This window comes from Aphis gossypii, chromosome X, assembly GCF_020184175.1.
Source record: "Aphis gossypii isolate Hap1 chromosome X, ASM2018417v2, whole genome shotgun sequence".
Lineage (NCBI taxonomy): Eukaryota > Metazoa > Arthropoda > Insecta > Hemiptera > Aphididae > Aphis > Aphis gossypii.
Window position 1 is genome coordinate 51,056,459 of NC_065533.1, and position 72,089 is coordinate 51,128,547.

The 72,089-nt window shown below is 29.2% G+C and overlaps 6 protein-coding genes across 10 annotated transcripts; 3 read left to right on the forward strand and 3 right to left on the reverse strand.

Moving 5' to 3' along the window:
* Positions 1-18,072: 18,072 nt before the first annotated feature.
* On the reverse strand, positions 18,073-21,820 carry LOC126552044 (eukaryotic initiation factor 4A-III). Its single transcript, XM_050206516.1, has 10 exons — positions 21,485-21,820; positions 21,186-21,388; positions 19,972-20,104; positions 19,780-19,913; positions 19,485-19,573; positions 19,277-19,415; positions 19,088-19,203; positions 18,886-18,993; positions 18,591-18,718; positions 18,073-18,364 (listed from the first exon to the last, which is right to left on the reverse strand). The coding sequence occupies exons 1-10, from the start codon at positions 21,621-21,623 to the stop codon at positions 18,348-18,350; spliced, it is 1,206 nt and encodes a 401-aa protein (XP_050062473.1). The 5' UTR covers positions 21,624-21,820; the 3' UTR covers positions 18,073-18,347.
* Positions 21,821-25,040: 3,220 nt separating this feature from the next.
* On the forward strand, positions 25,041-28,569 carry LOC114125956 (uncharacterized). The gene is made up of 2 exons (XM_027989794.2): positions 25,041-25,832; positions 28,144-28,569. The coding sequence occupies exons 1-2, from the start codon at positions 25,356-25,358 to the stop codon at positions 28,567-28,569; spliced, it is 903 nt and encodes a 300-aa protein (XP_027845595.2). The 5' UTR covers positions 25,041-25,355.
* A 1,876-nt stretch (positions 28,570-30,445) lies between these two features.
* LOC114125959 (uncharacterized) lies at positions 30,446-38,795 on the reverse strand. 2 transcript variants are annotated; one of them, XM_027989798.2, is made up of 3 exons: positions 37,923-38,795; positions 34,306-34,620; positions 30,446-33,754 (listed from the first exon to the last, which is right to left on the reverse strand). In XM_027989798.2, the coding sequence occupies exons 2-3, from the start codon at positions 34,565-34,567 to the stop codon at positions 31,899-31,901; spliced, it is 2,118 nt and encodes a 705-aa protein (XP_027845599.2). In that variant the 5' UTR covers positions 34,568-34,620; positions 37,923-38,795; the 3' UTR covers positions 30,446-31,898. The 2 variants fall into 2 exon arrangements, with proteins under 2 accessions (XP_027845599.2, XP_050062558.1); XM_050206601.1 differs by lacking the exon at positions 34,306-34,620.
* Positions 38,796-38,982: 187 nt separating this feature from the next.
* LOC114125961 (zinc transporter 7) lies at positions 38,983-42,909 on the forward strand. The gene is made up of 2 exons (XM_027989799.2): positions 38,983-39,422; positions 40,790-42,909. The coding sequence occupies exon 2, from the start codon at positions 41,040-41,042 to the stop codon at positions 42,633-42,635; it is 1,596 nt and encodes a 531-aa protein (XP_027845600.2). The 5' UTR covers positions 38,983-39,422; positions 40,790-41,039; the 3' UTR covers positions 42,636-42,909.
* Positions 42,910-44,458: 1,549 nt separating this feature from the next.
* LOC114125963 (trichohyalin-like) lies at positions 44,459-52,442 on the reverse strand. 2 transcript variants are annotated; one of them, XM_050206600.1, is made up of 5 exons: positions 51,879-52,442; positions 50,838-51,583; positions 46,603-48,315; positions 46,381-46,491; positions 44,459-46,159 (listed from the first exon to the last, which is right to left on the reverse strand). In XM_050206600.1, the coding sequence occupies exons 2-5, from the start codon at positions 51,519-51,521 to the stop codon at positions 45,941-45,943; spliced, it is 2,727 nt and encodes a 908-aa protein (XP_050062557.1). In that variant the 5' UTR covers positions 51,522-51,583; positions 51,879-52,442; the 3' UTR covers positions 44,459-45,940. The 2 variants fall into 2 exon arrangements, with proteins under 2 accessions (XP_050062557.1, XP_050062556.1); XM_050206599.1 differs by having other exon boundaries at positions 50,838-51,586.
* Positions 52,443-52,679: 237 nt separating this feature from the next.
* Positions 52,680-60,591, forward strand: LOC114125950 (uncharacterized). Of its 3 annotated transcripts, none has more exons than XM_050206596.1 (8): positions 52,680-52,977; positions 53,038-53,356; positions 56,563-56,954; positions 57,465-58,612; positions 58,757-59,078; positions 59,303-59,514; positions 59,609-60,041; positions 60,151-60,591. In XM_050206596.1, exons 2-8 carry the CDS (start codon positions 53,287-53,289, stop codon positions 60,307-60,309), a joined length of 2,736 nt encoding a protein of 911 aa, XP_050062553.1. In that variant the 5' UTR covers positions 52,680-52,977; positions 53,038-53,286; the 3' UTR covers positions 60,310-60,591. The 3 variants fall into 3 exon arrangements, with proteins under 3 accessions (XP_050062553.1, XP_027845587.2, XP_050062554.1); XM_027989786.2 differs by having other exon boundaries at positions 53,041-53,356; XM_050206597.1 differs by having other exon boundaries at positions 53,048-53,356.
* Positions 60,592-72,089: the final 11,498 nt, after the last annotated feature.

Here is a 72,089-nt window from a genome sequence, read left to right on the forward strand (position 1 = left end):
AATACTATATTATGTCGTATTATCCTCAAAATATATCCACCAATATTATATATACGTGTAATTATTATATATTCGCGGCGACAACAATATATTGATAATACTGCGTTATTTCTGTATCTATACAATATTTGTATAATAAATTAAAATACGTTATATCACATATTATGGTTATTAAATTGTTATTTTACATTTTACAACGATTTATCCAGTTCGATTGACCAAAAAGCAAAAGTGCATAAAATAAACCTAAAATAGTAAAATGCACTGATATATTCCAACGCGTGAAAAGTGTTGTAAAAAAATAAGTAAAACTAATATTGGTATAAATACTTGATACAATTATAATTTTTACATAACTCGCGGGCGTAGGTATAAAAATGTACCTACGTATAGCTATATAATATAATAAATAATAATGTGTCGATTATATTAATTAATTTTTCTTGTGATGGATTTATTTGATATATTTATTACTTAAATGTTATCTTAAATATTAAAGCTAAAATAATGAAATCATAATATATACCTAGCTATACTTATTTTAAAATGTATATTACTTATGTATCAAATTTATATTAAATTAAAATAATTATAAAGTAAAATAATTTTATTGTATTAGTTATACGCAATATTATAATATTACATTTTTCTGTGCATGTTAAATGTCGCCTATGGGAACAACAAAAATGAATCAATCTTCCATTTTTAATTTAATTTCTGATTAAAAAAAAATTGATCTAGGTATTAGTTCTTTGGTAAGGAACGAGGTCAAAAATAAAAATTCACTGTACTTACTTTAATTTCATAATAATCAAGATAAACTAAAAAAAAATACTGAAATTCGAAATTTTTTACTAAAAACCAGGATTAGGTTAGGTTTATGACTATAAATTGAGTTTTGGATTTTTTATAGATACCTAATTTTAAAAAATAAATATTTTCTAGACATAATTTTCAATGTATTTTTACTTTTACTTTTTGTACTATTTATTATTCAAAGACATTTTAAATTTGTTTACGTATGTGTAATTACTATAATAAGGTTATTTTAGTAAGTAAAAAATGGTTATAACTTATAAGATTTCTCATCAATATTTTGCTGGAAATTTAGAAAAAAGTTTAACGTGAATGTCATACATTTTTTATAAACGATTAGATAGGTAGACCATATATTATTTTATTTATTTGTTCAAATGTTAATATTAGATATTTAAACGTAGTACCTACATGCATAATATTATAAGAATGTCTTATTCTCAAATGAATTTGTTATTACCTATACTTATTTTAAAAATATTGTTTATATGAAATTGAAAGATTCTAATATTGCTTAACTTATCATTTTCATTACACAATAAAATTGTCAAAATATCTAGACTAATTTTAAGTTATTTAGGTGTAAACATTTTAAATTCTCTAGTTTATTTAAGTTTTTTTCATTAAATGTCAATTCAAGTCATAAGTTATTTGTACCTACTTTTAGCGACTATTTATTTTATTCTATTTACTATTTATTACAAATATTAAATGTCAAAAAAGCATATGCACAATTCTTTTGGTTAAATTTTAATATAATGTATTTCTAGTTTTATTAAAAAGCATTATGTAATTATTATACATATAGTAATATTAAGAAGACACTACGTCCGTCTGTCTCCGTTTTACATTCCGTGTACATTTAACACAGACAATTTGCATTCGATAAAACTCGTCAAAGCCGAAGATTAGAATATTAACAAAAGTGATAAAGCATTAAATTTTTTTTTATACATACATATATACTATGAAGTATATTCATATGTATATATGTATATTAATTTTTAAGCTGCTTATGATTTATTCAATTTGTAATATTTTACATACTTACCTATTTTATCATATTTTACTGCGATTTGTTTTTAACAGCAATTAGTTCAATCTACCAATTAATAGCAATCCAAACTTATAATATAAATACATCCAGAAAAATATAGAATGACGACCGCCTCTGCATAGAATCATTTCTGTAAGCAATACCTATTATCATTGAATTCAAATTTAACACATCTATTACAGTGACTTTTTTTAATTATCAAAAAATTGCGAATGTCGGGAAACTGATAGTTACTTGAATATTGATAATACGAATTACGATGGCAGTATTGTACAATTTGGTCAACAAAATATTTGCGCCGAAACATATAATATTGTCAATTTCCATTATTGTAATATATTGTTCGTTAAAATGCTTGTAACTTAACGCATAATAATAATAGTCTGTAAGGATGTTCGTGTGTGACCTACTATACAGCAGATCGACTTCCCGGTTTTTTTTCCGATAAAAAAATGTATGAGATCATCACCTCATTTCTTTTCAAATCGACATTATTCACGCGATTTAACACGTGCCTAGTGCGCTGAAGAGGTGTGAACCGTTCTCGCCACCAAGCGTGATCGTAAAAATCGGTAACCCAGTGTGGTGTAACATGTGCACATGTCAGTGCATGACCAGTCGGTTGTTTTTCCGTCCCAAATAACCAGGATCCCATACTACCGCGTCACCTTTTTCGTATTTCCGTAGAGCCGCCACTATTCCGTCGACGACTCGCGGTCGAAAAAAAATCGAATGAAATACGTAATGTTAATAAAATACAACACTATACAGTGTACTGTATTGTGTATTATATTCACTATTCAGTGACGGTTTAGTCGACGTACGTACAGTCCAATCAGTCCATGTATAAATATTTAAGTATTAAACTATCATAATATAAAGTAAATATATTAATAATAAGTTAATATATTATACGTCATGACAGAACCCTTTTATTACTCGTATAAAACCTGGTATCAGGTATAGTATAGTATAAATGTATTATTATGTAAACATGTTATACCTATGCATAGGCGTAGTATGACCAACAACAAGTAACAATCGACTAATTAAGAACTTACTAAGTAATGAGTAATGACGTTGTGATATTATATATGTTGTATATAATATTGTGTATAGGAACTAACATAACTGAAAACACGTAAGTTATTATTACAGTAGATTCTCGCTAATCCGGACTAGATGGGACCGGACTCTATCCGGTTTATCGAAAATCCGCATTGAACGGAATGACGTTTTTTTTTAACTTACTAATAAATATTTTTCAAAAAACACCTTATGTATTTGTAAAAATTCAAAATTTATTGATTTACAATTTTACATTACACATTATTCTTGTTAATAATCGAAACAATAATATCTTTATATAATGAGTATTCAGGTATTCTCAAATATTAAATTATACATGAGTACTAAAGTACGAAATATAAATTGTCCGGATTAGCGAGACTACTGTAATATAAATTTAACCCAATATCCAATAATTATCTGTTTATCGGGAACATTTTTATAGTGATAACAAAATAATATTTATAGTATGACATCTAGTTATTGAACATAATATAATTATATTAGATTCTGGGCTAAGTTAGAATGTTTTTTTTTAATTTTAGAATCATATATTAACTCTTTTTTTTTCTTTGCAGTGCACCTATATTGGCTATCACCACCTTTTAAATCAGTAAAAATGCTTTGATATTCAATTTCAATAAAATATATTTTAAAAGAATAAAAAAAAGTTTTCCCAATAATTGTGAAAAAATAGAAACTTTTAAGCAAAACTAATTTTCAACAAAATCGTTTGTGTTATTTTGTCGTAATTTAAAAACAAATAAAAACCACAGATATTGAAAATGTATAGGTACCATACATTTATAATAGCATTTTTACACACGGTATAATTTTCAAAATATTTGAAATGACTCTTTTTTTGAGTTGTTTATAGACATTTAAAGTGTGAAACATTTTTTTAAAAAAAATTTATAAATTCTCGCTCAAAAAATTGTATACTTCTTACATTATTTATATCACCTCTAATGAGTTTATGCCTAAGTTAGACTTGATGTTTAGAAAAATTATAAATTGCCAATAATTAAAATCACAAAAGACCTGTAATGTTTAGCTGCGTATTACTCTGCGATTATGAAAGATATGAAAACCAAACTTATAAGGTATTCAAGGTATTATTCTGTAGAATAATACACAACCAAAATAACCCATACTAAATATTGAATTATTTTGAGTAATACGAGATTTATTTTTAAAAATTCCAACTTTTGATAAAAAAATTTAATTTTTTCAATTTAATAATAATAATTTACATAAGTTTGGTTTAATTGCGTATGTTGGTTGAAAGGACAATTAAATAGCTTTTAAACAAAAAAAAAATTATGTTAAAATGTTGAAAATGTTCGGAGAAACATAAAAAAATTCCGTGGTAGTTTTTGTTTGGTTTAAAAAAACTTAAATTGCCCATAACTCAAAAAAAAAAAGAGTTAGACCCCCACTTTAAATGTTATTTCTTCGTCATTTTAGGTATACTTTCATATGACGGCGGCCGGTCACTTCGCCCCGGGACACATTGTATAATACAATTAAGTAGTTATCAAAGGTCACAATCATGATTTTTTTATATAAGCAAGATAATAGTAGTAATAATAGTAGCAAAAATTTTGACAAAATTCATAAAAATCACGAAACCTTACAAATTAATTTTTATTAAAGTGTGTAAAAAATAATTTAATTTTTAGTTAAGATTTAATGATTTAATACAATGTGTCTATGTTCCTCGTAATAAGTAGTTTATTTTGAAACCAAATGAATGAAATGAATATCAGAATGTGATTAAAATAGACCAATAATCAAACTATTTGAATTTTTTATTACTTATGTATTATACATTATTAAAACATAATATTAAATAAACTATAAAACACTTATTATAAGTATTTTTTTCAAAGAACTTTTATTTACATCTAACTATTTGCAATATTTTAAATTATAATTAACAATTTACCTAGTCGATGTATTGTTTAGTCAAACAATAATACAATACTGTCACTGCCTAGTGTCTGATGTTTCATTTTGATCATAATATTAAACTTCATTAATATGAAAAGTTGAATATTTAGTATTCTGTTAATTAGGAATATATTTTATTAATTTCATAAACAATACAAAATGAACAGATAAATTTTTACATGTTACATCAATATAATATGCATGATCCCGTAAATAAATAATAAAACCACATTTTTAATTCATATTCATAAAAATACAAATTAAATAGCTTGGGTCTTAAGGCTTGTTTTTATTTTAAATACCCATGTAGAATACATTTAAACCTGTGTGTCTCTCACATACACATGCACAGATTCCAAAAGTAGGTAGATAGTGAAATATTATTATCGGCCCCTCTATATTTAAAACTAAATATAGATAAAAATATAAATATAAAATAAATACCTTATATCTAATTAGTCTAAATATAAATTTTAAAGATTTAATTGAATATACGTCGAAACAAAAAGATTCAAGTCCCTATATTTATTAAATTACAATAAAATAACTAAAATTGTTATTACAATAAATGTGTTATTTATTTTTTCCTTAAATTTTAAATTTTAAAACCAAGGTGTTAATTTAGTATACCTACACGATTTATTATATAAATATTTTACAACATTCTCAAAATATCAAAAATAGTATCATTTTTTTCATAGACATTTTAAGTTTAAATTTTAAATTTTGTCAAAAAGGATATTTAAACAAAAAAAATCACTATTTTATAATAATTATTCAAAAATATATTTATACAATATAAATAATTATATTATTCACAGAGACATAATTTTTTATTTTTTATTCTATTATTTTTTTCTCAGTGGCGTAACTTCGAAATTTGGGCCCGAAAGCAAAAGTTTTAATGGCTTCTTCTCAGTATGCAGACATAATACAGTGAGGTATGAGGGGAGGTGCATTCATCTTACTAAAATTATTTTATACATTTTTTAAAAATATTGCAGAATAATATATTACTAAATCAAAATTTTACTATAATTTTGAAGTATAAAAAAAAATTAATGGTTTAATAGTTTATTATAAATATTATTAAAAGAAAATCAATGTACCTATTACTTCGGGTCTACTAAGCAAACAGGCTCGGGTACGCCGTCCTGTACTCTCTGATCATTCTTATAGTTACGCCACTGATTTTTCTATAATAGGTACATGATAACATTTACAAAATGATTAGATTATTTCATTATTTTTAATCTTTTACCTATTTTCGTAACTGTATTATATGGTATGCACTGCTTAAGTCAGTTTTGACTAAAAAGCTAATAGCAATTTTAACCATATACGATTTCAATACGCACACTACGCGTTATTATAATAATGTATTAAAAAAAATATAATAAATGCGATGTTTTTGGCAAAAATAAATAATTCAATCACACCGTCGAATAACTAATAGTAAATAAATTACTAAAACAGCAGTATTATTCTCTTTTAAAATGTGTATTATATCGTAACTCGTCGTAATTTTCATTCAGAATAATATTTTATAGGTTTATCTTTTTTTTCCGATTTTTAACCACGGCCTAACACAACTCGTCGGAGAATGGCGACCCGCCTATCTGCCGATGCTGCCGTCGTCACGAACCGTCATCCAATATGGGGTCCTGGTACATCGGAGGCACTATAGCGGCATACTGGTACTACGCAAAGAAAACACAATTTATATAATATGTGTATATATGTGTATATTATGTGTATATTTTTTTATAATATATATTTTGACAAATACTAATTATATCATTTGTTTTGTAGACACAAACAACTGTAATGTATTAAATATCGTTATTTTTTAAACTGAGTTACATTTTTATTACATATTTACTTAACTAGTTATCTACTGTTTACTCGGTAGATCACACGCTTTATCACGGCGGACCCGGTAGATCACACACTTTCCCAATGCCGAAGATCGTTTACGCATATTTTTAGCTCGCAAAATAAGTTTATAAGTTAGAACACTTAAAACTATTTATATTATATTATAAGTAAACGCCTAAATTGTTTTTAAATTAATTATTCTGAGTTACAAATTTACTAGATTACTGTCACAGTGTCATGACTCTTAAGTCATAATGTTCACCATGCTTCATGGCATCTTCGTGCAATAACTCTTTTAAAAACATGAACGAATAATAATAATAATAATTAATATTATTATTTTTTTATTTTGAATTAAAGAGGACGTCGTATCCGTATGTGTTGTCTCCGTCTTACACACGTACGACGTAGACAAAACGTGTTTACGTAAACTGAATAGAACTATAGATTAAACACGGTATTTATATTATATTGTATTTAATCTATGGTAGAACTCACTCAATTTTGGTTCTAGAGTAAATATACCTATTGCAAAATTGAATTGTGGAAATATTTCTGAGAACTGACACAAAAAAAAATTTTTAATTTTGATATGTCAGGTCGTATTTTACAATTAATGTTGACATTTTCGCTATATATTTCTAAACGATATGACGAACGTCACATTGGGAACAATGGAAAAAACGCAACGTCTTACCCTCGGAAATATTGTCACAATTAAATTTCATCATAGGTATGTTTACTCTAGTACCGAAATTGAGCGAGTTCTACTCGGTTAGGCCGCTCAAAAAATTCAAATCTTTTGATTTTAAACGCGACCGCCTCACGCGTACCCGGTTCGACCGCGTCATGTGGCTGTTCAGCCGCTGCGGCTCGACCGCTGTGTGTGGCCCTCGGCCTAAACGCCGTTTGTCTTCTGTCGTACGCGTGTAAGACGGAGACGACACACGCGGACATTACGTCATAGTTTGTTGAAGTCGGTTTTGCAAATTTATTATGCAAAAACTGAATTCAATAATGAAGATCGTCAACTTAAGCGCCACCGACGTACCAGGATCCCATGAAGACACGACGTCCGCGGACCGGTGGCAGTAGTAACCGCCGGCAACATGTCGTGTACGTACGACATAATATTATAATATCGGATAGACTATAGAGCATTATAATAAGACGTGATCGTACAAGCACGTATAGTGATCGTACGATTTTGAAGGTATTTCCTATACGTATACTGATTATGAATACTATATAATATTTTTATTATAATGTTGTTCGTAATCAATAATTTCACGTTTTATTTTAATTTAAAAAAAAACTGTCCAACAATAACTACTAAAATAAAAATAAATATTATTAAACTAATAATACACCAATTTACTCAATGGAGTAAAATTAATGAATTATTACGTATTTAATTAATAATTAATACGTATTGTACATTCGTCATGTATGATAATATTGTTTATATCATCGTTGACGGGAACAAACCTCCTATGTAAAAAAAGTGTAGTTTTCAGGAAACACTAAAAACTATTTTAAAAAATAACTTTATAAAATAAAATATAGGAATAATTTACTTGAAATTGTAATTTATATTGTGAACATTTATTTGTTTTTGTTTTTTAACTGAATCTAATGAATTATTTAATAATTTAATGTTAAACGAAACTTTTGCACATAGGAGATTTCGAAATAAAATATTTTTTTTTTAAATAGCACACATAGGATAATTGTTTTCCATTTTTTTTAATATATTATATTATATGACAAAAAAAAATCCATAAACACGTTTCTGCTGTATAGAAGATTTCGAATAACTGAGGATCTGTTTTTTGATGATTAATATTTTGAATTCGATGATAAAATATCGTTGTATACGAAAAACACTAGATAAAATATTGCAAGCATGAGTATGTTTCAGAATAGTGCTGAGAATTGAATATTTTATCAAACATACACTATAAAGATAAATAATTGTAATATTTTTTAATACCCCCCCCCCCCCCCATAAATATTTATTTTTAAGTCACTCATGTATAGCCGTCATATAAAAGTGTATATAATACTATAACTCCTACACGACAAAAATTATTTTAAAAACAATAAAAACATATATTTGAACAAATTTAAAATATAAATTTTTTAATGTAAAATGGTACTCTAGAAACATTTTAAAAATTAATAGAAAAGTTTTATCGTTTTATCAGTTTTATGGCTATAATAATTCTTAAAATATTTTGAAACATTTAAAAAATGTTGTTACTCAAAGGTTTTGAAAATGACTAAAATTATGTTACATTATGTGTATAATGTCTATTAAAAGTTAAAACTAAATGAATCTTTAATTATAAAATAATTAGCAAATTTTCACGATACCTAATAATAATAATATCATTCATCAAAATTTGAACGTTAAATTAATGTAAGAAGAAAAATGTGCCAATGTGTAAGTATCTTTCATCTATTAAATGATTACAATAAAAATATTTATAAGGAGCCTATAATTAAATTTAAATTTTTTTCACCTGGTGAGAGTATATTAGTTTAGCCCGAAAAATTATTTTGAAAATTCATCATGTTTGAGAAAATGATAGTATAAATGTCGTAGGCATCATATTGTCAAATCAGGCATTTTACTAAATGCCTATAGGCATATAGTTAAAGAATTTAACTTTTATGCAATTTCACTATCCGCCTAGACATTTACTCAAATGCCTATTACAAGTCAGGCAAATAATAAAAATGAAACATTGTATATTATTTTAATCATTTAACTGTATTTTCTATTAATTTTTTATTGATATTTTATATAAAAAAAAAAAAAACTATGTATTATTTATTAATATGTAAAACACGTAAGTATATGAAATATATATATTATATATAGATAATTACTAATTAGATGTGATACTATAGTGATACTACGACTGTACGAGTTTAAAAAATGATTAAAAAGGTTATATTATAATTACAAATTTTTGTTAGTTTTTATTTATTACCCATTTTTACATGTAATTGTTTGGTAACATTTGCTGGAACATTTAATATATTTTTTTAAACATTATTTACAACTCAATATAGATAAGGTTCTCATACAACCAAGTAGATAGACCTATGTTAATTTTCCAAGGTAAAACCAATGGAACTTTTACTTTTGTTTAATAATAATATACTAAGCACTCACTTCTTAATACTTATATTATATAAGACTATAGGGTATATAATATACTCGTACTATCGTCTATACTTAATTATTGATTAGTAATTACCTATATATATTTATGATTTAATTCTTAAAACAATAGTACCGATGTGCACGAAATTAAACATATTTTATATACCTACGTGTTTTACATATTAACAGATAATACACAGTTTTTTTTTGTATATAAAATAGCAATAAATAATTAATAGAAAATACAGTTACATGTTTAAAATAATACAAAATGTTTCATTTTTATTATTTGCCTGACTTGAAAATTGAAATAGGCATTTAACTAAATGTCTAGGTGGATAGTGAAATTGCATATAAAAATTAAATTCTTTGACTATATGCCTACGGACTACGATATAAACATTTAGTGAAAATTTCAAGTATCTATATGGTTTTTCATTTTTTAAGTGTACCTACCAATAACAAAATATCTAAAAGAAGAAATAGAAAACTTACAGTAAACTTTTATTAAGTATATGCAGAAAACTTTATAAAATATCCCGTATTTAATATTCAAATCTTATAAATATAAAAATACATTTTATATTATAGCGCAATTCATATATTTTTAATAATTTTATATTATCATTTGAAAAATGTATAAAAAACTTTACATTAAATTTTCAAGCTTTAAGACCAAGTCAAAATTTTATATCGACAATAATTGAAAACAATAATTTTTATGCCAATAAATAGATCAAAATATTTTGAAAATTATGTTATGTTTATATAAGGTATTAATATAAACATTCTGTGAACATTTTAAACATACTTACAAGATTATTTGTTTTTGAATTATATATAAAAAAAAAATCTTGTACAAATAATTTAATATAATGGTGTAATATTTAAAGTTTCTACTTTTAATATTTTGTACAATAACCAAATAACAACAACATTTTGAGAAGTAAAAATATTTCAAGTAAAAAAATAATGTCATTTTATGCCCCTAATGGCCCTAATAATTGTTTGCAGTTACGATCCCACTAAACATAATTTAAACATAATTCGGTTTTTATTGATCCCCTTTATCTCCATTTAATTATTTAAATTATATTTTAAATAACAAAAGGTAACTCATTTAATATCATCATATCTATTAGCTATTACCTATACGTCTTATCATTGATTATAATATTATATATTAGGTATATACAAATACAATATATACTATACATATATATGTTATATTATATATTATTAGTTATTACTTATATTATACTGTATAATGCTCTTATTGTGACAAATATAATACGCCTGAATTAATACTAAATACTTGTAGTAGTCCTTTTTGATACCAGTTCGACACTGTAATGATATGGAACGAAACACAAGTCACATTTTTCGACCTAAATAATGAATAATATTATATTGGTCGAAGTAACGACTGGCGAGACATGTCGCAAGTCCTCTACGAGACGTGGGCTGCATGGACTCCTAGTACATTTGACGGGGAATAGTAAGTTCCTACACGAGAGTAGCAGGTAAACAATTTCATATGTTAGTTCCTACACGGATATATGTAAGTTCCTACACGGTAAAAACCAGGTACGTATGTTAGTTCCTACACGGCGGAAAAAGGTACATATGTAAGTTCCTACACCGTGGAAAAGAGGTGTAAATATGTATGTACGAATAAATACGTATATGATGATTATACAATATAATACAAATTGCATAATGCATTTTAATTTTTCACGATTGAATATAATATAATTTTAAAAGTTAAAAATTAAATAAAAATCGCATAACACATTTTCACAAATATGTATATAATAATTAGACTTGTTATTGAAACTTTATACGCTGGTATAGCTACTTATTATAGGTAACTACATTCAAATATACTTAATTTAAAGCAAAATGTATACGAAATCACTGGAAAATACGATAAGCTACAAGCTGGTAATATTACCCCCATTACCGACTCGACGTAAGGAAAAAGATAAAATATCTTATTATCTATATTTTTTGACATACAAAATATTTATGACTTTTCACTTTTCACTATCGATAAAAATGATACAGAACTTGATTTTGATTTTATAATCTTAAAATTAGTTATAACTATACACACTAAAATGTACATCTAGTTATTTCTCTTAAAAATTTTGTTAGTATTGTTCGAAACATCCGTGTGTCCGTACATAATATCCGTCTATAGTTATCATATACAGTTTACAAAGTCACAATGAGCGAGAATGTATCATTCATGTTGAGTGAAAAAGGCAAACAACTGCTAGTTTTGAATAATTTTAAATTTTTTAAACATCATACATCTAAAAAAAAATGAAATAACGTGGCGTTGTGTTCTAAATAAGTGTAGTGCAAAAGTGTATACTTTGGGTCAAAATGCCCAATTAATAAATACAGATAAATCCTGTTTTGATCACATTCATTTGACTCCCGACGAAAACCACGACGACCGTGTCGTAACCTTCGGTCTGGTACTTGAGAAAAAACGAAAATAGCTTGACAATCTACAGTGCATAGCACCGATTAATAAAGAATAGAATAGATGTCGACCGCTAAAATAAGATATCGACTAAGATACTTAGCCTGTGCTGTTATTAATATAATTATTGTCATTTTTGTGAGACACCGTCTATAATACTGAGCAAGGAAATAAGCAAAATAAATTGCCAGTCTCAACCCGCAAACCTATCGAGAACAGCTCAGAATACACTAATAAAATAACTCGTTTGACAATATTATATTATTTTTGTTATTATAGTGTAAACTTATCGGATGTTGGTAGATCCATCTACCTCGAATATCCATTATATTTAATCTCACCATTTATTATATTCGTTATAAAACATGAAACATGTATTGGGTTTTTAGCCCGTTTAAATTGCAATAAATAAATAAATAAATAGACTTTAAAAAATAGCTATTTGAGCTTTGGATTTATGGGGAGGAGTGAGTTTTAGATCAAAAATGCATATTTTCGATACCATTGAAATGGTCCAAGCTATATTATATTATATAATATATATGCAGTGAGTACTAAACGGTTCGATATTATAATTTACGTGGTTATAAAAAGAGTGAGTAAACAAGGACAAATTCGCAAACGCTAATCACAGTATTCGCTAAAAAAAAAATTACCTATCGTCCTATTGGACGATTTTTGAATTTTCCGCTCCGAATTCTACTGCTACGACTTTGGTTTTTTCGGAAGAAAATAATTTTTTCAGATGGACAGCCGCTATGTGCCGTCTATAGTGTGTAGTGTGTTACAATCATAGATATTATACCAATTAAAAGGTCAAAATACACACTAACGTTGTACCCACATAGGTAATACAGTCAAGTCTCGATAACTCGAAAACCTCAATAACTCGAATTTCTTTTTGTCGCTATGGAATTCTTATACACTTAATACAATATTTGTAACTTGAAAAATATATAAGTCGAATTAATTTTTACCTCCCTTGAAATTCGAGTTGTCGAGACACGACTGTATTATTATCGCCGTTTGTTAGTGTTACTACCGTGTATTACTTGTTCTACAGTCGATTTACTCGCGATCGTCTGCATGGGACCCTGGTGATTACGACAAACGAACGGTCATACATCGGGCCATGTTAGTCGTGGGCCCGAGTTATGTACATGTTCATAATAATGTATAATATATATACGACGACAAGATTGTAAAAATCATAGACATAAATATTATGATAATAATAATAATGATAATATGATAGTATTATGTTTATGGTAGAAATCGTGTCAACGGAACTCGTCGTCTTTCGAATATTATTAGTTATTATACTTACTTTCAAGTAAATAATGATTATTTATAAAACGTTTGATGCACGTTCGTATACCGCGCAGTCACAAAGGCGGCTTGATTAAGCTTTTTGTGGTTCACCGAACCGCCAAAAAGTTTGGAGTGGGTGTCATTTTAATAGATGGGTGTACTGGTACTTGGTCTTAGTAACCGGTGGTAATATGAAAATAGTTATTTGATAGCCAAGTCATTATTATATTTTGTTAAGCAAATAGATAAAATCACCGAAGACTGAATATAACATTCACTATATTGTAGTATTGTATTCAGCTAATCAAGAAATACAATTATTAATTGTTAACAATTAAATTTAATATATATAATATATATATATATTTATTTTTATTTTTATTATATATTTTTTCATTCTTACAGGAGTATAATGAACCGGATGAAAAAGGATTGGAAAACTGTGTTTTAAAAGTCATTTCGAATGGTCTTAATATTAATAATGAAATTTTAAAACTATTATCCTATCAGTTGCCATCGTCCTTATTAGAAAGTAATTGTACCTATTATTAATATTCAATATGTCTATAAAAACTATTTATAATATTTAACTAATGATTTTTTGTTTAGTCACGAGTTGAAGAATCTGTAAGATCACCAAGTATTTTAACTAACGGAACAACAAAGTACAATTTAATATGGAATGGATAACACAGAAAAATAAATTATGTACATAATTTCAATTAATTTAATCCTATGATTATATAGTATATTTATACTTATAGGTAAACAGCATAAAATAAATAAACTAAAAGAGAGAGAGAATTAAAGTCCCACATTTTGATTTTATGATTTAATTTTCTATACAATGTAGTTTTCATGTAGCCATTATGTAGGTAATCTATTGATATCACATTATTTTATATTTATTATTAATATTGTCGAAAAAAAAACTATATTACCAATTACTTTGATTGTGAATAGTACTTATATAGTTATACTCTGTCCAGCAAAAGAACACTCTGATTCTACTCACCGTGTTATTGAAATCTAGTATTGTAAAATATATATTTTTTAAAAGTATTTAAGCACAGATACAAATATTAATCTTGTAGAAATATTTAAAATACGTATTTCAGTACTTAAAAAGTATTAGAATACTTTAATTAAAGTACTTTATAAAAATTGTCGAAAACAGTCCTATTATGTGGCAGTATTACATAGGGTCACTCAGAAAAACCAATTTTTGTTGGGCCGCGACTTGTACTCTTGCTGGACAAAGTAGGTCTAATGTACTATTATTTAATTTTGTTTTTTATCAATCCAATTATAATTTCTTACTTCTTATATTGTTTACTGTTTATTATTTATTTACTTATGTTTTTTTTCAAAAACCTTATTTTATTTTTTATTACTGACTATAATAGACAATACTCTATTTCAGGGTTCATCGAATAGTGAATCTCGTTCAATTGTATTAGTCTATTCTAATACTTTATAGTCTTATAAATATTGCAGTTTAAAGGTTAATGACAAATAAAGAAGTGTTGTTCAATGTACAATAAAAATTAAAACTATTCATATAAAAATATTTAAAAAAAATTATGTTGGTCCAATTTTAAAGTAAAAAAAAGCTATTAAATATTTTAAATCACAATACATTTTTATAAAACAGACCCCCGTAAAAACAATTTAAATATTGCTGGTCTCTTGAATTAATAATCTGTTTTGAGTTAGGCTTGGAATATTTATAATGAATGATGTAATTTTGAATTAAGGAATTATAGTATAAAAATAGATTAGCAAACCTTTGACCTATGGTTTTAAAGACATTTATAAGAATATTTTTTAAACAATTGAAAAAAAAATGAGAATAACACATTGAATTTATAAATTTTTACATTTATTTATAAATCCATTGTCATAATAAAAATAAATAATAATAAGTATAATATAAGAGATTTGAAGTAGAACCTATAAAATATAATTTGATATTAGTATCTATAGGTAATTACCTAATACTATATACAACTACAAACAATACATTCAAAAATAAAGGTAAACAAATTGGTATTACTCTGCTATACATAAGATTACTATAATAAAAATGGGTATGTTGAATTTGAATTCAATGATATACCTATATTATAATTGCATACAAAAATCATTCCGAGTGTCAGCCTATATCAATATCAAATTTAATTAGTAAATGTATGAGATTTTATTGATTATTCTAGTTTCTATGGTGTCCAAGTTTCCAAACAAATATATTGAAGTTGATTGTTATACTTATTATATTCAATAAAAATAATTTAAATGAACTATTTACTTTATAGTTTATATATTATAACTTATTAGTACCTACTTAATAAAGTATTGTTAATTTCCAACTAATAACCACATAATTTGTTAGTTTTTTTACGTAAAAAGTATAATAGTATAATACAATCAATGATTGATATGTTGGTCGATCATTAAATGTTAAAATTGAACTATTTCAATAATTATTATCTAAGTGGACTATTTTATGAAATTAATATTTTTGAAAAAAATTTTAAACAAATTTAATGTCTTGGAATTATTGATAATGTTTAATATTGTTAATTATAAATTAATAAATTATCATCAATGATAATAATGTATTTATTAATCATGCACCTTTTCATAGTAACTATTTTTTAAACAGAAAAAAAGCCTAATAGTACCATTTTTGTTCAGGGACAATTCAATAGAAAATAAAATTCTACAAATTACATTAAACTACATTTTCTTATATTTTAATACTTAATAAGAAGATTTTATTTGCATTTTTTTATTTAATTAATAGTAATCATAAGGGCTTGGAAATCATGAGATTTAAAATAGAAAAAAAAATTACAGCTTTATATGATGTATTTGTTAACATTATTGTTGTACCTATTCGTATTGTTAGTACCATATTACCATTTTAGAAATTATTTTATTAAATATTTGCAAAATTGAAAAAAAAAATCAGCATAGAAAATTATTGTTATCAGTAGCCAATGTTAATTACAAAAAAATTATTAATAAAAATATATTTTAATATTTATAAAGTTGTACCTAAATTAAAATAGAGGAGGCGACACTTGTCCTGTCCAGGTGCAATGGTGCTATCGCACTCTCTATGTAAGTACCTACATTTTAAAATAAAATTTTATTTCAATTAGAGGTACTTCCTAAAGTAACTAAATAGGAATCATGATAATGTATTAATGTCTATAATTCAGAATTGTATAGTAACGGGGCTAGTAATAATATTTGAAGAAAAATATCATATCTTAATCCAGCAATCGTTTCAATGCAATAAGAATTTAAAAATTACCAGAAAGTTGAGCGACCAACCACCAATGACTGTAGGCTGTGTAACAGTGTAATGTGGATCACGTACCCGAGTATTTTACATAAACGGGTTAATATCTATATTCTATATTAATATTTATTATCATATTATTATGAATTATGATTATATTGAGATTGGCAGAACGGGTTAATATCTATATTAATATTTATTATCATATTATTATGAATTATGATTATATTGAGATTGCCTGAGGTTCTATAATATTATTATTTTAGTGCTATAATATTTTCGTAGCACATTTTTGGCAGAGACCTGTACTGTAACTGTTAACTTTGCCCAATTTAAACTATTAAACACATTCTTACATAAATTAATGTAAAAAATAAGTGTTTTAAATATCAAGAGTATAATCACAATGGTTTTAAATTGTAAAAGACGTTTGACAATCTAAAATTATATTTGATAAATTTTATGTATTTGAAAACATCACACTAACACCACTATTATAATCAAGTTAAAAATTACATTTTTATAAGTTATAACTAACAATATCAAATATGTAAATATATGGAAAATAAGTTATGCTAAAAAGTATATTATAAACATTGAAGCTTCAATAATAAATACATAAAAACTACAAAAATTTAATATCAATAAGAATAATATAAAAATAGTAATTTCAGTATCTTACAGTTCGTGTACTTTATTTGTTTTTAATCGATTGAAAAATATTAAGTTACAAAATAAATTCATAACAAATAATACTATCAAACATGAAGTTCTCTAAACTTAAATATAAAGTATAAAGACTTTTACATAGGTATTTTGACACTTTTGAATCTTAGCAATAAAAATATATGTTAGTTATTGAGTAATGATATCATCATTTTTAAGTTACTTATATTATTTGTTGATTAGGAAAGTAAAGTCTGAAAATGTTCAAGGTTTTTATGCTTTTTACTTCTTATCCTGTACTATTCAAAGTGATTGGGTTTTATAATTATTAATAACGCAGAAAATAATTTATCTCAATAATATTTAGTAATTTTATTCATTCTAATAATTAGTGATAAGATGTTTAATCTATAAACGTTTAAACAATACAAAATGATTATGTATTACCATGCAAATTATAATTATGAAAAATGTACATCAACAATATTATAGGTACATTTATAATACGTGCTAAAAGTTAAAATACAAAATCTCTTTCTCAAGTGAATATTTAATTATAATATAATAAAAGTTGTAAGGTTATTAAAAAAGATCAAATGTTTATTGTTTTTCCATGTTCTCATATCAAATCAGCAACTGAAAAATACAAGCAATATTTTAATATACATTTTAAATAATACTTATTAAAGATAGTTTTAATATGTATACTATAGTTAAATAGTTTTTAAAAGAAATAAAAACTTAAGGTACAGTCCAAAGTTATGTATATAAAATTAAAAACTTCTAATGTTACATTAATGTAAAACAATATTTCATAATCTATATACTACGACAACTATTTAATTTAATTTAATAGCTTTACCATTCATTGGCATTTCATCAATTTGTGTGGAGTAATATTGTTCAATATCACGTAAAATCCTTATATCATCACTTTTAACAAAATTTATTGCCACACCTTTACGACCAAATCTTCCAGAACGACCAATCCTAAAATTAAAATTATTGTTACTTCATTGCTTAATAGATTAAAATTAATGAAATATGCTATAAAACAATTATTAAAACGGTATGGGAAGAAATATTCTGATAAAAATATTTACATTATAGATATTATTTGTACTTCATATTTTTAATTTATAACAAAAACAAATTACCTGTGTATATATAATTCACGGTTGTTTGGCAAGTCATAATTTATAACCAAAGAAACTTGTTGTACATCTATTCCACGAGCCCAAATATCAGTAGTAATCAAAACTCGCCTGTATATACATATTAACAATAAATTTAAAAAATGTACAACAGCTTCATTGCTATAAGTTATCTCAAAAATACAGCAGTTCTTAAGACACTTACGTTTGTCCAGCACGAAATTCTTTCATGATAGCATCCCTTTCTTTCTGTGGCATGTCTCCGTGCATTGAACTTACAGTAAAATTTGACTCTCTCATTTTTTCAGTCAACCAATCAACCTAAGCAATTCAAATCAATGTTAGTGATTAACTATAATTCACTAATTTATTTTAATTGAATGTGATGACCAACCTTTCTCTTAGTACTGCAGAAAATGACTGCTTGAGTTATAGTTAGCGTATCGTATAAATCACATAACGTATCAAATTTCCATTCTTCACGTTCAACAGCTACAAAGAACTGTTTAATTCCTTCAAGTGTCAATTCATCACTAAATAATATATTAATTAGTATTAAAAACTTAAATCAACACATTTTTAATCAAATATTGTATACCGACCGTTTTACTAAGATTCTTATTGGATCGGTCATAAATTTGTTTGTCATTTCCAATATTTCATGCGGTAAAGTGGCTGATATTAAAATGACCTATGAAATTAATAGAATTATAAAAAATATTTTATTAGTAACATGAAATTATAAATTAGATGTAGGAGTTAATTTGACAAAAAATTATAATTAAAGTAATGATAACTTCATAGTTGTAAAATAATAATAATTAGCTTAGAATTATCAGAATGGTACAAAAACACTAAATAACTATATTATTAAGCTTTATGATAATTTAATCGTACTTGAGTAGCAGGTGGCAAGAAACGATAAACATCGTATATTTGTTCTTTAAATCCTTTATTTAACATTTCATCAGCTTCGTCCAACACCAATGTCTTAATATTACGAGTACGCAATGCTTTGCGTCTAATCATATCTGTTAAAAAATTTTAATATATTAACAAAAGTTTTTGAATAAAATCTTTATTACATACCAAACACACGTCCAGGAGTACCAGAAACAATATGTTGTCCAAAATCCAATTTTCTCAAATCTTCACCAAGGTTAGTACCACCAATGCACGCATGGCACTGAACATTAAGATAATCGCCCAACGCCAAAACTACCTAAAAGATATAATGTTTTATATTAAATTAAGAAAACAAATAGTTTTTTATTGTATAATAAGTCATACAAATTAATAGTACAATTAAATATTTCTAAGATAATATTATTATATTTATTAAGAACAATGGTTAAAGATTAAATATTAATTTTAAAATCAAAAAAATAAGGTAAAAGTAGGTAACTCCTCTACTATATAATAGGTTAGGAGTAATTTATCAATGAGTGAATCACTAAAATGGATATATTAAATTTAAATTAAATTATTGTACACAAAGAACAATGTTAACTGAATGGAGATTGCCTGTCAGCCTATTATCATATAGATATATTAAAGAAATAAAAAATGATAATAAAATGAGACCATATTTTGTGGAACGTCATAATTATATAATCCAGATTACCAAAATTTGCTACTTATTTACTTTCAGAGACTACCTACCTCATTTTTATTTTTAATAAATCATTCTTGGATTTTTGTTTAGTGTATTGCATACATAAAATATAAAAGATAAATAGTTAAGTCTTGTTATAATGATAAATTTAATTATGGTAAATTGTTTTTATAATAAGTATAAAATTTTTAATATGTTAGTATAAACACTATAAAAGTTAAGTTTAAGCAGTACTATTGTATCTTCAGTATTAAATAGACACTAATAATATTTAATAAATAAAAATTAACTATAGAATAAAATAAATGGAATTTGAAGTGTGATTACTATATAAAAATCAAAGTAATACTGCAAAACTTTTAACTAACGAATAAATGTAATGTATAGGAAAAACTAATATTATAATAATAGTTTTGAACTTAAGAACATGTGGTAATTTCTAAGATTTTGGTAATCGCGACATAGAATGTAATCTTGGGTGGTAGTAACGATAATAACTGTAGTCTCAATAGGAAAGTATCAATTTATCATAGGTTTATAGTATATTATCCTATTTTATATTGAATAATAGTTCCAATTATCCATTTTTATCTCAACATTTTAATAATAAACTATTAGGTTAAACCCTATGCAGAACACTATAAGCACAAAAAAATTATTTAGGTATAAAAAGCAAATGACCACGTACCTTTTGGATTTGTACAGCGAGCTCCCGAGTTGGTGATAAACATAATACTTGTGTATCTCGTAACTGAGTGTCTATAGATTGTAACATGGCAATAGAAAATGTGGCCGTTTTACCAGTTCCTGATTGAGCCTGGGCAATGACATCGCGCCCTTTGATCATTGGTTTGATGGCTCTTTGTTGGATAGCTGATGGACGTTCAAAACCTAAAATAACATAATTCAATAAATAAAAAACCACAACAATAGCATTACATAATGGTGTTAATGCGTAATGACCACGAATTGTAATGAGCTACTTACCGTACGAGTATATTCCACGAACCAAATCTTCCCGAAGCTTCATATTATCGAACGTCGTGAGTACTTCGACATCTTCACTGGTCTCGAACTCGACGTGCGATAAATCTTCGGTCAGTAGTCCTGTCCGTTTGGCTGCCATTTTGTAGCTATAGTATTTATTTACTGTTTTCACGGATAATAAATGATCAACGAGCAGTCATCAGCTAAAACAGTAGTATAAAAATGAACGTATCGTCAACGAAAAGTGAAAAGCACAGAGATAGTTATAACTTCCAAACACTGAACAGCAATAATTCGACGAGCTAAACGAAAAAACGAAAAATGAGGTATTGTTGACAACAAACTTTTTAGCGTGTGTTCAAGGTGATAAGAGGTTGCCTATACTGGACCAGGTTAACAGTTACGAAGGCCGATGGCTTGTATACCAAATCTATTTGGCGCCAAAAATTTAATATTCAAATATATTATATAATATGAAAAATGTGGAATTATTAAAACCATACTACAGCTTAGAAGAAATATAAAATATAATTATTATTTATTATTACGAATTATTAAAAAATCATAATTTACAGTTTGTCCTAAAAATACTGTATTATCCTAATAAAGTATACGAGTATATAATAAATTATAATTAAGTATCTTTAAACTTCGATGTAAGTCAATACATTATTTAAAGCCGTTTTTTCAACAGCAATCGTTACAAAAATTTCAAAAAAATTTTTGAAATGTTAAAATAATTATTTTATATTAAATTTAAACAACTAGGTGGTTGTTTAATTATTCTTTCAAAAATGTTGAGTTTATTTTATGAACTATGTCATTAAATTAAATTTTTCTTATTTATTAATTATGAGAAAATATTATTAAAATAAAACGATTAGCCACAAGTATGGTGTATGATATTGGACTCTATAGGTGTATAGATACTGTATACTTAGCTTATGCTTGAAAATTTTAGAAAAATTTCCAAATAAAAGCGTATTTTAATATAAATAATTATTCATGTTAATAAACAATTATTGCATAGTTAATATTTGTAATTTGTATGTATATACAAAGGTGCCAATAGGAAAATTCTCAAGGAGGGGGACAAAGCTTTTATTTATCAATCCATTTATAAATAGAAATAGCTATATGTATATTGTATATATATTATATATTATATAATTACACATATATCTCAATATATGATCATAAATAAAATATTATGGCGGTGTACACGTATAGTATACATATACATTTGTATCTATAGCAATACATAATATTTTAAGAATTTATAATATTATCCATAGAATAAAAACTAAAAAGCATGTTATTATTTAGAGCTTATAACCTGATTTTTCATAAATAAAATTATAGATTATCTTATATTAAATTATATCTAAATAAATAAATAGATTCTGATCACAGTAAACAATATGCTAAGATTTTCAACATTTTCAAGGGGGGCATGTCTCTCCCTTGCCCCCCTATATGAACGCTCTTGTGTATATAGTATATAGTATATTGTAGGTTGTTTATTTATATATTATAGATACCGATAAGTTTTATTTATATATCATTTTAAATTTTAAAATACCTATCAATAAAATACCTCCACATTACCTCCACTTGATCAAACATGTACGGATAAAATGGTTTTAGTTTTTAAAATAGTTGTGTACCTATATATTTATTTAAGAAAAGTAAGTTTAACTAATTTAGTACATTATTAATGTACATATAACATGTATATTATTTTTATACGTATAGTATCTACTAGTAATATAGTATAGTACAAATAACTAGGTAAAGAACATCATATAAATACCTCCTTATTTTATAAGTATAATACCTAATGATTTAAATGATTAACTTATTCTGATTATATAGAAATAATTAGTTTGGTTTATGGTATGTGCCATGTGGATATAATTAATAATACCTACATGATAATAATGTGTAAGCTAAGTAGATAAGTACTTGTGTGAAACTGTGTTTTGTGTGAAATTCAAAATACCTATAAAGATTCTTTCAGAAAAAATGTTATAATAAAGAATTATTAAAACTATGTTTCAATTTTATCTTGATTTGAAAAACAAAATTTATGAGAACAGTATTTTTGGTTTAACATTTGACTAGCAATATTATTTTCACATTTTATATGATATTTTTTACATTACTAACTATGAATAAATTCAATTTGTGTGGTTTATAATGAAACCTATTAAATTAGGATAATATTATATAAGATTTATGATGAGATATATTGTGTCATATCTCATATAGCAGAAATCCTCTAAACAGTCTAAACAAAATATTTTATTTCTTACTTTTTCATAAAGCAAGTAGGTACAATAATAATGTAAAACAGTATAACATCTTTAATGGGTTTAACTTAAGGCTCTTTATTATAATTTATCAATTTTTATTAAGTATGTACAAAATTAAAGTATAATTTAATTTAAATATAATTACAATTTTTCATACATCCTAAGTTTTAATATTATATTAGATAAATAGAAATTTTTTTTTTATTTTTGTTGTACTTATTTATTAATTTTATCATACCTAGTAATTTATATACATGGTTACATATAATATATAAATAGTGTGAAAAATTCAAAAATGTATAGTAATTCATCAATTGAGAACGGTTGGGCCAATTTGATTTAATTTTTTTTTTTTGTATTTTTGGTAAGCTTGAGAATAGGTCGTAAAATATTGTTCACTCTCCAGCCTCCACCACCGGTAGGCGATATAACAAGGATTTTGAGATTTACGATGAAAATTTCTGTTTATAAATGGTTGCTATTGGTTTTTAATAATAATTAGTTGTAATAGTAAAGTGCTGAATGTGTCAACACATAAGTCAGGTAGTTATATCGTAATTATATAAAAAACCACGAGATGACACATTATTGTATCTAATCCACCATAGAAAAAAAATGATATAACTTTGAAACTTAAGGGTTAAAAATTATAAACGTACATCTCGCGGGGTTCGCCTACCTGATAATAATATATACTGTTCGCATAATCTTAAGAGTATCACGAACAACCGCAAAGCGGAATGGCTATATATATAATATAACCTGACTAACTCACTGACTGATAAAAGTAGAGAATGAATAATATAACAGACCGAGGCTTGTAATTTACATGGTACATTATCGTACCACGAATTTAGTGTGCAATAAGAAAGCATTTTTACAAAATTTGAATTTTAAAATGGTGCTTGTACGCATTTTTTGAGATATAAAAATGGTCAACGAAAATGTTTAAGTTTTAAACAACGTTAATCCGAATATTAAATAACAAATTAAACAAGTTCTAATCATATTATAAAATAGGCATTTTAAACGGGCAACGAAGTGTACGGGGTCGGCTAGTTATAACTAAAATATAATAATTCAAACTAAAAATATGTTATAATTGAATACAACTTTACAATATAAATTGTTTGATCCAGCGAATAAATTGATAAAAAAAAAAAATAAAAATAATAATAATAACATATAAGTTATACGCATACACTGATCAGTGATCACCGATAAATTTGAATTTTACATTTCTATAGCATAATAATGTACAGTGCGCTACTATGGCGACTAGTCGATTAAACTATTACCGTTAACGCCTCATTAATTATTACACAATAAACACGTACAATATGCGTAAATACGAAAATACGCATATTCGATAGACGAAAGTGCGATTGGACTCTACAATACTATCCGTCGATAATTTTCAGGGCCTGCAGCACGGCCAGACGGATTTGCAGGATACAGCAACACAAGGATAATAAACACCTAATAATATCGTATACGGCGTTAGTGTATAGAGGAGCTCGGGCAAGTCATACGACTTACGGCAACAAACCATCATCATGACCGTGGATACGGAAAGCACGGTCGGTTGCGAAACCATCTCACCGCCAACGGGTCTGATGCGCGACGTGTTCCGGTCGTTTGACAGTTTGATGCCGATACCGTTCACCGGATGTCGGGTCCACTTTCTGACCAAGAGGATGGAATTGCCGATCACGACTGTGTTCAAGCTGAACACGAACGGCCCCAAGCCAGCGGGCCTGTGGGTGTCGACCTTGTACGAAATAGCCGGATGGCAGAACTTAAACGCTTCCGCCATGGCCGACTTGCACCCCAAGTCGGGCAGGTGGAACTTTGAAGCGATCGGCCGGTTGGACAACAGCGGAAACTGGTTGGACGTGTCACTGGCCGGACAGGTGTGCAAATGGTGTCATCCCGTCAAGTTTCTGGTCAACTTAGACTACTGGTTTCCGACACGGACACTGTCCTTGTCCATCGACCCGCTGTTCAAACACTGTGCGTTCCAAATCTTGCAAGTAAACCTAACATATTGTGATATTATAATATATACTTAGGTAAAAGTACATAGTACAGCTCTTTATACCATACAGACATTGAATTTAAGTCCGCAGATGAACGTGTGACGTGTCGTATTTTTAAGGGCTCGATGTATACGAAATTGTTTCGTTTCATGGCTTGTCTGTGCGAATATAGGGAAAAATGAGAATAAATAAAAATACATTTTAAATTCTGAACGAAGTGATTTTACAAGGATGTGTGTTTTTTTTTGTTTTTGTGCCTGTGTACAGCATAACTTGTCGAAATAATGCTTCAATTTCAAACTTCGGCCGTGGTTTCCGCCGATGGCAATTTGTTTTTATATGGTTATAACTTTGTAACTCAAAAACTATTATCAATGTAAAAACACGACATTTTCACCAAATGTTTATATTAGCGTTATCTATACACGGTTAAATTTTAACGGTTCGTTTTTTTAATTAATTTTAATACAAGGTTTCTTATAAGTCGTTCTTATTGTAGTTGAAAAATCAAAAATCGTTAGTTAGGTAGAATTATTTTTATAAGCGTTTAAAAATCAAATTTTTACGAAATATTCAAATATGTCAAAATCCCGAATATTTGCAAGTAATTTTGTAGTTGAAAATTCATAAAACTGTTCGTATTTATATCTAAGGTTAAAAAAATCAACACTAAATTTTCCTTAAGTTTTCCTTCAAATAGCTATGAAGAAAACTCGAATCGTCATTGTAAAAAAAAATGTTATGATGAGCATTTAAATTTTAAATTTTTACGAAATCGTAATTATCGTATAATTTTTACGATAACGATTTTCGAACGATTTTCAATATCTGTTATTTTATTATGAAAAATTATAAATCGTAAATATTTGAAAATTTCACCAGTTATTTAAATTGGTATTTTCTTTACATGGTTTAATTTTTAAAATATTTCGCTTATTATAATGCTGTTTATGGGCATTTGAAATATTCGTTTTTGTTTAGTTTTTTTTTTTTATAAATATCAATAAAATTTTTTTGGCTGAGTCAAAATATATGAAAATGCGTAATATAAAGTTCCTCAAATAAGTCATAATAATTAGTCTTATAGCGATTCAAAAATTATAAGAATACACGGGCACAATTTTTTGTTATTAGCATATAAAGTTAAAATATTGACAAAAATTTGGTTAAAATCGTGAATATTTGCAAATTATTTTGTAGTTAAAATTTATAAAAAAATATTTTGTATAAGTAGTTAAGAATTGAAAATTTAATACAAGATTTTCCATAAGTTTGGCTAACAATAATTATAAAAGAACTTAAATTTTGGGATATTCAGATCAATAAAACACAAACCTACTTTTTCACCACCTACTGGAAAATATATCCTAGGCTGACAAATCATCTTTGTTATAATCGTTTTTCGTATAAAATGATACTTATTATTAGATTCAAATTTAATACATCTACATATTATAGTAACCTATTATACAGCAGAGCGTTACTCACTTGACCGCTCTTTTTTTAATGTAGATTGGCGTTATCAGCAAAAGCAAGAAAACTTCAATCTTTATAAGCAATAATCCTATTATATTTTAAAAATTTAAAATAAAAACATATAGGTATTAAACGATTAGAAATACATGTTATGGTTAAAATGTGTTTACGGGTCTCAAATAATACAAGGGGGTTTCATCAATTTTGACGTTTTGATATACATTTTGTCAGTTTTTAGTACAATATTAATATATTATAATACATAGATAGACTAAATTATATAACTACGTTATTCGTCAAACATTTTTGTCCACTGCAAAGTTTCCTCGTTAAAAATTCAATGTATTAGATTAATATTATTATGGTACCTATAGTAAAAAACATAAAACAATAACATATTCAATAATAAAAATAAATAATTTATAAAATATATCTACGCAATGTAAAATATGTTATACGAAATTATAAATTTTTTTTAAATAATGATTCATTGCAAATCTAATATATAAGTGAATCTAACACTTTTTATTTACACAACCGTCAATATTTTTTTATTATATATATTTTTTTCATTTTATTATTTTTTATTTTTACTGTCTGTGTTTGTGTTCAGTGTTTATTTCTTTTATTATAATATACAATTACACAAATCAGTTGGTACCATTTCAAATTTAATACATGTAAAAACAAAAATATAATATTATGATGAGCTTTAGTGGATTGCTTATATATAAAAAAAATTGACCAATCTCTTTACCTAATAATAAATTGTATTCTTTTATATTTTTACGGTTATCAACCTACTTGCCTCACCTATGGATGTTGTTAGTCAGTAACAGATCGACTGTCGCTGGGCGCAAATTTGGCATTCAAAAGGGACGCCTCGTGCGACCTCAACATGTCTAATTTGCGGCCAAGCCTGGTGGCCAAGTACGCAGGGCCTTCTTACTTTATCAGTGGCAGAGTAAGCACGACAGACTGGGCAACCAAAGTGGCGTACTACAAACATTGCACCGATTGGATACAATCGGGCACGGAGGTCGACGTGAATCCGGCCAATTCGAAGGTTACTACTCGGTTGGCGTTTCGCATCCTGTCAGATACGTCCGTGTTCCGGGCCGCCGTCGACACGAATGGCATCGTCAGCAGCTTATGGGAGAAGCGGCTGGACGATCGGACGGCCATATCGCTGAGCGCGTTCTTGAACCACACAATGGACAACTGCGGAGTGGGCATCGGGTTGTCGTTCGAATAACTACACATCGTAATGACATAACTCTGACAATGATTATTAGGATATCGTTCGTAGTCGCGCTCAAGAAATTCATTGTTCAGCAGTTGTTGAGGTCGTTGTTAAGTTTAAAATTGTTTTGGGTAACAATAAAATAAGTACTCATCATTATAAACGAGTGGTCGGCAAGTAAATTTTATTGCAGGAGTCCTAAAGATTAAAATAATCAAGCACTATAATATAGGTAACGTTTTGTGCTAGTGTCAAGTCCATGACCCACTCGACACATTTGATACACGACCTATCGTATAGTATTATTGATTTATATTTACGTCTATATATTATAACTATAATAACTAAAGAAATTTATAACTTCAAATTTTTCCTAAGAATAAAGAATATTTTCTTACAAATTAAATTATACTAATGACTTTGGGACTTTGATCATTTGCTTAATTTTTGATTTGACATACAATCTACTAGATGAGTGTAGATTACCTATTACATTTTACATTACATTTTATATATTTTTATTACAAAAATGTATATGCAATGTTACTAAGATTTTATATTTTAAATATTTATTTCTGATTATTTTGGCGGTTTTTCTCAAGAATTATAATTTTCTTTATTAATTAATGAATATATTGATTTTACAATAAATATGTTTTTTAAACTTTTTCTTTCTATCATAACAATATAACATTTTGGAATAGTAGAAATAATTTCATTTTAAATTTGTGGTGATTTATGGTAGGTATCCAATTTGATTAAGTTGATACTTAAAGAGGTAAAACTAAATAAGTTCACAAATTACAGTTACTTTTCAAAATAGTTAGGAAAACGGGAATTTTTATCCAAAGCCAGTACCTGTTTAACAATAAAATTAATTTATTTTTTGATAATAATTCTTTGATGTAACCTACGAATAATTGTAGATACTTGAAAATTCCACAATATGTTTATATTATTATAAGCATAAAAACATAATATAGTCTATTATTACGATATTATCATTTATCATGTAAATTACATTGTACTTTCATACACATTTATTATTATTATTCGTTAGTATTTTATCATTACACAGTAGGTAGCATTCATAAAATATTCACTGTTGTGGAATATTAAAAAATTTAGCGTATTTATTTAGTGTAGATTTTTGATACAGGCAAAAAATTAGCTTGTTAGGTACCTAATTTATATTTTGCGCCTATGTATTTTACCTTATGCTACTTTCTTACACAGAATAGTCAATAATTATACTTTTTTTATTTTTATAACTTAGTTTTAAACTACCTATAAAAGTTAATTTTATTATAATAAATTATTTTTTATATAATATGAATATTTTATAAATTAAGGAAACTTCATAGTTTTTAGTTTTTTGTTTGGCTAAACATTTTTTTGTAGTGATAATCTTCTGAGAAAAATTAATCCTTTAAATTGAGCATTGTTCTAAAACAAATTAAAATAGTGCTCTTATATAAGATAGAATTTATGATATTTAATTTCAAATTATAGGATAAAACTGATTATTTATAAAAATAATACACATAAAACTAAATCATAATTTATGCATATAAATAGAGGTCATGATTTTTTTAAGAGTGTCATATTGTATATGTTTATTACATATAATAATGATATATTGAATAGCATTCTTAATTTTAAAACTATTAATATGTATTTTAAAATGGTATAATAGAAAAATATTCAAGCAAGTTTTGTGTATTTAAATAAGTGTTTTTATTCTTTCTTTTTCATACAGAAATTTGTTTCCAACCTATGTATTAGTGTTGATAAACATAATAATATTTTCTGATGTTACTTTTCTATTTTTCTATTAAAAAGGTATAATAATTATTAACTAGTATATGCCTGGAATAGAGTAAGTACATTATAAAAATATAAATTGAAATATATTTTATAATCAATAAAAAAGATTATAATAATAAATTTAAAAAAACTATAGTTTGATATTTTTAGTAGACATTATTTTAAGGATTCCCGGAAGTAAGGGCAAGTGGTTCAATGTACAATCAAAACTTAAACATAGTATACAGTTTAAAAATGTTGATTTTTCAGTTAAAATGTAAAATCTCTTGAGCATTAATATGTTTTGTTAAAACGATAACAGAGTTATCAAAAATAACCAAAATATAAATAAATCATGATGTATCATTATGAATGTTATGTATTTAGTATTTAAAAATAAAAATATTTTTTTTCCTACAAATATTACAACCTAACTTGTGAGTTGTGAGAAGCACAAAATATAACATATGTAAGTATATAATTTATACATTAATACAGATTCAATGAATGAGTATAATATAAATATAAGTTTAAATTTAGTTTTTTCTTAAAATTTTAACTATTTTAATATAGTTACATATAATATAATTTGATTATCGCGACCATTTTTAAATAATTTATTGCATAAAAATTATACATTTGAATAAAACATACCATTCATACATATATATTTAGTCTATAAAATAAATTTTGTTACAATTTGTCAACTATATAAATATAAATATCTAATATATCATATAAAATAAAAAATGTATAACATAAAATAATTCTATAAATGGTTGTGGGGTTTTATTTGTTCATTAAATGGAATAGTGAGCCTGACATTGGTACAAAAAAAAAAATAGGTGTAGATATAAAAAAGAAATATGTATAAACATAATAGTATATCATTGTTTGTACGAGTTATTTTTGCGTCAAGGCATAAGTCTTAAATAAAAAAAATTATTAGTAAAGGGACTACTAAAAAGGATTGTACTTAATGATAACAATGAAAAATATAATATATATTCTAAAGTGTTTATGATTTTGTTACAACAATAATACTTTAATACAGAGAACTGAATGGTAATATGGTACATATAAATAAATAAATCACTTAGGGATATAAAAATGATAATATTCATATCATAATCATAACTAGGAATCAAAATGGATGCCTAATCAGATATAAATAAATGTTTATTGCATTCTGTTCAGTGTTCATATACATTATACAAACATATATTATATGAACAAAAATAATACATAATTTGTAAAAATAGTTTCTAATTATTTAGGTTTAATTACTTCACTTATGTATAAATATTTTTTACCGGCATCAGTAACGGTAAAAAAATTATTGGAAGCCGGAAGGGACAAATTTTAAGTCATCAATACAAAAATAAATATTGAGAAAATCGCGAGCTGAGAAAAAGTATAAAAAGAATAATCTGGGAGACTATGTATATGCTGCGTTTATATTATACATAGAAGCTATAGTTACGGTTGCCTTAAGGTAAAAAAGTAAAAATTCACAAATTCATAGAAAACGAGGGTTAAGACTTACACTTAGTCCTACCGTCCATTAGCCGTCGCCATAATTCAAATTGCTCGTAATACTTAACCATGTGCAAGGAAATTACTCCTTGATCTTTTTTCTTTTTTTTTATGTCCTTGTCCAACGCAGTATCACCCCAATACCATCGGAACCAACTAAATCCACCGCTTCCATTATTAGTACCAACAGAATCGCTTGGGCTTAGACCATTGCACACAGCTCGATCCAATGCGCGACCAGTGATTTTCTTGTTTGCGAATTGATCATCATGGATTCGTCTCACCTTCACAATTATATCTGTTGTTTTCAGTCTCGTATTTTTACCACTATCACTGTGACTATGATTCGTCACTACTTTACCATCATTTGATTTTTGGCTATGATTATTGTTACTTGAAGCGAGTCTTTCTTTTTCTTTGAGCTCTCGGCGCGCCTGTCGCTCGGTTGCCCGGCGCGTTAGTCGCTCTGCCACTACTCCAGTTAAGTATACATCTTCAAGTTTCAAGTATGGCACGGTATTTTTGCTAACATATACATTCGCTGATGCTTTATCATCATCATCTAAAGTCTGATTACCATCGCCACAGTCTTTTCCTAAATATGTTTTGACTTCAGGACCTTCATCTTCTTCGTTCATATTTTTTTTGTTTTCCTGATTACCATCTTCGTCGTCATCATCAACCACGTCAAAATCTTTGCCTAATGCCGCCTCGTATAAAGGGCTAACTGCCGACCGAGTCATAAGGTATGCGGGCCCCGTGCAAAAATCGGGATATACTCGACCAGTATATTGCGTACGAGAAACATAATATTTACTGTTATGTTGTCGAATCGGGCGCCACCCGTGTGCTAGCCGTCCCCATATGGTAGGCGGCAGTTCAATATCAAAACTAGGGGTGGCTCCAGACTCAAAAATATCCGCACCTAGGGTGAATAATTCGTATGGGTCATGTACGGGTTCAAGGGGGCGAGGATGAAGTCCACTGACACTGGATTCCGTAACAGATTCGGTTTCTACTTTGTTGATGAACCGCAATAGCCTACGTACGTCGATGAACATATCGTCATCTGTTTTTAATAGATACCGAGCCCACGGACAATATTGACGAGTCCATTCGAGAGCAGCGATAGATTTCAAGGTCAAGTTAGTGTAAGTGTCTCGAGATTGGCACTGAACTAAGTCACCATACCGACCATATTCTCGCCCTAATACTCGTTGCACTGCCCGCTCTGCTTCGTTTAGTCCATGCATAGCATGCGCATCTAAGCCTTCTCCAGAATTTGGTTCTCGGTCTCGCAAAAATCGGGAAGGCCCAGGAGCATCATTCTTCAATGGTTCTACCACCGTATCTGCCGCTGCAGGGATCACAGCTGCTGATGGCTTAGAATTGGCTTTTTCTTTCAGTTTGATGTTATTATTGATATCATGCTGATTTAGACGGGTCTTTAGCGCTAGTTCTTCGGCCTCCAGCACTCGAGCCACTGGATCGGTCTCAGACATTTGTGGTGTACCCACTAGGAACGCCATACTCACACTTGGTCCATATCGATTCATCCATGTCATACGAATGGCTTGTCGATTTTGAGAGTGCGATGGAGCCGCTGCTGAAGTGATCAGTACCAATAACCGAGTGTTAGTTGAACAGAGGCCTGCGTTTCGTATGCGGAATCCGGGCTCATACATATCAGCGGCAGTCACCACACCACTAGGTGGTTTTATCTTTTGCTGTTTTCTCCGTCGCTTCTTACCGTTGTTGCCACCACACCCCAGGTTTGTGTGTGAATTTCCACCAGTCATCGCTGCTACGTCTGCAATCGCATCTGGATTCATCCCGATTATCGAATCACTGCTTCCTGAAAACGATGTATTATGAAATAATCATTGTATGAAGAAATAACAGTAATAATATTTGCAATAAATTGCTTGTATAGTTTATAAGAACTGCAGAGATTAACAATAATATTAGTAAGATTATTGCAGGTTTTATAGAATGAATATTAGATATAGATTAATACTTTCCAAAAGAAGATATTTTATGTGCAATCTTGGGTATTACACGATTGCTCTTAATCTAAGTTAAGACACTATCTTAACCATGAGTTTTGGTTAATTGAATAGTAACCTAATCAAATTTATTTGATAATAATATAGTATAATTTAATTTAACACAAATAAACCAAAATTAAAAACATTTCAAAGGTTAAAAACTTGTAAAAAATAACATTACAAAATTATTCATATTGAGAAAAATATATTATGAATTATTTTACAGTTCAAAAACATATATTTTTATACATATTGATTGTTTATATTTCTTTAAAAAAAAACTAATTAATTATCCTAATCCTCAAAAATATATTAAATAATTCATCTTATGAACTAAATTATTATAGAATATAGGTACCTAATGATTGTTGACCATAAGCAACAGGTGTAACTGTGCTACCTGTACTTCCACCAGTACCGTATAAACAGTATAAAGCACCCATGATGAATAGAAGAGCTGTAGTGACAACAGCTTTAAAGCCACCACCGTTACTATTGGCAGTTCTAGTTAGCTTCCTAATGTAACAACCAGCAATTGTATTAGGGCTGTGTCGATTACAGCCACAAATTGACACACCAGACAAGGCGTTAGAAACGCAACGCCGTGCCGCCGTAAACATAACAATGTTGATGATGATTAATTTGGTTAGTTACCAAATGCAGTCTCTTTTCACTGAAACAAACAGATTATATCAAACTAATTTTTAACATCTGTTATTGATCTTAATTAAAACAATTTTTTTTTATCAAAATTTTAGTTAAATGTTTTATGTTTACATATTAACTGAGGTATTTATTAATAATAAAAATATATATTGATAGTTTTATTAATGTTGAAGTATCTTCAAATATAGGTAGTCTATTATTATGTCAGCCAGTTCAATCGATATGAATAAGTTAATAATGTAATATTTAAAACAATTCAATTCAATTTATACTTAATAATGAATATTTTTTATTTTTTATTTATTTTAACAGTGAATTTAGTCAACTGCTAACATGATATTGAAATATGTTGACATTTAGTATCTTTTGAGCTCTATTATATATTATATATCTATGCAATATTAATAAATATAATTTTAGAAGTCATTATATTTTGGTAATATACATCATGCTAATTCATGACATATCAGTTGAAAACCAAGGCTTATTTCAATTAATTCACACATTAATATAAAATGACCAGTTTATGGTTCTATGTATTACATAAAATAGTAAATTAAAATTGTTTAAATTAAAGCTAGTACCTATAATTATAAATAAATTAGATATACTCATAATTATATTAAAGTAATGTAGGTTTAGATATTCATTTAGAAATCAAGATATAATTTTAGACTCAGAATTTCAAGAATCTAGAACTTGTAATATTTTATATAAAATCAATTTTAATCTTATTATTCAATATAAACAAGTGTTTAAAGAACAAATTTGTAAATATTTAATTGATGACTATTAATTGATGAGCACTACAATTATACAAATTCCAAGAACTATATTTACATAATTTTTTTTGTATACTAGATAATCGACTTAAAAAATGTTGACCTCCATACTGCAATTAACAGTCTTACAATTTATTATTAGACTGCTTTTAAGTATTGATATTGCAAGGCATTAAAAAATATAGATATTGTTATATCTTGAATAAATAAACCTAAAAATATTATTTGAATATCCAATTATTGATTTTTATCTTGAGATCATAAATATGAAATTAGGTTGTTTTATTTATTATTATTTATATATGTAACTGCCAGGATTACAAAAATCATTAACATATGCTATACAACCACCATAATACTTACTTGTTAATTTGTGATTTTTTTTTTTCATTATTAATTTTTAGAAACAAGATGTGTTACATTAGTATATTTGACTTTGATTGTTAAAAAAAAAAAAAAAGATCGTATAATTTAAATAATCAAATTACAATTTCAACTCTTTCTAATAGACACGACTGTATATTGCCATTTTTGAATTATATGTTTTAGCAGCCAGCCTAAAGCTTAATTTAAAATTAAGTAACACCTAATCATTTCAATGTAGAATGCTTGTGTTAAGCAAAAACGCCATAACACCCCAAAAAAATAAAATTGTATGTGTTTAAGACCACACGATAGAAGTGAAAACTTCAACAAGGCAAAATTAATAATACGAAATACAATTTTTTTGCGTTCCATATTGATAAATAAATAACTTTTACAATGTACTTATACATACTTATACTTATATTTTTTTTTGCTGATACTTATTATTGCTATAGCGACAATTATTGCTTTTAGTCTTTTTGACTCAAGCCAACTTCACCCGATTGAGTGTTACATTATTAGCGTGACGGCTTAGTTCAATTCAGTACCCACAAAAAGTGCTAAACACGCCTAAAGAAGTTTTCACTTCAAAAATAAAAATGAGGTAGAAACAAATAAATAATTGTAAAATTTGGCTTGTATATGCCATATGTTTAAAATATTACATCAAAAATTTTACCATTACAGTATTGACAGTTGACACCTTAGTAACTAAAGTGCAATGTGAAAAGTAAAATATTTTGTTGAAGATTCATTTAATCATATTTATTTTTGTTTCATTGTATTCGTCTGGTAAAATTACGCTGGAGAACATATGTCATATTTAAATAATAATTATAATGTAGTAATATTTGTGTTTACAACTATAATGATTGGTGAGAATAAGTATAGATGAGTCAATAGATACTTTAAGAAATAAAGTGCTCAAATATTGCTCTTTATATTCATATTTTTCTTGTAACTAATGCCTACTTTTAACAATTAGTCACAATTAGTAGGTAATTTACTTAGAATAATGATTATTGGTTGTGACAGTGTGAATTTTAAGTGCAAATGCATGTAACTAAACTAAGAACATAAGTATATAAAATAAAATATAAAGACAAAAGATAAAATATACATCTTATAAGTATAAGACATTGAAAAGATTTATGATGTAATAAAATTGAAAGAAGTATTAATTGTTAGTACAGTCAAATCTGATTTTCTTAAATTCTTTTAACTCAAAATCATTAATACTTTGAAATATTTTCCCAATCCTTAGCATTTACTATTTTAACAATTTCAAACAAAACTTGTTTTATTTTTCAGTTAAACATTCAAATATTTTTTTGAATAATTCGAAGTTCTCGATTTTTTAGTTTAAACATGTAAAAATAGTAAATACATACATATTATAATGAATACATAGTTATTAATACATTGAACTGTTTTAAATAAAACACATATTTTTAATTTTTTTGGAATTTTCGATTATTTGAATTCTTGGATAACCCGCTCAAATGTTTTATCAGTTCCTTCAACTTTAAGTGTACCAAGTTCAAATATTTTTTATATATTCATTTATGTTTTCATTTTAAAAGGATATGGAGCAACAAATTTGTATTTATAAGAATCCATTAAGTATTACTAGTTTAAATACTACATGTTTGAATTTATTTATTGTCAATTATGAAAGTAGGTAAGAATAATATATCTGTTGTTCTGATGTGGGCTTTTTTTTTAATTTTAAATCTTAAAGCAAGTTACGAGCATCTAAAAATACCTACCTACTAATGACTTAATTTAAAATTAAAACATGAAAAAATAACCAGCACAAAAATACTGATAATATTATGTTCTTATACTTAAAATTAATTATAGGTCAATTTAAAGCCGGCGGTTACAAATGTATACAATTTGAGAATTACAGATGATCGACGGCAGCCATATGGCGGTCAACATGTTAACTGACTTTACCTAGTTATAACACAAGTATGTGAATGTTAGTAGGTAGTAAAAAGACTTGGAAACAGTCAAATGTTTTGAAATTCTCCAAAACAATTTTTAGTAAACCTCTTGCTTAGTTAGTACTTTGTCGTTATGCAGGTGCACAAACACACACCATCATATTCAGATTGTTACACTAACTATAACTAATACGCACAAACGGTCTTGTTACCTGCTCGAGTGCAGTGGTATGCCGAGTACGAGTGATGGTTGTCCACGACAATCAACGGAAGAAATCCAACCGGCAACGAGCACCCGGGTCACGCCGGGGAAGAACAAGACGGTCGATCTGAGTTATGTCACGAAGCCGACGTCGACGTCGTAGCCGACACCGCCGCCGCGCCGCACAACCCCCGGGTGGTGCGTCGGTCGTTGTGGTCGCCACTCGCGGTCCACTCTCGCGCCGCCGCTGACGAACGAGATACGCGACGATCAGACGATGCCGCCGACCATGATCGTCGCTCTGCCGTCGTGCAGAGACTGTGAGCGGTCCGCTGCGAGCGACCTACTGGCCGTTTAAAAACACAGACGACTGCAGCCGGTTCGCCTTGAACCGACGACGCGGACGCGCGCGACAGGCGACCTCCTCCGTCGCCGTTCACTCGACGGGCGGGCTCGACGCTCGGAAAAGGAACTACTGCCGTGGTATGAACTCGGAAAAAAAGACGATCACGACGACGTTATATTGTACTGCCGTCGGCGGGCTGTCGCGGTTACGACGGGACTCACGGTCTTGGCGCAGTCCTACCGAATCGCTACGGCCGACGGGACTCCGTCATCAACGGACATCGTCATCGAGACGACCGCACAACGCACAACTGTTCGTGTGTACTGGCGACGGACGGCACACAGTCACGGTGTGTGTGTGTGAGTGTGTGTGACCGTGAAGTTGAGAAGACGAGCTTACGGCGCGCGTCAGTGCGTGCGACGCTTTTACTCGATAATATTAATAATAATATTATGCTACGTCCTGCAGCTGCTATAGTACAAGTGTCGGAGATCGGAGGTAGTCGTAATGCAATATTATTGCAATGCACATAACAACAACTCGTCACGACCAAAAAACTCGTGATAACGGTGTGCGGCGGAGGTGCGGTGCGCGGCCCGGGACGACGTTTCCCGGCTCGCCGGACCGCCAATCGCAGCTCGTATCGCGCGACGAGTGATAACGCGCAATCTTACCGCTTATCGCGAACACCTCGACTACCGCTCGCACCGATTCCACGTATACACCACGGCGCCGCATGGGGGTACGAGTCGCGACCGATCATTCACCAAGACGCGTAACTGCGTAAGATAAGTTAGCCGCGATCATCACTTCAGACGGTCACGTTGGGTTTCTCGTCTCGTCTCTGTTCGCCTACAATTCGCATGTGGCGGTGACCCGCTCGCCGGCCGGCCGCCTTTGTTTTCACACGCCCTCGTCACACCTGACCGTGTCGTCTATAATCTCTGTCCACAAGGCGGACGTTAACTTTTTTCCGTTTTCCGTCCTTTGCCCGGTCGCGCGCCGCCACCCTTCCGAAGTCTGAACGCCTTCAGCAGTGATGAATGTCTTCGAGGCCGTCGTCAGGAAGACCACAACGATCACACCGATCTCAACGACAGCGAATACCGTCAAATAGTTGCACAGTCTATCGTATTCCACCGCTTTACCTCTTCCCGTGCACAGGTTCGTAGACATGTTGTGAATTTATCTAAATATCACCGCCCGGGCGTTGTGAATGATTGGAGAATGAGTGCAGCATATTATCTGTTTTTATAGATGGGTAATATCATACTATGTGCCTACCTTTTTAAATGACAAAGAATAACAACTAAATGTATTAGGTAATACGTGCAGACTGTTTTTTCAATGATATTAAATTATTTTTTATATCAAAACATTACTATTTTAATAAAACGATTTCAATTTTACTCTTATCGGACTCGATTATGAATCTATGATCATTTAGACACATTTGTGCGCTGGTTGCGTACAACTTAATGCTTTTTATTTAACAACAAACAACACCTTAAAGGCTTAAATATCTTTGATTTAGAGTTGTTACGTTGATTTTGACTAACCGAGTGACTACCTTATACTTTTAAGTTGTACCTAACTAATATTAAACACATATATCTGCTAATAGTTTCTAAGACTTAAATCAAATTCTGTAATGCACATCATTGGACTGATAAAAAGAAAAAATTGGAAATTATAATAATCCCTAAAACAAAACCCTAAAAATACATAATATGTAGTAATACTACACCTATACTAAGAATTTTTAAGTCTAATAACTCTGATAATTATAAACTGTCATTAATGACTAGTGGCATAGTTAGAAATATTGAAAAATGTGGAAAGACATGCAAGATAAAATACTAAATGCTGATACATTTACATCATCATACAAAAAAAAAAAAAATACAATAGGTATTTAACATAATAATTTTATTATATTGATTTATTATTTTATTTCTATTTGTAAAATACACTTCATTAGTTATTAAAAATTATCTCACATTCCCATTAGAAATATGTACTTGATTAAATCCTATCAACATTTTCTTTATTTATACATTTGAATGAGATTAAATTGTTATTAAATTAATAAAAAAATAACTGATAGTTGATAGGTAAATAAGTGGAAGAATCTGTAAAGTATTTTTCCGTAAATCGTGTTTTACTTAAATAAATAGAAATATCATTATGAATATTTTTGACATGATTAAGTGAAATAAATTGATATTTAATAAATAACTTATGTTTTTAAATTTTTTTGTACAAAAGATTCTTTTATTTTGTTGTTCAAACAAACCAAAAAAATAAATAAAAATTGTTTGTTAAAATTTTAAATAAGAGGATAACAAAAGTGAAAAGATCATATACATTTTAACTTATTTATTTACTTGGATTTATATTATACAATATTATTTTGATTCAGGCAATAAAATATAAAGTAACTTAATTTTTAACCATGCTATAAACTACTATGTACTATAATATTGTGTATAATGTTTTTAAATAATCATATTCTTTTTTTTTGTATATAGATTGTCTGTAAAGAAATTTGGAAACTCAACCTAATTTATCGTTGACAACTACGGATACAAGTGTTTCAATTGTTTGAACAGTACTATATGATCAGGATTAAACACACTATATTACTATTTTTTAAACAGTCATAATTTCAACAGCTATTTGATACTGTCACTTGTAAACAATCAGCATCGACAGACACAGCTCGACCACCGACATCAAGTTACTGTTACTGCATCTAAATCTAGTGTTTAGCATACTACAATGATTCCACTATCGTCTTCGACGTCCCAAAGAAAATCAAGCGTGGCAGCTAAGATGACAAGCGGTAGCTCCGCCGGTATGCCTTCGCCCACCAGCCTCATGACAAAGCTCAAGGGAGCCATACGTTCGGTCGTGTCGGACTCAAATGCCCGCAACTTGATGGGCTTCTTAGCTCTAAACTTTGTGTTCGCTTTCGTGGAACTTGCTTACGGCATGTGGACGAACAGCTTAGGTTTGATATCGGACTCGTTTCACATGTTCTTCGATTGCACCGGCCTGGTGGCCGGGCTCGCGGCCCAAGTGGTCAGCCGGTGGCCGGCCGACGATTCGTACGCCTACGGCTATAAGCGGGCCGAAGTGCTTGCCGGATTCGTCAACGCGCTGTTCTTGTTGTTCATAGCGTTTTTCATACTGACGGAAGCCGTGGAACGGGCAATAGAACCGCCCGAGGTGCATCACGACCGCCTGTTCGTGGTCAGCGTGCTCGGGCTGCTCGTCAACCTGGTCGGCATATACGTGTTCCAGCACGGCGGTAGCCACGGGCACAGTCACGGCGGTGGAGGTGGTCACGGGCACAGCCACGGCGGTGGAGGCGGTCACGGGCACAGCCACGGCGGTGGAGGCGGTCACGGACACAGTCACGACGGCGGTGGTCATCACGCTCTCGGAGACGACCCCTACAACCAACAGGTGTCCATATCGATGGGCGGCGGCGGACACCAGCCGAACAGTGCGTCGGCCCCGGCGTCCGGCTCGGGGCAGAACAACCAGAACCATCTGATGAAGGGCGTGCTGTTGCACATCTTGGCCGACACGCTGGGCAGCGTGGGCGTGGTCATCTCGGCGCTGCTGATGCGAGCTTTCGGGTGGATGCGCGCGGACCCCGTGTGTTCGATATTCATCGCCGTGCTGGTGGCCGCCTCGGTGTGGGGACTGCTCCGGGACTCGGCCCGCGTGCTCATGATGCGCACGCCCGTCGAGCTGGACGACGAGCGGCGAGCGCTGGACGCGTGCTACTCCCGGCTGCACCGGTACCATCCGGCCGTGATGGGCATCCAGGAACCGCGGTTCTGGACGCTGTGCGCGGACGCGTACGCGGGCAGCATCAAGATCGAAGTGCGGTCCGGGTTGGCCGGAATCGGGGGCGTTGCGGGTCTTCCAGGCAACAGCAGCGACTTTGTGGCCTCGTCGCCGTCGCCATTGCAATTCTCCGGCGGCGGCGGTCAATCGACGAGCCTGCAGCCCGCGGACGCCGTCAGGATGGTGAACGACCGCGACCAATTCGCCAACGGTCTGGTGCGATACGCCCAACAGGTGTTCGCCGCCGTCGGTGTCCGGAACCTGTACGTGCAGATCGACTACGCGGGCGAAGACGCGGTCGGAGCCATGCTCAACCACAACCACACACATCACCACGCCGGCGAAGTGCAGCGGCAAAACAACTACGCGACGACGGGCAGCCTGCTGCTCGATCCGGCTCAACAGCAGTTCCAGGCGTACAATCAAACACACCACCATCAACAGCAACAGCAACAGCAGCAGCAGCAGCAGATGCAGCAACAGCAACAGTACACTAACCCGCTGCTGATGATGTAAACCTCGGTTTTTGATCGACCGGCAGTATGGCTCCTCGCCGCCACATCGGCACCGTCCTCGGGAGTCCAAAGGATTACCACCACCGCCACCATCGATATTCGAACACCGTCGACCGACGGTTTCGACGACGATGTTAACACAACAAAAAAATCCTTCACATTTTATTAATATTACTATTATTTTTTATCATATTTATTATACGCGCATTCGTGTAAACGTGTTACATAAATGATTGTATTGAAAATAAAGAGTTATTTTATTTGTACATAATGCATATGAATTTGCATTTCATTTTTATTATTATCGCAGTCTTTAATTTGTTTCTATACACACTCGGATGATTATAAAAACTACTGACTTTTCAATGTTACAGGGAAACAGTTGAACGGTGCAGACTATTTTTATTCTATGAATATTAAAATAATAATAAATATTCTATTGTATGTAAAAAAAAAACATTTGGTATTGTCATTAAATTTTTGTTTTTATTAGTATAAATGATGTTGATGTCAATTAAAAATAATATCTGTTGAATAATATTTCTACGTGCTAGTAAATAATATGTCACTAATATAGTTTGTTATTAATACATAATATAATTAAAGGTAAATAATAGTATTTAAAGTCAATGGTAATGTATATTATTTTCACATAAGTGACCGTATCAGAAACGCTTAGGTTGATCAGAGTTGACGGATAATTTAATTGAACTGATTACAATTTTAAATTATATAGTTTTAATACAACTTCTCTCATCTCACTTTTCCAAAATGATTATTTTTCTATTTATTCTTTTCAATATGTAACTCGTTTAATTTTTATATTATGATGCAATCTTACATAGTTACATTTTGAAATACCTTTGCAAGTCCTTGAACGGCTTGAACTATTCCATCTAATATGATATTAACTTATAAAATCATAGTAAACTTGTAGAAAATTAATTTTTAATACAATATAAAATTCTATAATTTTTTTTATTTAGCTCATGAAAAGTATCTTCATCATAAATAATGAATACATAAAATATATTTTGTACAATATTTAATATAGACAATAATTATGAAACAAATAATATGACAACAATTTTTTCATACATAATATGTATAACTTTTTGTGAAATGAATACACGATTTTTTTAAATTTAAATTTACATAATTAATAATTCATTTTTATTTAATAGAACATTTTATAATTTTTCTTTGAATACATTACATTTTATCTACAAACCTTATATTGTTGCAGCATGGTTCATAACTTTTATGAGGTTACTACTTCATATTTTGAATTTAAAAAACTTAAACATATTGGGTAATATTATAATCATATTATTCAAAATATTATTTCGGTACTAAAGACACTATAAATATGATTATGCATGCTACCATTAAGAAATGCAATATTTTCAATAATAAACTCATATAATCACAATTTATATAGTGTATAATATACATTTTTATTATAAAATATTATCGATCGACAATTATTAACGAATAACAATAACATAAAAAAAGTAATACTCATATAATACATTAAGTTTAGTGTATTTAAAATAATACTGAAAGGTGAATGAACAGTATAATACACTAGATACTGCATCAGTGCAGAGTAATTATATTCATATGATTCATAAATTAACCACTTTTATGAAGTACTTATTTTTATTTATATTTAATTATTTATTATTAAATGCAAATGTATACTTATAACAAATATATAAGTCTTTAATGATTTTTGTTATAAAATATTATTTAATTTTAATCAACAATATTTTTTAAATTAATGCAACATTGTACTTAGTTTTCCAAAAGATAAAATTAATGTGATTTTCATATTATATTTATTTTTATCTCATTTTATAACATTGAGTAACATTATTAAGCTTAACATAAACAATTTTAATTGCTTTAATAGTGCGTGGTTTTTACAGTTATTATTTGTTAAATTTTATCAAATAATTTTTAAATTGATACATTCATTCAGTTTAGATATCTTATACAATAATATGATAAAATTGAAAATCAACATTATAATATCAAAATAATTATCAATTTTGGTAAAACATAAACATAATATAATATTATTTATTATTTTCCATACAAAAATTAATATTTTTCTTATAAATTATTAAAAATAATATATTACCAACATTATAACGAGTAATGTGAAAAGTAATACACTAATACACATTACTACAAGTATATCAGTTAATATATTAAATTTAACAATGTTACATTTTTGTTTTGTTATTAATGACATAAATAAGTACATGAAGTTTGTTTTTCTCCAATGCCATTATATAATTATAATTATTATAAAAATGATTTCAGACATAATGAATGATTTGAGAAAATAAAAAAACCGAATTTTCTAAATATTTTAAAATACACTATGACAACTTAGTAAAATTAAGTGCATCTTACATTTTTAATAAAAATAGAAGATGTTTTACCCATAGTAGTAATATATTAAACAATAATAGTATAATAAATAATATATATAAAAAAGCAATTATAGTATTGTACATACCAAAGGTAATGGTATACATAAAAATAATACAAATAATAACTAATAAGTAAACGAGAATACATATTGTTACAGTAAATAAATAATACTAATAAGTAATAAATAAATAATTAAGTGAGTGAGTAATACATGGATATAAAATTACTGCATAACGTATGTAAGTAATGCACAAGGCAATGATGATATTAATATTACAACTACATGTACACAATACTATTATAGCAGTTTAAGTAATAATATAAACAGGTACACACACGATAATAACCAGATGAGAATAGCCGTAATACACAACAATCAACTTAGGAGTTGTGTCTTGTACCTAATACAATAAATTATATAATAATAAAAAAGTAAGTAAAAAACAAATACATTTATGGATAATAGGCAATAACTACCACCACCAGTGAAAAACGGAGGATAAATGCGTTGACTCACAAAGTGGTAGTGGCTAGCAATTAAAAAAAAAAATATATATATATATATATTTACAATATCGAAATAGCAGTTAATTACACATAACATTAAATATGGTAAATAATATTGTTGTATAATAATTAGTATTAAATAATCACTTTATTATTATCATTTACAATTTAAAAAAAGGTATGATATATGCGACCTACGCATGCGCACGGTTTATTGTCTTTTTTTTTTACAATTATTATTATTATCAACATCCCAGTCAAAGTTCAGTTGTGGGCAATAAATTCAAAAAGAATTATGCATAAAAATTAATAATATTTAATCGCTATCGCTGCTGTAGTTAGAACATTATACAATCATTTCACCGCCGCTGCTATAACTTCACTTTCGTCCTCAGAGTCTCCCTCTTCATTTGCGCTGTTATTTTGACTCTTTTGTCTAATTCTACTTTGTAGATTACGGGCATTCAATTGACTGAGGGCTTCATCTAACTGTTTCTGCAGGTCTTCTGCATGAGCTGACCACCTCGACTCTTCACGTTCTACATGTCCATGCAACCGGCTCAGCATTTGTTCCTAAACAAATTTAAGACATTTAATTATGAGAATAAATATTTAGGTAAAAATGATGAGAACTTATAAAAATTTAAATAGATTCTGTATTGCATTCTGGATTTTGATATTATATACTACTTATGAAATAACCCCCATTATTGCACTAATACTGCAACATATAGTTTATGAGATCTGATACTTCTAATATATTCTGAAGTAGTGTGAATACAATTATAACATACCGTATCAGTGATAATCTGCTTGTAATGATAAACAGTGGAGCTTAGAATTTTGTTTTGCTTCTGTAATGTCTCAATCTTGTCTGAGTCAAGATCCTTGGTTGTCTGCGGACACTGATAAAACATAAACATTTGAGTTATTTTACTTTAAATATTACAAGTTCAATACATTATATTATATTTAAGCCCAGTACTGTATATAAAAAAAATATAATGGGTATTTACCGCTGCTATAGTGGTACGCTTTTGCTCCTCCTCAGCTAATTGACGTTGGAGCCTCTCGACTTCAGTTCGATGTTGCTCACGCAACTCTTCAATCACTGCGGCATCTTGTTCGGTGAGATGACGTGATTTTTCCGCCGCAGCCTCGTATTCGTCCCGCAACACCTTGATCGCGGTCTCGTGTTCAATTCGCAGACTTTTAATAGTGGTCTCCAACTTCAAACGTAGATCCTCATTTTGCTTTTTTAAATCCTCGTTTTTCTTACGCAGATCTAAAACTGCTTTCTCGTGTTCAGTATGTAGACGTTCCTTTTCCTCAATTAGACCTTGCATTGCAATCTTATGTTCTTTGACCATATTCTCGTTTTTTACTCGCATACTACGGATTTCATTCTGATGCTCCGTACGCATATGATCTTTGAGCTCACGCATACTTTGCATAGTAGTTTCTTGTCGTTTGCGTAGTATATCATTTTCATTGCGCAATTTTTGAACCAAGGTCTCATGCTCAGTTTGTAAAGCTCCAATCATCGCCTCGTGTTCCGCTCGTAGACTTTGCATTGCAGATCGCTGGACAGTTTCATTTTCCGCACGTACGCCTTCGATAACAGTTTCATGTTCGGTCCATAAATTCTTCATTGAAGTTTCGTGTTTTATGCGCAAGTTATCATTTTCTTCACGCAGTCCTCGAATTACAGCCTCGTGGTCCTTTCGAAGTTTCTCATTTTCCTCACGTAGGATCCGAATCGCCGCCTCGTGCTCCTTGCGAAGTTTTTCGTTTTCTTCACGGGGATCCTGGGTTACGATAGTCTTGTTTTCTTTGTTGACCACGCCAGCATTTTGAATTGCTGTCTTATCTTCATTGTGCGTAACTTCAACAACAGCCTTATTAGTCAATTGCGAATTCTGAGATGCGGTCTGTCGTAGGTTTTCAAGTTCCGTGCGTAATTCATTCATCATCGCATCGTGCTTAGCTTGTAATTCTACCAGCTGGACGTCACGTTCCGCATTCAATGCTTTCACTGCTGCATCGTGCTCTGCTCGGAGGCGTTTTGTTGCCGCCGTCTCACGTTCAGCGGTACGCAAACGGTCGGTCACTGAACTATTTTTAGCTCGTAAATTTTCATTTTCCAAACGTAAACGTTTAGTTGTTGATTCGTGTTCAGCTCGCAATACCTTTGACTCTTTTTCATACTCTGCCCGTAACGTTTTCACTGAAGCATCGAACTCGGCACGTAATCGTTTTTCCGCCACATCAACCTCGGTCTTGTTATCGTGTTCTCGACGGCTCTGCTGAAATGGTGGTTGTTTACCGGTCGTAACTCCTACTTTTACTGATGCAGTTGATGCAGTGCCAATGTCGTTAACAGAAGGTACAGTGATTTGCTGCTGCGATGGCTTATCACGTTTCCGTTGTTGAGGTTGTTGTTGCGGCAGCTGCTTGTCACGCCGCTGTGGTTGTTTCTCTTTTTGCAATTGTTTTTCTTGTTGATTTTCCTTTTCTTGATTTTGTTGTTTCTCCTGCCGATGTTGCTTTTCTTGTCGCTGAGCTTCTTCTTGTTGTTTCTCATTTCGCGGTTCTTTCTCATGCTGAAGACGCCGACGTTCAAATTTAGTTGAAGTATCATCACGCCGTTGATTCTGTTTTCTCCGATTTGATTCGCTGTTGCTATTGTTGACAACAGCGGCTGAATTGGCACCACTATTACCGCTAGTCTACAATAAACAACAAAATATTTTTAATGTAATAAATATTTTATAAAGTTAATATATTAATATTTATATAAATATAATTTAGATATAATGAATACATTTCTGCTACTACTATTAAGAGCAGTAAAATTGCATTCATAGTCACATTTAGTCAAAACTAATACTACTTAAATATAATATTATAATAATTAATTAAAAAAATATAACCGACAAAAAAAAGATGCATATAGAACAGAATAGTTTTTTAATATTATATCATAACTATAAGCAATGAAGAGAAATTATTTTATACAAACTGAAAAAATTTAGTTTTTCTAACTATTGATTCTCGGGAAAATAAGTTTAAAATATGCAAATTTTTAAGCACCCAAAAAAATTTGGCCAACAATTGTGTGTTAATAGATATGCAATACATCAATTAAAAAACATAATAAGCACCACAATAAAATAATTTAATTCAAATTTTAAATAATCAAAAAAATAACCACTTTTTCAATAAATATTTTATTAAAAATTAAAGCTAATAACACGTATATTATAATTAGGTATATATTTTAAATTCATAATTAGAGAACACCCTAATACAACCTTGTATCGAAATAAATAAATTTATTTATACACTATATACATATAGTTATAAAAAAATTAATTAATTAAATTAAACGCACTAGTTATACTTCATCCGGATTCTTTAAGTTTTTTAATTGATTAAAATTAAAAGTTGTTAAATAAGAGAAGCTTGAAATTCATGATACTATTTTTACAAGAACTACTATATACGATTTTATTTTGATATTTGAAGTATATAGCCATATAATATTTATTTTTGGGTGGACTTAATAAAGTGTCTAAAAAAATCCAATTTGTACAAACAAAATAAAAAAAACGTTCACCAGTTATAAAAACCATAATAAAAGCAATTCAAACAGTATTTCTTTTATACATAAAAAAAAAAAATTAATCAAGTTTCTTTACAGCAGGAAAATGTTTAAATGAGTTATTTTAATGTATTATTAATATCCATATCACCGTATAATAAATTGCATTCTCATAAAAACGTAATAAATAAAAAAAAAAAACTGAAATTGAATCAATTAAAGAAATATTAACAGAATATAAATGGTTTGATACAAATATGTAAAAAATTATATTTGACCAAAAATCAAATCAAATTATACCATCAGTTACGCAGCAACCTCGAGAATTCAAATAGATATATTAGATTATTTAACAAGCTTTTTGTAAATATACCCGATGTTAAATAAACACATTGCCAAAAAAAAAAATATATCTAGTGTCTATCAAATATCAATAATTTCCTTGAATTATAAAAATAAATAATTCAAATCTATTTAAACATAAATTCTTCAAATAAAAACTCGTAGGTATTATCAAGAATGATTGAACGATTAAAACTAGTAAATAAAATTGTAGCCTCACAATAAATAACTATATAAAAAACATTAAAAATGTATCAATTAATTAAATATTAACCTATTTGAAAGGTATAATGTTTAAACTATTTAGCCAAAACAAAATAATTAACAGTTTATACAGAAACTTTTAACTTATAAGAATTCGAATATACTTCTAAAAAAACTTCTAAAATATTTCCAACAAATTTAAAAATAAAACTGTAATTAAAATGTACTATCTATAACATTGTAGAATTTACGAAAATCAATGATTTTTTTTTTAATTATTGCAATAAATGTTCTAAACCTATTTTAATTAATGCTCGATAAAAAAAAAAAAAAACAAAATAAAACCGTACGTAGATATTATCATCTAAATTAATATTGCGCGGTGGGAACTATTAATCATTAATTGTTTAAAAAGAATCATACAGGTATTGAATACCCCTGTCCCCTATCACCCGTATGATTAGATGACGTGCCGCGAGCAAAATGAAAAACGTTAAAACAGAAACAACTAAAAACACATTAGTTAATAATATGTAAATAAATTAAGTATTTGAATTCATGCCGAAGAAAAAATAAATGCCAATCGGGTTTTGAGTCGTAACAACGCATCGGGGTAAAAAATATACACCGTAATTTTACGATTTGGTTAAAAATCAAATCAAAATTATTGCGAACAAATCCGTCAGCATAAATATCCGTGAACTCGCTATTGACTGGTTTTAAATCGCACATGCAGTACACATACTATATGATAATGTTTAAGAATTTTTCTACACCTGCACACCTGCACACACACACACACGCCTACACAATATTTAGGTACCTACAACTCATTATCATATCATTATACGACGTTGATTGCAAGTAGCAGACTAGCCAGAATTAGGTACTGGCTTATTATCGTGCCACACGTAGTAGCTAATATTCACACGATCGTAACAATACTTATCACACTAACTACCGGAGGAATCGCATTTAAACGAATACGGTCAAATCTAATCAATGATATCATTTTGAACCGTTCGTTAATGATATGCATAATATTATGCTTGTGATAGTGAAATCAAAGCCGAAACAAAATATTATAATATTATACGTTACCATTGTGATCCATTCGCCCTGATCCGGATCGTCGTCGTCGTTGTACGCGTTGGCTGCCGGGTCGTCCACGATCAGGTGATCCTCGTGCAGGCTGTGCGACGACCAGGACGACGAGCGGCGACGGCGATCGTCGTTATCAGTGGCCGTCGCCGAGTTGTAGTCGCCACTGTGCGTCGAACTTTCGCCGCCACTGCGGGACTGCTCCTGTTGCTGCCGTTGGCGCCGGGCCGCGCGACCGTTGCCAGCGGCGGTTTCGGCCGTCTTGTTCGCGTCAACGTCGGCGGCGCCCTTTTTCCTCTTCTTGTCGCCGTTCTTGCCGTTGGACGAGGCATTGCCGAAACCATTGGAGCCGGTAGCACCCGCCACCGCGCCGGTGTTGGTGCTGGCGGACGCCTGCGACCGGACGGCGCCGTTTTTGCCGCTGTTTTTCTTCTTTGGCTGGACCGCGGCCGACGTTGACTTTTTCTGCTTCGACGCCGGCGTGAAACCGTCCCCGTCGTTTCCGCGTTGGTGGCGCGTCGACCTCCGCCGCCGTTCGGCAGACGTAGCAGACGCTGCCCAACGCATCATGAAGAAAAACGCGCAGCTAAACGCCACTGTGACGAGCAGTGCCAACGCCACTGCCCGCACGCCAGCTGCTTCAGTGGCGGCAGCCGCAGTCTCGACCAAAGTGTTCTTTATCATCGTTTTTCCGACGTAATTTTCCGGTTACTATATATATGTGTACTATATACGTGCCTACCGCACTGCTGATATGGTGCAAAAAAAAAAAAATAATAAAAAAAAAATAGTATGATTTTCACGTCGGTGTGTACAATATCGTTATAATATTATAGTATGATGGCGGGTCATCGTCGTGGTCGCTATTGTTACCAATAACACCCGAAACGCACGGCACCAGTCGTAGAAGCAATACTGTCGGCCGCCACGATCATGATGACGACGACGGTCGCAATGTCGGTATACGGTTATAGTAGTCGGTCTCGGGTAGGTAACAATATGGAAATCTTAAATAATTGTACAATAATATCGTGTGCTCACCGGTGATGGCCGTAAGCCCCGACGACCTAATGATTTATGCCCCGTCTGTTGAAGCGTATGCTGCGATGATATTATACCGTACACAGGTAGGCAGGTGGGTAACTGCTGTTGCTGTTGCCGCCGCCCCAAAAACTAAACCCGAACGATTCTCGGCGTATTCTTCGGTAAAAGGTGTCGTTGCTTGCCGTGCTGGCCGTGGAAATGTGGAATGACGATGACGATCGACAACGCGTCGCGATACTACCGCTCGGTCGAACCAACCATACGACGATACATCGTTGTCATACTATTATGGCCTGTGAACGCGTACCGAAGACGACTTCCAGAGTGCGTATATACCACGACCTGCGTCTTACCGGTAGTGGCGGCCGGTCGCTGGTATCCTGGATTCGAACCGTCGTCACCGTCGGTGCGTTGCCGCGATGGTGACGTGGACACTGCCGGTACACGGTAGTGGTGGTTGCGGTCGACAAAATCGTGCTGGTGTCGGCGGCGGCGGCGCTGTTGTCGTCGCGGGCCTATCTGATAGCTGTTCGTGAGATAGTGTGACGGACGTCCGTACACCCGCGTGTTAGCGCCTGCGCGGTCGCACCGACTCAAACATGGTCACGGACGGACACACTGGGTTCACAGCCGCGGTTACAGTGGTGAGGGACGGAACGACAACTCCGATCGTTCACTACCTCCACGACTGCGAAGACGCTGCTACCGCCGCCGCCGCCGCTGCCGCCGCATTCCTCGACGGCGCCCGCCACAACCCTCCCCGCCGTACTCATAGTGTGCGCCCGCCGACGCATTGTGACCAAGGAACAAATAATAGCTTGTGTCGCCTTGTGACAATATTAACCTTTCGTGCGCGCGAGTATTGCGTCGGCGGCACAATATTAATTACAATTATAGAGTATATACACGATGATGATCACTTTCACACGCGCATGTACGGCATTCAGTTCAGCGAGTACACTCCTCGGCGATAAACGCTAAATACTTTGCACCTGTACGCGTTTCGTGACAAACACGACTATCGACAAACGATCAGAGGCAGTGTTTGTGGACGATTTGGACCGTCCTCTTGACGACAAGTGCGAATTCGTTCGTTGTAAGTGTATTGTGACGATATCGTTTTGTTTTGTGATAAATTAAAATAATAATATTATAGTAGTTGACAGAAATGGCTTTCGCGTTCGGTCCGATGTTTTGTGGGCGACTGCTTAAACGGCACACATAACTCCGATGGTACCTACCGATGACTTAACGCCACTGACTCTTTGTTACTTCAGCTGTTGAATGCCGCTAACAAGGAAATTTAAGCCCGAAATGACTACTACGACTAGTATGACAATACAACTAAGGCCACTTTTACTGCAGTAGGGGCTGTTGACCGAAACTGCATGAGATCAACACAAAAATGACGGCAACGACTGTTATGTTATTGCTGATGCTGCTAGTCACCATTGCAGCGGCATCTGTATTACCAAGTAATATATTTATATTTTTTTAAGCTGTATTCAGATTGTCACTTAATTTGCTCTTTTTTTCCTTTTGAGTTGTAGATAGTTGACAATCACTACTATTGTAACTGAGCCTATTTTAATCATTAATCTGTTTATTTCATCACTGAGTTCTTTAACATTTAAACCTCTGAAAGAATAAAATATTAAAATATGTTATACTCACACATATTTATATTTTGTTATTTGTTGATATATGTATTTCTGATTTAGAACAAAGTTCATAAACATGATATAATAAGTTATCAGTTAAAAGTTTATTTTGCTCATAAATTTATATCATTAATAACATCAAAAATTAAGAGAAAATAAAAGAAAATAAAGAGTAAATTATTTACATTCTGAAGTGTATGATTTGTGTTAGATTTAAGTAAAACAGTCTTGGATATTAATCGTATCATAATACCATAGAGAATTAATTTAATAAAACTTAATTATCTTAAGATATATATATTATTAATTGTGTCCATAATTAAATTTTTAAACTTTAATTAATATTCATTTATCTAAAAAATGAAAGTTATTTTATTAAGTATACCTACTTTAATCAGCAATCTTCCTAATTTATCATGACATAATGTTAATTATAGAGGACTTAATAATAAAAGTAATTAATCTTTTTAACCCTATTTATAATACAGTCTATACATGGTTTAATTAATTATTATTTTTATCGTTTTTAACTTAGGTATAATATTATATTATGTACTGATTATGATTTTCTATTTCTTTACTTTTGCTACTTACAAATTTCAGAAAAGGAAGCACGGTTAATCAAAGTTCTACTGTATTTCAATTCTGATTTAAATATAATGCTACTTAAATTAACATCTATTATATAATACTATATAATTGATATTACCTTTACAATAGTAATCTCAGTAATCTTTTATTTGTACTTTTTATAAATGAATGAAATAATTTGTCATTGTTAAGTAGGCATAATTAAGATTGTTGTAACTCGAAAGACGTATACCTAATGATTGATTATATTTTCATCTTATTTTACTTATATAAGGTACCTACTTAAAACAAATTCTAATGTCTAATAACATATTACTCACATTTATTATAAACAAACAACATAACAAATGAGCTTACAGTAAACCCAATTTTATGTTGTTAACAGGTGTTAACTAGTAAATTTTATTATTATATAATTCTGATACAAAACATCTTTATTAAAAACTAAATTAAAATAAACTATAAATTATTATGTATATTATGTATACTTAAACAATAAAAATCACTAGCACAAGCTTTGCTTATAGAAGTAGCAGAAATATTGTAATCTATTTTAGAAGTACTAAATTATGAATTCTATTGTTACAATAAAGCTATTATTATATTTTAATCTGTAAGACATACTAATTGTATACTTAAAAATCAAAATATTGTCAAACAACGGTAAAATATAACAGATAATGTTCTTATCTATTAGGTTAATAATAGGTCACTTCACTCTAATATTAAAGCTGCCAACAATTGGTTTTATTGAAAGCAAATTTGATGTGTTGTATGTTTACAAGACGGAAAACGCTCATAGATATAGTAGCCTCTTAATAAAAGTCATAATATTTTATATTTTTCAATGCTTATATTTTAGACATTTGATACTTAATGAATCAAGGTGAAAAAAATATCAAATGCATTAAAAGTTAAAATAATTTATTTATACTAAGTATAATGGCATAAATGTATATTTATAATGTATATAAATGTATTAATATTTATTTTAAAACATATTATTTTAAACTTGACTATCTAAACATACAAAAACCTGTTTTAATCTCTTAATCATTTTCTCTTTTTTTTTTTTTTTTTTTGATTGGTACTTAACTTAATCCTTAAGAGTTTAATAACAGATATTATTATACAAGCATTTGGCATATTATCATTCAGTATGTTTATTTTGTGGTGTTAACTCAATTTTAGATATTTTTACTGGTAAACTAAATAACTAAAATAATCAGTAACAGCCAAAGTATTTGTAGATTTCAAACATTTTTACTCTATCATATAAATGTACCAATTGTTAGTGCTTAAATTATATATTTCTTACAATAAACAATAAATTACAGTTATTTTGTGTATATTAGGTATGTAATATTCTACTTAATCTTATGTATATTGATAAATTACTATAAAATGATCAAATGTTATGAATAAATACTTAAATCCATATAGGTAAAAATGTATTATTATAAAATTAATAGTTAAAACCCACTTGAATCAGATTGCAAAATTAAAATGATTGTAACATATTTTATTACTAAATGATTATAGTACAATAAAAATTTGTTAATTAAGATATCAATACAATATTCAATATATTTATTTTTGTCGTTGTAATATTTAAATATTTAAAATAAAATTATTTCAGAAATACTTGGCTATCAAGTTTTAATATACAGTAAGTCACTTGTTAGACACTGTGTCCCTCGTATGTACAAGTTATAAATAACTATTTTAATGTCCAATAATGTTTCTTATTATACAATATTTCCGTAAAAATATAGAATGTTATTAAGAGTATGTGTATAAGCTCACCGTTTGTTTTCTCTCTAACTAAAATGCGCAACATAGACTAAACGCATTCACGCAGATTTATTTATTTTTTTATGTTTTTGAATAGTCTTAAGAGTAAAATCACCCATTACAAAGACTGTATGATAAATCGATTTGTATAAATATTGTCTCACAACAATTTAAACATAATTTATTTTTACGATTTTAAGATTACTCAAAAATAAAAAACGATTTTAAGTGAATGAGTTTTATCTATGTTGCTGCACGTGGGTCTGAGAGAGAAAACAAATATTGCGCTGACATCCTCTCTTAATCATACAAATCTTTGTAATTGAAGATTGGCTCTGAATAGGTTTTAAGATTGTTTAATTTATATCTAATAATATAATAAAAAAAAATTAAAGTAACAATAATAATAATTACGCAATATGAACAATCTTTAGTTGTGTTGAAACTTGAGCGTAGTAAGATTTATAATCAAAATTTCATACAAGCTACCGCCTACAGAAATGTTTTAAAACTTTAAAAAAAATCTCATCACTGGTACACATAAATAAATAGCTGATAACTATACTTGTATTTATTAGCTGATGATTACTGCTTTTTTTTTTTAATGTCTTGGTGATGCTTATTTCATTTTATAGATGTACCGGTGGCCACCGCGGAAAAAGAGCAGAAAAAACCCGGAGGAAGTGGCATATCGTCTTTGGATTTATACCACTCAATGGAGATGGGTGAACAGGAAAGACTTGAAAGCCTTGGTGGCAACGAAGACGAGGATGATAGCGAAAAAGATAGTGGTGGCTCGCTGCTGGCAATGGCAGGCGGTAGTGATGACGAAAATGATATCGACCAGGAACATCTTACCGGATTGTTGACTTGCATGTCTTGTTCGGGCGTGTTACCTGCTTGGCAAGACGAGCAAAACGCTCATGTTGACGAACAGTCTTATTGTTTGTCCGATCGTGGACAACCACTGTCGCAAGACAACAGTAACGTGGACGAAGAACTGAATGTGTGTTTCGGGGCTGTGCGTGTAAGTATTTAATTAATTATTTTAATAATATGATATATATAGTCCTCCAACACATCAGCCCTCACAGTCCGATTGCAACTTTTGCATATAGTCTGTCCGACAGACCTCTTATTGCGTCGACAATAAATATCATTAATACCGCAGCCTCCGCCACAACATCACTGTCTATTGATTTTTTTCCTAATAAGACCTTTATTGTGACCGACTCTTAACTAAATTTTAAATATATGGTTATTCGTTAGTTAAATTTATATGATATAGTGCCTATTAATGATAAAATATGTGGAAAACTGATGAAAACTAAACACTAACGATTTGTTTTAATAATTATTATTCACACTTAAGTGTCAAAATCGTCATAAATTGTTCTTTGATTGGACTTTTAGACATTTAAATGACCAAGACCTATTCTTTACGTATATTTTTTGATGTAATAGATAATATAGTTGCCCCTTTTATTGTTGTAATTAAAATTTTATCGTACTTATTTTCACATAATTGTTCTTTTAGTGCTGGAAGGCGAAAGTGCGTGAAGAGCACGGCCTTGTGCGTATCAGTCGTGGTTGTATGTCCGGTGGACATGGTGTTGGAAACAGACATTCAACCCAATCCAACTCTGAGCATCAATCGCTGCATCCTTGTATGGGTGCTATTAGCAATGATTCTTCGACAAAAAATAATGATACCTCAAAACAACCTCGATCCATGGTTTGGACATCGTCGCATACTTATTCATCTGCGTCCGCTGGCCAGCAACAGCCCCCTAGCTACGCAATTGAATGTTGCACCGGTCGTGATCGCTGCAATGACGGCTCGTTCCCATCGTTGTCCGGCAGTGGCTTAACATCAGCGATCGACGAAAATGGTTCTCTGCTCGCAGCTGTGGCCTGGTGGCGGTGGTCATCCATCTCCGTGGCAGCGTTACTGCTCGTTGTCGTTATCGTGGCTACAGTATCTTTGACGGTCTTCGCGTTGTATAGAAACGACAGTAAGAATAAGAAGAGAAAACGTCGAAGGAGGAGCAAGAGCAGCAGCAGTAGAAGGAGCAAGCGACGAAAGCGGAGTACTCGCCACTACGAAGATGGTAACAGTGATGACAGTGATAAAAAGGACAAAAAGAGACATCGACAATTGTCGTTTTCGTCAATATCATCGTCGTCTTCGTCGTTATCATCAGTGGCGTCATCGTCTTCTTGCTGTGAAGGGAAGAAAAGAGGTAGAAGGAAACCCAACGTGACCGCTTTAACTATGGTCGACTTGCTGAAAGGCGTCGTGGTAACCAACGAGGGAACAGTTGACGATGAAACTACAAATGGCAGTAGCAGCAAGCGACCGTCATATCCAGTAGAATACTCACCGGCGGCCATGACTGAATCTACAGTTGATGATGACTTTTTGCCACCGCCATACCAACGACGGAACGACCCCCAAAAAGAGCACCAAGAAGATGATTGGACCAGTGGCAGCGGTTACGGCATGCCCGTGCTAGTTCAACGCACTTTGGCCAAACAAATACAACTTAGGCAACTGGTCGGCAAGGGCCGTTATGGTGAAGTGTGGCGAGCTACTTACTGGAATGGCGGTCACGAGCATGTGGCTGTCAAAATATTCTTATCTAAAGACGAACCATCATGGAAGCGAGAGACAGAAATCTATAGGTATACTTCATCTATTGATTTTCTTATAATATGTAATATAGGTCTTGGTGTATACATTTTATACATATTAATTGTATTAATAATATTAATTATAATTTATAATATAATTTTATTAATTATATTTTGATTCTGATTAAATTACAGCACGGTCCTGATGAGACACGATAATATATTAGGTTTTATTGGTTCCGACATCATGACTTCACGTAACTCGTATACCACACAGTTACTGCTTATTACTCACTATCACCGACATGGATCATTGTACGATTTTCTGCAGACACCGGCTGCCGTCGCTGAAGCTACGTATAATGGATATGATATTGGCACCATCGAGGCTGCGGGTGGTCGACTGCAGCAAACCGACCGCGATAGACCACCACTCACGGTGTGCCAAATGTTAAACGTACTGTACACTGTAGCAAGTGGTCTATGTCACCTGCACACTGAAATCCACGGCACGCAGGTAACGTTTATACTACTTTTCTCATTATTATGAATTATCTACATCATACACAAGTTATACGTAAATACATTGCAACACCTCATTTACACCTAGTTTATTAACTTGTGCCGACACATCACAACCCATAAACGTCTCAATCGACAATGGTGTCACTTTATCGTATCTGTATATCTATGTAATATTTCAATTTGTTAACGTGTATATTTGTTTTATTTTATGAATAGGGTAAACCGGGAATCGCGCACCGGGACATCAAGAGTAAAAACGTGTTGGTAAAATGCGCAGAGACGGGTGCGTGTTGTGTTGCCGATTTTGGAATGGCCGTCACTAGCCGTGACGCGACACTTCCAATTCAAACAACAACAGCCGCGGGTGCCAATCAAAATACGAGGGTTGGCACAAAGCGGTACATGGCGCCAGAAGTTTTAGACGACAGGTGAGATATTGTTATGTCCAGTTATAGTGTGACTATATTGACCAATATAATAGTTTAAACCGTAATATTTTTAATCAATGTGCTTTGTTTTCAGCATATCATCTGCGGCCACTTTAGCATTAGCTTCTGCGTCAACTTCCGCGACAGCGGTGTCATCAGTAGCCTCCTCATCATCTTCCACCGCCGCGTCTGTTGCCGCCGCCGCTTCTTCTTCATCAGCGTATTGGTGCTTCGACGCATATCGCCGCGGTGACGTGTACTCATACGCACTCGTCATGTGGGAAGTTCTGTCTAGGACATTTATAGAACCCAATGTCGACAATGCTGAACACCTTACACAACAACCAAATGATAATCAACGAAAACCCTCTCTGGATAACAGATACGACCCATATGTGTACCGCGCACCATACCAAGACCGTGGCGTTGGGTGGGATCCCGGATTCGATGACATGCGTCGAGTCGTATGCTCTGCGGATCCTGTACTTAGCCGTCCTGGGGTAGCGGCTGAGTGGTTAGCCAACCCGGTAAGTTTTTTTTCTAAATTTTTAACATTTTTTATTTTCATTAAATGCCATTTAAACTTAGTCTTAAGAAGTGTATCCTATTGAAATGTGTAATGTTTGTTTTAAATAGATAATGAACGCTGTAGTGGTGACAATGCGAGAATGCTGGCATGGCAACCCTCATGCTCGCCTACCCTCTTTACGCGTTAAAAAGACTCTAGCTAAGCTTATTGAGCAATATTCCACGACAGAGACTGAAAAGCAGCACAAATCAGAGCCCGAACAATAGACAATAATGACGTCTACGACAACGAATCAGTTATGATGTAATATACATAAGTGTAAATAATAATTACTAATAACATTTGGATTTGAATGACAGTGGCTGTGGTGAAAAATTACTATAATCAAGGAAATATATTGTATTTTCTCTGCTCCTTCCTCCACTTGTTCATTCTTAAAATGTTATTAGTCATGTATTTTTTTTTTTTTTTTAATAACTACATGCAATTGTTATATTATGTACAATACAATTTTTTAACAATAATAATTATAAAATTTCCTACTTCTATTATTTTTTTTTTTTTTTTTTTGGGAGGTGGGAATTATCTCATTCTTCAAAAACAAGTTATTCTTTTTGGATATATATTTATTTATCATTCATGTTTTAATTCTAAGTTAATTAATATATAATAACCTTAAATATCATCAAAAAGAAACATAAAGTTTAGGCCCCTTAACGATTTATGCCCTTGTGCAATAATATAAGATATAGGTAACTATTTCAATTAATAGTTACAAATAACAATAAGATAAAAATTACTGTTAAATGTTATCAAAAATTTTAAATATTTTAGTATATTCAACAGATTTTAATGAGCATAAACATAAGGTGATGTAGTACAATATTATATTATTATTTTTATTGTTTGAATACCAAAATACTGAATATCTAAACTAAATTTATTTATGATTTTTTTACACTTTTTATAAAAAGATTAAACATATTTATTATTCTTTATTAAATCCACATAATTAAAAAAAAAAAAAAAATTATTATAAATAAAATAAATTAAATAATATTTGGCTGTTTGTATTTATTATAAATTTGTATTATATATAAATTCTAACATATTTATGTTTCCATCAAAATCATTAATGCACATTGATGAACTTAATTTCATTAATGTCAAAAATATATATTAGACGTCTGTATCTGCATCACTAATAAGTAAATAATATTATACTATAATAAATTATATATAAATGCAAACATATCTCTACATACACTTTTCGACTTTAATATAAATGAGTATAATACTAAATTATGGTAACTGTATATTTTGATTCTAGAAAACTAATCAAAAATAGTGATTAAATTTACTTCATTCTAATTAAGAAGGAACCTTAGCAGTGACCAATTTTTATAGGAATTAGTCGGCAATGTACATATTCTTTTTCTCACACCAAGTCTTTAATACGTGTATGCTTACTGTGTAGAACATCCATTCTTCTATGCCCAAGTTAGCCAACAAATTTCTTCTTAACGTATACATGGAGTATGAGTACTCATAATTCACAAATTGGACAAGAAAGGTTATAAAAAATCAACTGTTTATCCAATCATCTTAATAATAAAATGCAATGAAAAATAATTGATTATATTAACTTAATAAGTAATAACTAATGATAGTTTAATTATAAAAAATCTATTCATATTTTTGTATTTTAAGATATATATTTTCTTATTTTAAAAAATAGATTGCTTTTAGTTTTTTTAATATTTCAATCAATAAAATTATTTTCTCTAAACTTTAAAATATTTTCAAAACAATTTAACAATGTCTGGTTTCTCAAAGTAATATGTTATTACTAATAACTTTAATATAATAAATTACCAAACCTAGTAATCTAATATAAATTATAATAAGCAGTACAACATTTATTTACACAGTTTTAGAAAACATGTTTTATTAAAAAAAACCTGTCTATTGGACATAAAAATTAAATCTAATTAAATATTTTGGATGAAATTATAAATTTCATAAAAACTAATTTTATATAATTAATATATTTATACTATTAATGATTAAAAAGAAGATTATTTTATACTTACTAGGTAACTGTGAAAGATTCTATAAAAACATTATTTTTAAAACTCTTTTTACTATACTAAATAAAAAATATTAATATTATGTTTAATAAATAGATAATACATAATTAATAATTAATTTTTTTTAAATCATCGCTTATTTCATTGATTATAAATATTATAATTTATACTAATATCCATATACATAGGCTTTTAATAAACAAAGTATTATTGTCTAACTATTGCAGATTAAAATCATTTTGAAAAAATTAAAGTTATTGTAAGTACCATATTATAATTTAAAAAGTGATTAAATAAGTGGAAATATTACAGTTCTTTAGAATTGACTGATAAAAAAGAAAAAACAAGAATGGTTAAAAAATATTAGTAATAAATAGGTACTTATTATCAATACTGATTGAAAAATAATCAAGAATTCAAGAAAATATATTTTTAATAACCAATAAAAAAATTCTTATTTCTGAAGCATTATATTATAATAATGGTGCAGTAGTTGTATTAGATGATGTAGTAAAATTGGATTATGATCAAGAAAAAAAGAGTAAAGTAAATAAGTCACCCAAATATTTATTATAAATCCATGTACCTAGGTATATGAGAAAAGTTTTTAAAAACTAGAAAATACTATAAAAATTTCAGGGACACTATATAGACTATCTTACTAACTCTTATGTTAATGTAAATGCCATATAAACAACGTAGTTGATTTCGTTTGTTTGCAATAAGTTGTGAGTTTATGACATAGGCAATAAGATATTGTAGCAATGTAGTAGTCCGCGCACGAGGAACCATAAATGGATATTGTAAAGTAGTAGAGATAAAATAAATAGTTCGTGAAAATATTTCAAAGTGTATTTTGGTTGAAAAATATTTCAGTATTTTCTAATTTAAAAAAAATTACCAATCCTGATTCCTGACATAGACTGGCATAAAGGTGCTTGCGCTATAACTCTAGTAAATCTTTTCTAAAAATGTCCAATCTCGGGCACTCCTATATAAGCCCTTTTCCCACTATTCTTAATCGTATCCCTTCTGATTAAAAACGTAGGTACTTGCGTCCTACACAGTACACATAATAACTTTTGTATCGACGATGTGTCGATGTATCTAATATATATGTACCAATTACTATTTATATCATTTATGTAAGTAACTAGTTACTATTAAGTATTAAAAAATGTCTTGATTTATATCAATTAAATCAACTAAAAAAAGAGTGGTCAGTGAGTAGATAACGCTCTGCTGTAGTGCTGTATAATAGGTCACTACAATTTATGTATTAAATTTGAGTCCAATGATAAGTATCATTATATACGAAATACGATTCTGAACGGAGAGGATTTGTTAGCATACGATATATTTTCCTGTGGGTGGTGAAAAAGGTGGTTTATGTTTTGACATGAATACACCAAAATTTAAGTTCTTTTATAATTATTGTAAGCTAAACTTATGAAAAGTCTTGAATTAAATTTTCAACTCTTAGTTACTTACACAAAAATGTTCATGAATTATAACTACAAAATAATTTGCGAATATTCATGATTTTAACGAATTGTTGTCAATATTTGAACTTCAAACGCAAAGAAAAAAAAATTGTGTCTGTGTATTCTTATAATTTTTGAATCACTATAACTGATAAGACTAACTTACGACTAATTTTGTATTAAATTTTCAAGTATTTTGACTCAGCCAAAAATTTTTTTTCGATATTTATAAAAAAAAATAATAATAAATAAAAACGAATATTTAAAATGTCTATAAACGGCCATAAATTTTAAAATAAGATTGAAAATAAATTATGCATAGAAAATACCAATCTAAATAACTGGTGATATTTTCAAGTATACTTAATACTTTTTGAATAATAACAAGTATTAAAAATCATTTGAAGATAAATCATTATCGTTATGTGATTTTTAAAAATTTTAAATTCAAACCCTCATAACATTTTTTCTATAATGACACATGAGTTTTTTCTATAGCTACTTGAAGGAAATCTTAGTGTTGAATTTCTTAACCTTTTTTATAAGTTTAAAAAATTTTATGATTTTTCAACTGCAAAGTTACCTACAAATGTTCGTGATTTTGGCATATTTCCTAAAAATTTGAATTTTAAACGCTTATAAAAATAATTGTGACTAACGATTTTTAAATTTTTTTAACTACAATAAGAAAAATTTATAATTATAAGAATCCTAGAATTTCAAAGTTTTTTTGGGAATTCAAATTTTTTTAATTAACGTTTCAAAACCACTTGAATACCCTAAAATTAAATTATGTACAAAAGATGCCAATTTAAACGTACAATAAGTTCTTCCATAATTATTAGGTATAAAAAAATTGATTTTGTCGAGAACTGGTTTTGCGTAAAAATTCCAGTTTTTCCGTCATAGTTTTTTTGTTTTTCCCAACTTTTTTTTAGACTATTGGAAAATTCATCCTTTGGACCTCTATAATGCACCAAGGATGATATTTAGTATTTACTTTATCGTCGTAAACCACCCCTAAAGTTTTTAATTGAAGCATTATTTTGACAATTTATGCTGTACACAAACACAAAAAACACATTGTAAAATCAATACATTCAACACTTCGTTCAGAATTTAAAATAATTAGACAATAAGTCAATAACAATATGGAATTTTTAATGATTAGTTAGTGAACTTGAACGTTTTAAGGTTTTTACTTTTTACTGCCACTGTGCCAGTGGCACAAAAATATTGTAAATCCTAAAAATATATTATTTTACTATGAAACGATGTAATTATTTATTCTAAATTAATCATTCAATATCAATTTTAAAATTCCTGTTCAAAAGGCAATAATAAATTTACTTTATAGTTTCATTATTGTATAGGTATTGGGTAATAAATTTATAAATAATAAAATTGAACATTATCACATTAAACAATTTCAAGATATTATAACAATAAAATATTGAACACTATATTTTTCATTGTCATTTATTTAATACAAATATATTTACATATTTTTAATATTCATTATTGCGTTAGCGTACCAAGTTCCTACTAAATTGTGTCGTGTGTACGCGAGCTCGCGTTAGTTTATCACTAATCACTATTCACTATTGTATAGCAAATTGACTTAGCAATCATCATAATAAAAGATAATTTTGATGTTTTTAAATTATTTCATTAGAATAATGCTTGATACGTCTATACTCGTTAAATTTAACAAAATATATAGTGTATACCTACAAATTACAATATATATATATACCTAACTACGTACATATGACACATAAGTAATTTAGTAAAAATATCATGGTTTAAACATTTTGGTTTTATAAATTCAAAATCCAGGAAATGTAATTTAACAGAAATTCATAACCGTCATATCACACCTCAGTGTCTATAATGACATAAGTAACAAATTTGGCTTTTTGAGATAATAACACCATACAAATTATTTTAATTATATTATAATGAAACTTATAAAACTACGTGAATAAAATAATTATAGTTTATAAGGCTAAATAACAGTGTATTTTTTTTTTCAATGTTTTTTATATTAATAAAATTCATTATTTAGGTACCTATATTTCAATTAAAAAAAAAACACTTTAGTAGGCTGCTTAAAAATATAAAATTGAGTGGTTTTTTTGGTTGGGGAGGGGGGGGAAATTGGGTTGTTTTTTCGTTAATTCAATATGTCCAATTACATATATATATATAAAAAATAAACATAATTGTATGTACTATATAAATAGAAATTTAATTAAACTAATGGTTTGTATAACTAGTACTTGTTTATATTAAAAAATCTTTAAAATAAATTTCACTGTATCTTAAACGACTTACACTGATGTATGATGAAACTGAGAGATATCACAAAACGGTGTATTATTATTTATCAAATGATGCATACCAATTTATATTTTATAGTTACGAATTATATTTCTGACTTTCTGTGACATATTAAAATAAAAATATTTAGGACACTTTAAGGAAAAAACGGGTTACCTAAATTCACTAATGAGTTAGTTCTTATATTATAGCTATATAGTACCACGCCTAAAATATAGGTACACAATGAAATATAAAATACAATTAACACTAATTGTAGGTCGGCATCCATGGTAACTATAAAATAAATATGAAGAACTGGCCATCTATATTTTTGATAGATGTATGTCATAGCTATAAAAATATTGTTGGGTTCTTAAGGTTATGATAACAATAAAAAATAAACAAAACATTTGTAATTTTTTTATTTTATTAAATGTTCTTTGTTCTTCTTAAAATTTAAAAATTACATATAAAAAAGATTTCATCAGTAGTTGAGTATAAGTATATTTCACCTATCATAAGTACTTTCTCTGAACAAAATAACTTTTTTTTTCTTTTAAAATATTATCTGTGTATAGCTTATTAGTTATTAGCTTATAAGTTATAATAATTAATACAACATTTTAAAATTATTATAATAATTTGTAAGTATATAGATCATAGATATACAAAATAATATTAATTAGGAATACTTATTATTTTTATTACATATGTATACAAATAGATGCTAGATTATAACTGTCAATAATAACAAAAAATAATAACTGACAGTTTTTAATATTTTCAGAAATTTGCTAATAATTTTCAACAATCAGAATACCATTATATTATAGTCATCTGCAGTGCCACCGCTAGGTTTTTCGCTGTCCTGTGCCAATTATCTATAATATGCCACCCTTATATAATTTATATATTATTATTTATAAACAATGCCGTCTCTAAAATTCCTAAAAAATTTGCCGCCTTGTGCGGTCGCACATGCCTTCCGCCAGCACTGATAGTCACATCGGAATGGATACAAGATATACAACATTTTTATATTGTTTATCCAGCTCAATGTAGAGTGACAATACAACGATTAGGAGGTAGTTGATATTAAAATATGATATGATATAGGTACTTTTTTAATGCCAAAAAATGTTCTATAAATGGTTAAATTATCTTTATTTTGTTATTATACTTATAAAAATATGAAAAAGTTACATAAATTTTGATTTTTAATCAGTGTTCAACAGGATTTAATTGTTTTTTTATTGATCTGGGGACTCAAAGTCCTAAGTATAATACTATTAATATGGTGCTTCGTAGGTACACATGAAACTGGTGTAACACATTGGAAAAGGATGATATGAAATATAAAACATATTATATACTTATACATATATAAGCTTTTTGGCTGCGCAATGTGCATGTATTATATTATTTTTAATTTAAATAACATATAAAAATTAAAATAATTAGCAAAAGCCGAATTTACCAAAAAAACCACAAATTTAAGTTTTATATATTTTCGATAAAACGGTTAACATATTTATTTTTGTGTTAGAATTACAAGTTTCAAATTTCAATAGGTACTTAAGTTTAAAATCATAAATGCTCATTAAGCTCACTGCATCTTCATTTGATATTTCTTCATACCAAAATTATAATATTATAAGATATTTCACTAAGGTATCTTAATATTTATTTTATTTTGAGTTCCCTATATAACACATTTTCAGCCCACTTTCAAAAGCAAAATCTTGACTATTTTAATAATTATTGATTATTTTAAATTTATAAATTATATCTAATACGCTTTACGCATAGACTATGTAGGTATTTAGCGTAACTTCTGACTTAATCGATAAAAAAATTATTGATGAAAATTAACGAAAATGTAATGTTTTCTTTCTTTGTGGTAGACAATTGTTTTATTTCAATCAGTTTACAATACCTAGGTAAGTGTTTTCTGAGAAAAAAAATAGATAAAATAATACTAATATTAGAATTTAAAATATTGATAATGGTTTTTATTTATATAAGTATTTAACTAATTTATTTACTTAAACAATAATAAGTTTTCTTCTTATTTCATAATATTTCTACAAAAAACCTAACAAATCAAAAACATTGATTTAATTTAACTTAGGTATATTCAGTTAAAACATTGGTAATAAATTGTTTAGTAAAATAAAATTTGTATAAGTAATTTAAATAAAGCATTGGAATTAAAATTACGAACTAATTATTTATACAAACTATTCATAATCAAAATTATTTACATATTTTTACGCACAGTACCTATTTTATTTTATTATTATAACTGTTTGTCTGCCTAAATTTAGCTTAGTATATTTGATCAGTTTTCAGGTCAGCTATTGGTACTATTTCAATGATGATTTACAAAAGCAAAATTTTTTCGGCAAAATCAACATTCAATAAAATTTCAAAAATCTGTTTGTCGTAATATATTGGTACAGTCTACATAATTTTTAGTAAAAGGTTAAAGTTTTCGTGGGTCCTGAATGTTTACAATACTTAGGTATATAGTTTTAATAAATAACCATTCGTCAACTAGTTTAATTGAAATAATATGTTGAAACAAATAATTTAAAAAATATTAGTTGTATTAGTACTAAATAGTTAATCAATATAATATGAACATAAAATACAAATATGATGGTTAGGTAAATATGTAGAATGTAGATAGGTAAAATAAATATAAAATATAATATATACATATAATGTTTGAACAATAATAATTATTTTATACATTTTTCTATTATTCAAAAATTCTCCTATATATTAATATCTGTTTATTTAAGTAGCTCTTACATTCTTTGTGTAGTTTCTCTTGTAAAGTACCTACCTAATTTTTTTTTTTTTTAATTTTATGTACCTATTAAAGTGTCGTTTATATTTATTTTTATTTAAAAAGGATTATTTTAATCCATATTGTCGATACATCATGGTTGCAGATACATTTAATTAGGTACAACCAAACTGATCGATTATTTGTTCTTATAAGTTTATTGAAATAGCTATTCCACCCTCAATAAAAATTAATAAAATTTTGTTTTGTTGTCATAGTGATACATAGTGATTTCGTGTAAATTTCATAAATGTATAATAGGTAAAAATTATTTTTATAGTTTAGGAAACCTTGACTGTTGAGGATCGTATCACCATAGTTAATTCCTCATAATATGTATAAATACCGTACCTACCAGTTTTCCGTTTCTACTTACCCAAAATCATAATCAATTTATGTAATAGGTATATAATTTATTTATACAAATTATATATGTGCGTAGTTAATCTATTTATTATTTATATAAATATTGTGAAAATCAAAATAATAATTTAATATACATACCTAGGTACTTAAGTACTTAATTTTATTATTATAGGTATTCAAATGTGTGTAATAGGTGATAATATCGCCTATAGATGATTATTTTAATATATTATTATAGGTCAGGCAACTATATAATGATTTTTATGCAAATCATTTTTGAGTTTATTTTCTATTTAAATTATTTAAATATGATTATTAACGGAACTATATATAATTTCCATCATATAGGTATAATTTTTTATTATACATATAATGTAATTTTAGATAAAGTTTAAATGTTAGGTAGGTACCAAAGTCTCCGGAAATAAAACGCTCGATAAAAAAAAACCGATTTCTGAGTATAACGCTATGTATTAGTTTTAGAATATGTTTGTTTTTATTTTTATTTTTTTATTTTTTTTTTTTGTGTGTCTGACGTCACCTTTAGAAGCATTAAAATGCTTAGATTTCCAATATTAATATATTTTCTGGTAAAAAATTAATCTAGTTGGTATTTTGATAATCAAAAAATTCGCATTAGTTTTCTTAATAATTAGGAAAACAAGATTTTTTTAGGCAAAACCAATTTTCGACTTGATAGAAATTGTTATACATAGATGTAATAAATTCAGAAATGAATTAATATGAATATTTTTAATTTTTAATATACGGTTCTTTAACAAAGATCCTTGTACGAATTACCTATGAAAAATAATCGACCGAATAATTTCACAAATAATTTTTATGAGCGTCTGAGTGTACGTTTTGACGATATTGGATGTTCAATGTCCATATTCATGTGTTCATGACGTGTAAAATGACAATTTCTCTCCTAATAGTTTTAGTGTTTTGGTTGTAATTCAAAAACGTATTAAACATATTATTATAAACTTGAAAAATTATATTGTTATTTAAAATGTAATTTTATATAGTCCGTTTAAAATTTTCAAAATATCTCCAAGACTCTAAATTAAATTTAACTAAGTTAAATTTTTATTTAAAAGCATTTTAAATAATTATTATTACTATTTATTATTATTATTATTTTTTTTTTTTTGATAATAATTTTTATTTTTAATGCTCCACTAATAGTATTATAGTCTGATATAAACCGTCTCCACTCCGAATCACTTTTCATACTAATTGTATTCTATAATAATTTACTATTGAATTCAAATTTAACACAATAGCGAAATCACCAACTCATATTTACTGTACACCTATTAACTAGGTATGCATAAGAGCGGTGGTTACCTACTTTATAATTTTTAGCGATAAATGTATTGATTTTTGTACATACGATAAGAATTGTTTGTTTACATAATCCTATAAAGTATTTATCAAATTTATTGGGAAAAACAAACAAAAAATAAGAATTTCTATGCAAAACCAATTTTTGATAAAAAAAAAAATATATTGTTTTCTCTATATAACTCAAAAATAAAATTAGTAAATAGGTACTTGAAATTTTTACAAAATGTTTATCCTACATTTTCTTTATGTTATATTGTTATAAATACAATTTTTAAAATATTTTAACTCTTATTGAGCTATTTATGCGACTTTCTCAAGAGTTTTGAAGTGTTTAGCTCCGTTCACTATCCAACCTCAACTCCTCGCAAAATTACTTTAAACAATAGTGTATACTTATGATTTATGAAATCTATGATGTATAATATAAATTATAATTCAATGTATAATAATGATAATAAAATTACAATTTAACAGATAATTATACTAAAAAAGTATAAGAAAATCACAACATTTACAATAAATTAAAATAAAACAGATAAAATAAAGTAGTATTTATAGCTAATTTACATTTATTAATTGTTTTAGTTTCAGGATTATTTCAAACAATCCAATGATTAGATGCTAGTTTATAATATTATCTTAGACACCTAATTATATAAAAGATAAACTTCATTTTAAATTTTCACTGTTGATATTTTGAATTTCACTATAATTAAAATTTTCTTTATGGGAGGTATACCGAATGTCTACATCAGAAATCATTTTACCTACTACCCGTCACACCCCAAACTGAAATGACAGCAAGCTGGTTCATTTACATTGTTTTTATGTAAACAACCATTACACCATAATATTACTAAATCATTAGGTAGCTAGTAGCTATAAGTATAAATATTATACCTAATGTTATTATTGCTTATAATTATTATAACCAATTAGTCACTTATTATTATAGGGACATTTTAAGTATCTGTACCTACTGTTTTAGTTTAATCAACTTGAGTTTTTATTTGTTTAATATGTGAATTATAAGTACTAAATATTAAATCAATTATATTTTTAATTATAATTTACCAACCTTGATGAGCAAAGAAAGAGAAACGTATTTACTGTACTTGGTATTTCTGTACTCTGTATTTACTCGTATTTATTCGAGAAAAATATAGAAATTATACTCGATAAAATAAGCTAATTTTTATTTTATTCTTTGGTATTTTAAATTGGAAATATTTTTACACATATTTCTATGCACTTGCTTATTGTATATATTATATTATAATTTATAAGTATACAGTATTAGAGTGTTTGAATAGATGTCTTCGTTATCTATTCTAATTTATTATGTATGGCCGATAATCGACGTTCATTTATCTTCAAAAATTAAAACATTCGTGTAGACGTGTAGTATTAAGGTACCTACCAATGTAATTATTATAATCATGCAGACAATAAGTATAGGTATTAAGCATTAATTTATAGTATAACTATACATTATTTATTATAGTTGTTTCGTTATCTTAATATTTTGGATTAATTTTAAATAATTTTAATGATTACAATATTTGTTAATTGTT

Bases quoted from the DNA above. Each gene is read 5' to 3' on its own strand.
- LOC126552044 (XM_050206516.1), bottom strand. From the start codon at position 21,623: ATGGCAGCCAAACGGACAGGACTACTGACCGAAGATTTATCGCACGTC. The intron at 20,105-21,185 runs GTACGTGGTCAT...TATATCTTTTAG, and splicing joins TCGCTGTACAAATCCAAAAG to GTAGTTTTGGCGTTGGGCGA. The intron at 19,574-19,779 runs GTACGATTAAAT...TTAATTTCATAG, and splicing joins TCTTGCCACCTGCTACTCAA to GTCATTTTAATATCAGCCAC.
- LOC114125956 (XM_027989794.2), top strand. From the start codon at position 25,356: ATGACCGTGGATACGGAAAGCACGGTCGGTTGCGAAACCATCTCACCG. The intron at 25,833-28,143 runs GTAAACCTAACA...GGATGTTGTTAG, and splicing joins GTGCGTTCCAAATCTTGCAA to TCAGTAACAGATCGACTGTC.
- LOC114125959 (XM_027989798.2), bottom strand. From the start codon at position 34,567: ATGTTTACGGCGGCACGGCGTTGCGTTTCTAACGCCTTGTCTGGTGTG. The intron at 33,755-34,305 runs GTACCTATATTC...CATCGTTTTCAG, and splicing joins TTATGGTCAACAATCATTAG to GAAGCAGTGATTCGATAATC.
- LOC114125961 (XM_027989799.2), top strand. From the start codon at position 41,040: ATGATTCCACTATCGTCTTCGACGTCCCAAAGAAAATCAAGCGTGGCA.
- LOC114125963 (XM_050206600.1), bottom strand. From the start codon at position 51,521: ATGATAAAGAACACTTTGGTCGAGACTGCGGCTGCCGCCACTGAAGCA. The intron at 48,316-50,837 runs GTAACGTATAAT...TGTTTATTGTAG, and splicing joins AGGGCGAATGGATCACAATG to ACTAGCGGTAATAGTGGTGC. The intron at 46,160-46,380 runs GTATGTTATAAT...AAATTTGTTTAG, and splicing joins AGCAGATTATCACTGATACG to GAACAAATGCTGAGCCGGTT.
- LOC114125950 (XM_050206596.1), top strand. From the start codon at position 53,287: ATGACGGCAACGACTGTTATGTTATTGCTGATGCTGCTAGTCACCATT. The intron at 56,955-57,464 runs GTAAGTATTTAA...TTGTTCTTTTAG, and splicing joins TGTGTTTCGGGGCTGTGCGT to TGCTGGAAGGCGAAAGTGCG. The intron at 60,042-60,150 runs GTAAGTTTTTTT...TGTTTTAAATAG, and splicing joins CTGAGTGGTTAGCCAACCCG to ATAATGAACGCTGTAGTGGT.